Raw genomic sequence first — 72,089 nt, 5'->3', positions numbered from 1 at the left:
CATCATCCAGCTTGTTTGCCCAATCTCTTCTAGTAGAGGCCATAGTTTTCTCTAAAATCTTCTTTAGCTCCCTGTTGGAAACTTCAGCTTGACCGTTCGTCTGTGGGTGGTATGGTGAGGCCACCTTGTGTGTAACACTGTAATGGCCTAACACCTTCTGAAGTTGGCTATTACAAAAGTGAGAGCCCCCATCACTGATTAGGACCCTCGGCACCCCAAAGCGAGAAAAGATATCCTTCTTGAAGAACTTTACAACAGTTTTAGCATCATTCTTTGGTGCAGCCATTGCTTCAACCCACTTGGAGACATAATCAACAGCTACAAGGATGTATTCATTCCCAAAAGATGGAGGAAGTGGACCTACAAAGTCAATACCCCAACAGTCAAAGACTTCTACCTCTATAATATTCTGTAGGGGCATTTCATTTCTCCTTGAGATTCCTCCCATCCTTTGACATTGATCGCATTGAGTTGCATGTTCATGGGCATCCTTGAAAAGTGATGGCCAAAAGAATCCTGATTGCAGGACCTTGGCTGCTATTTTGTCTCCACTATAATGACCTCCACAAGGTGAATTATGGTAGTGTCACAATATGCTTTTAGACTCCTCTTTAGTCATACATCTCCTCAAAAGATTATCAGCTCCAATCTTAAATAGGTGTGGATCATGCCATACATAAAAGCGAGCATCATGAAAGAATTTCTTCTTCTGCTGCTAGTTCAAATCCTTTGGAAGGATTCCTGCTGCCTTAAAGTTGGCCAGATCAACAAACCATGGCCTTTCATTCACCACTAACAGCGGTTCATCTGGAAATTCATCTCTTATCTACAACTCCTTCAAAGTCACTTCCTTATTTACTAGTCTTGACAAGTGGTCAGCCACCATATTTTTAGATCCTTTCTTGTCTTGAATGACTAGATCAAATTCTTGCAACAATAGAATCCACTTGATTAGCTTGGGCTTAGAATCGGCTTTAGTCAACAAATATTTGATAGCTACATGGTCGGTGTACAAAATTGGATCCCACCAGGTATGATCTAAATTTTTTCAGGGCATATATAATTGCAAACATCTCCTTTTCTGTGGTGGCATAGTTCAGTTGAGCATCATTTAAGACCTCTCTCGCATAGTAGATGGCATGAAAAACTCTTCCCTTTTTTGGCCCAACACAACACCAACGGCATAGTCACTTGCGTCACACATGAGCTCAAACTCTTGGCTCCAATCTGGTGTTGTAATGATGGGAGCAGACACTAAGCTGGTCTTTAAGGCATTGAATGCCTTTAAACACTCTTCATCAAATAAGAACACAACATCCTTATTGAGCAAATTATTGAGTGGTTTGGTAATCTTCGAGAAATCCTTAATAAACTGCCTATAGAACCCAACATGCCCCAAAAAAGTTTCTTACTCCCTTAACATTCAATGGTGGAGGCAGTTTCTCAATAACATCAATTTTTGCCTTATCTACCTCGATTCCCCTTACAGAAATTTTGTGGCCCAACATAATCCCTTCTTGGACCATGAAGTGCCATTTTTCCTAATTAAGTACTAGATTGGTTTCCTCACAGCTCCAAATTGAATAGACAATAATCAAATGATGAGCCAAACACTGAGAAGTCATCCATAAACACCTGAATACACTTCTCTACCATGTCGGCAAATATTGCCATCATGCAAAGCCCGAAGGGCATTCTTCTGTTAGCAAACACGCCGAAAGGGCAAGTGAATGTTGTCTTCTGTTGATTATTTGGGTCCACAACAATATGATTGTAACCAGAGTAGCCATCCATAAAACAATAGAATGATTGACCAGCTAATCTCTCAAGCATTTGATCCATGAAAGGAAGAGGAAAGTGATCATTCCTTATGGCATCATTCAACTTTCTATAGTCGATGCACATCCTCCACCCCGTGACTATTCTTATGGGGATCAAATAATTCTTTTCATTCCTGATTACTGTCATGCCACCCTTCTTAGGGACTACCTGTACGGGGCTCACCTATGCACTATGAAAGATGGGATAGATAAGGCTTGCTTCCAACAACTTGAGCACTTTTTTGCACACTTCTTCCTTCATAGAAGGATTCAGTCTTCTTTGCGGCTGTCTCACAGGTTTGTACTCGGCTTCCATGTTGATCTTGTGCACGTAGTAGGAAGGGCTAATTCCCTTAAGGTTGGATATGTGTCATCCAATCGCTGCCCTATGCTTCTTCAAAACTTTCACCAGCCGAGATTCCTCCTCACCAGTTAGAGAATTGCTAATAACCATTGAACTTGCCTCATTATCTTCTAAGAACACATACTTCAAATGCTCCGGCAAGATCTTCAGGTCCACCTTAGCCTTCTCTGTGGGAATGTCCTTCTTCAGTTCTTTAAACACAACTTTTTCTGAAGGGCTTCCTTTCAATCCATCTAACTCTTCCAGGCATTTTTTCAATTCTTTTTCTTCTTCCTTTGTAAGTTAATCCACAACATTAGTCAGAGCTTTTTCTAATGGAGATTGTAACACCATGGCTCGAGCTACCATGGTCACCTCATGTTCAACTGCCTTCATCTTAAAACAGGCCTTGTGGTCACTTGGATGCTTAATTGCATCAAATAAATTGAAGGTAACCTTTTGATCATTGACACTCATTTCTAGGTTACCATTTCCCATGTCCACCACACATTTAGCCGTCAACATGAAGGGAGGGCCTAAGATCAATGGAATCTAAACATTTTCTTCTATACCCATGATCACAAAACCAACAGGAAATGTGAATTGACGCACCTTGACCAACACATCTTCAACTACACCGTAATTTCCAATTTCTTGAAAATATCAAGGAAGCGAGCAAAGTATCGCTCCTTGTCTTTTTTCGATAGCACCAAAGGATATGGAGCTTCCTTTCTTGAGTTGGGGACAACCTTTTTCTTCTTCTCCTTCACCAGCTCACTCTTAGTCTTTTTATCTTCACTCTCTTTTTTCTCATCCCCCTCACTTTCTCTCTTTTTATTGTTTTTCTCATTTTCTACTTCATCAACCTCACTTATTTTTTTCTTTCCCGTCTGTTCTCCCTCTTTTTCTTTTCTTTCTCAACTCCTAACTCTTCTTCATTGCTCCTACTTTCATCCTCCACAAACACTCCCCTTTGGCATCTAGTGACTACAGCCTTGCACTCTTCTTTGGGATTCTTTTCGGTATTTGTTCCAGAACCCCCTAAGGAATTCTATGCTATTTGCTTGGCCAACTGCCCCACTTGGATTTCCAAGTTCTTAATGGCTGACTCAGTACTCTTGTGATTGGACATTAAGACCTGCATAAACTGAGTCAAGGTATCCTCCAGCTTGGTGATTCTATCATACAAGTTTGGCCCTTGATTAGGAGGTCTATTAGAAGACCCTCCTTGATCCTTGTTGAACTGATTACCTAGATGTGATCTCCAGCCTTGTCCTTGATTTTGATTGAAGTTTCCTCCTTGATGGTACCCTATAAAACCACCTGTGTGAAATCCTTGTCTGTTTTGGTTTCCCATATAATTAACCTCTTTAGCTACATCATCTTGGGCTACACAGCAACCCGATTCATGAGCCCCTCCATAAATACTACATCCCCAACCTGCATAACTGCAAAGTGAGATGGTTGAGCTACTTGTAGCTGCGTTGGCAATTTGCTAAGTGTCTCCATGAGTGACTCAATCTATTTAGCTAACAGCTTGTTCTGGGCCAACAATGCATCTTGTGAAGAAAGCTCTAATAGACTTCTTTTGTTGGGAATGTGTGTTCTGTCACGCAAAACAACATGATCATTGGCTGCCATATTCTCAATTAGCTCCATTGCTTCCTCTGGAGTCTTCAACTTGATCTTCCCTCCGGCTGAAGCATCTAATAACTGCTTAGACTACGACCTCAAACCATCAATGAATATATTCAGCTGAATGGGCTCAGTGAATCCATGAGTTGGTGTTTTTCGGAGCAAGCCACGAAAACGCTCTAAAGCTTCACTCAAGGACTCGTCGGAGAATTGATGAAATGAGGAAAATGCTATTTTGCCTTCAGCTGTCTTGGGTTCAGGGAAATATTTCTTCAAAAATTTCTCCACCACTTCTTCTCATGTCTTCAGACTATTTCCTTTGAAAGATTGCAACCATCTTTTAGCTTCACCCGCTAAAGAGAATGAGAATAAATTCAGTCGAATAGCATCTTCAGGCACCCATTCTATCTTGACAGTGTTACAAATCTCTATATAAGTTGCTAGGTGAGCATATGGGTCTTCATTGGGCAAACCATGGAAAAGATTTCCTTGAATCAGCTGAATCAAGGAGTGTGGATAAGAGATATTTGTAGCTTGAACTTCCGACCGCGCAATACTGGTGAAAAACTGCGGCATGGTGGAGCTGGAATAATCTTCAAGAGTTACCCTCTACGGTTGATCATTTGCCATAGTGTTAGCTTTAGATGCACCAACTTCGGTTCCTCTAAAATCTGTTAGAAATAATGATGATGATTCAGACAACAGAGTTCTCTCGCCACTTGGATTAGTTGTCCTCTTTTGTAACATTTTCCTCCTTTTTTTTGCGTTGTTTCTCCTGCAAGTAGCTTCAATCTCCAAATCCAATGGAGCTAAATCCCCTGCTGGAGTTTTACCTCGCATACAAGAAGCAAGCTACTACAAAGCAGTTAACCAAGTCAAGAGATTAAATTTGAATTAAAAATATTCTTAATAAACAATCAAAGAATAAAGAGTACATGTTTCCAAATTGTTTTATACAATCTAAGTGGAAAGAAACTCCCCGGCAACGACGTCGAAAACTTGTTAGGGCGATTAGCAAGTGTACCAATTTGCACAAGTAGTATTTAAATGGTAAGATCGAGTATCGTATTCACAGGGAATTTGTTTCACTTAGATGATGTATATTCAGTATGTAAACACTTTTAACTTTGGAAATGAAATGAAAGATTCATTAATGGTGTAATTTTCTATAATATACTATGCTACGTGAACAATGACGAAATAAACTCAAAGCTGTAAAATTGCGATAAATATCAAGGTGAAAACATCGGGGAGTCTTCTACTGAACTTTCTCTTGCTGTATAAAAAGGTTTTTCTCTATTTAACGTTATTCTAGCGCTCTTGCACCACCTATTTACTCAAACCATGATTCCTCACAAGAATGAGCCTAACTCTCCTAGCTTTTGTTCTTGATTCCTCAACAAACTCATTCTAAAAGAGTTGCAATATGCGCATAGTACAAAATATACTAGATTACTACATTCTATTCCTAGATACACAGACCTCTAGCTGCTCTATCAAGTTCTAAGGTTTCCAAGCATTTTCCAACAACATTAGATCACAAAAAATGGAGTTTCTACTTTATAAATTCATTCAAGAACGAAAATATTTACAATTTCCACAACAAGAACCATAAATTGGAGGCACAATGCTATTTTCTTAATTATTTTTAATGCACTAAAAGCTCATGAATAGCAATTAACACTCATATATTCAGGTTTGTATCCACTACCCAAACTATTTTGGACAATCCTTTTAAACATATGTAACCTTTAGCTCTTGAAAAAAAATCAACAATGCAACACATTAGAAGCATACCTCATCAACACACAATCATGATGGCTCCTTCGCCAGTTCAAGAATGCCTTTAATTAAGGATCTCAAATCTTTCTCAGGAGAGATAAGATAAGGTTGATATCCATCTGCTTCTAGGTCAATCTGAAATAAGCTAAAATGGAAATTGATAACTGCGAAATATGAGTTAAATTGATAGTCAATTTTGGCTAATAATGAGTGCAATTTCTTCACTTTACTACTATTTTGAATGAAATAACGAAGAAATTAATATCTGCAATTTTTTATTAGCGGAAGTCAAAAGAAGAAGATTTCATGTCCTTTAGAGGAAAAATGATACAAAAACTGAAGAAAAATCCTTGAAAAAGAGTTGGAAGAATTGGATAGCTTGCTCAGCACGCAATTCAGGCTTAGCGTACAGTCTTATTCATCACGCTACCCAAGCTTAGCGCGAAGAAGGCCCATGAGGAAGCCCAAAGACGCGCTTAGCGTGAAAACTGGTGCTAAGCGTGAAGTCAGTGTGAAAAGTAAGCTACCTTGGGCCTATAAAAGGAGTAGGAAGTAGGAGGAAAAGGCACACCGAGTCTCAGAGCTCTCTAGTGAAGAAATCTAAAGCATGAGCCTTTCCCTTAGGGGAAACCCTATTTCTTTAGTCATTCCTCCCTTTCTTGCTTTGTCATCCAACCACTTCTTCCATCCATATTAGCCACTGAAGTGTAAAGTCTCTCATGGCTATGAAAGGCTAAACCCCTTTTGTTGGAATTCTGGAGGTCAAACTCTTGTAATGTAACTTTGTCTATTGTCTATTAAATGAAATTATCTTTCTATTATTATTCTTTGTGCTTTTCTATTATTATAGCCTAATCATCCATATAATGTTTAGAGGGTAATGCATTGAAAAATGATTATTTTCTAAAGAACTAGGGAAGGGTATCTAAATAAATTCATTGCTAGAAATAGATTGACATTTGTTTTGCCCAATTTTTGCATCTCTTATCTTAATGCGATTTGTTTATTTTATCTTTGCAAAGAAATGTGGGAGAAAAGAATAAGTAAACTAGACTCTTTGTGCAAGAAACTAAAGATAGAGTATCTTAGTAGATGTGGGTGGAAACATGAATTTCATTAGATAGAGAAATTCTTTTACATTGCATTATAAGTAGTTTTGGCATGCTAGGCCCAAACATAATCACATTCTGAATTCATTCTTTTGCATTTAAATTATTGTTTACTTTTCTTGTTATCTTTTTCTTTTCCTTTTACCCTAATTTTCACACTTACAATTCATTTTCTCTTCTATATCTTCTAATTGCTCAATAATTGGGTGTATATCACTTTAAGTACAACCAATGTCCCTATGGATTCGACACTTGGACTTCCATTTTAACTTTACTACTTATGACAAGTTGGTACACTTGCCAACGAGTTAATAGGAATATAGAAGCAAACACCTCAAGTGTCAAGAGAATACAACGAACTAAATTCTACCTAAACAATATGACAAATTTAAGGGTGAAGGTTTACCCTTTTGACATTGTTTATATCAAAGTGTCTGTCAATAGGAAGTTGCTTAATTCTGTTAGGAAATTTCACTTCAAAACTGGCAACAAATTTCCAACCATTAGCCTGCAAGGAAATAAAGGAAAGAATTTAGATGCAAAAAAAAAATAGGATGCTTATACTGTACATTGGTGGATTCCCATACCCAAAATAAAAGTATCTAACTTCTTTATTTGAAATAAACCAGAAAAACAAAAGCATAAGAAACATATGGTTTATCCAAGAATCAATTTAAAGAGTTCAAACATTTGAACCATTTTGAGAGCCAGTTTGATAAGTTTCAATTCATTTATATTGTTTTGATGCACAACTTATTTGTTTATTTATTCATCATTTACACTAAATGTTGGGTGCAACCTAATGAACCTAGATCCTTGGGACATTTTTTTATGATTAGCTTTCATGATTTTGGAAGAATTAAGGCTATATTTTTTGAAGTACTAGGAAAATGTCATTTCCATCCAAAACCAACTCATCCTTCACCTTTTCAGATCAAACAATGGAAATGCCCTCAACATATCCACTTTCCTCACCTAATGATAATACACATAGTAACTACATCAATAACTAGACCTAATAACACAATTTTTTTCCTAGTAGCAAATGGCAGAGAAATTAAATAAATAAATTGAAAATAAAAAAGTAACTTCTTCTCACCAAGGAAATTCCGAATTTCAATATACTTCTTGTTGTTGCCAATCCTAGCGTTGATTGGAAAGTGAGCATACACGAACCTCATCTTGTAACGATATCCCTTGGTGAGGCCGGTGATCAGATTCTCGATGTGGCTCAGCAAGGTGTGAGTGGTGGAAAATGTTTTTTGAGAACCAAACCAGGCATCATTCTTCAGCTTCATTTTAGTGTTTTTGTTAGTAATGAGCTAAAAATTGAGATTGAGATGCTTGAAGTCTCGCACCAATTTTCCACGAGGGCCCTCATAAACCTAAGAGCACAAAGTGTTGAGATTTAAGTAAAAGCTTATGTAAAAGTAAGCATTAGAATCGTAGATCTGAGAGTTAATTTGGGTAAAAAAAAAGTGGAAATAAAGATAATAAGTGACGATAGATACCTTGTTTGTGACCAACACCTTTGTCGATGGTCTGACACTAGGTCTTGAAGATCTTCTCGCCGTTCTTGGAGTTTCTGGGAGGAGCTTCATTGAACGATGGAGGTTGGAAGCAATAGAGGGAAGCACTGCATGGTGGGAAGAAAGTGTGGCAGAGTGAAGCAAAATCGCAGTTGCGGCAGAGTTCTGATGAGGTTGCGACAAAAGTGAAGGGCAAGAGAAGCGAAATCACAAAGTGAAGAGCACGAGACTAAAAATTTAATTCAGTAGTAAACTTAAAGATAATTTTCATAAAACCGTCGTTGTCAGCTTAAAATCAAAGGCGGTTTTTTTAAAAACCGTCATGGTAACCTATAAATCAAAGACTATCAAAGACGAAAAGTTGGACTCCATTTAAAAAATGCCATCACTTATTTTTCTACATTGGTTTTTTGAAAACTGATCTAGATACAACGATGTTAAAAAACACTTTTTTTAATAATGGACTATAGGGAGCAGGATAGATGTCAACTCAAAGCAGATCTTATAGAAAATCAGTGTAATAAACGAGAGTGACATTATCAACTTATTTCTTGTACTTGATATAAAGCTCTTGCACAATACATATTGTCCTATTGTTTACATCTTAATCTATAATCAATTAAAGCTTGATTAGTTTGCAATATAGTCAATGGTGCGCTATTTTTATTTTATTTTATCAGAAATTGTATATTAGAAAATGAAATACAAGGAGTACTCTAACCTTGTAATAAAATACACATTAATACAACATTCCACAAATTACAATCAGTGTCACACAAATACGCAACAATTACCCTTTTATACACCCTAAAGGGATTAAACAATAATCTTGAAAGAAGCCTTCAGCTGATATCCCTTGGATGGGAGTCTGCTCCATGATAATAATTGAATAATGTTAACAAGAGAAATTTTAAAAATATATTCTTTTTCACATTCGTTTAAACACAAATTTTGTTATTAGTTGAGATTTATTATAAATTATAAAATTTTCTAAATCCACATCTCATTTTATAAGTTACTATCATTATTTTATAATTTTTAATAAATTTTTTGTAATAATAAGAAGTAGGTTTAATTGTAATTTTTGGTATCCAAATATTGCAAATGGAAGCATTGAGAAGTCGTCAATGGGAGAGGACGACGGAAGGCACACAAAATGGCCAAAAAGTGTGACAAAAAATTTGGATGCTATTAGAAGGAAAAGAAAATTCTCAGTGGTGAAGGCAAGAAAGAAAAACAAAATTAGGAAAATAGAAACTTTATTTTTTAATTTATGGCGGTTAAAAACTATCAAAAATCTTTTTTATACACCCTTTGTTATAGTTTTGTAATTGTTTTTAAAATTTGAAGGTAATGATGTTAGAGGATAGTCGACAATAACTAAAAAGTTTAAAAAATTACAGGTATAGAAATCAACATAAGATGTTTTAAATTAGGGTAAATAGTCATTTTTGTCCCTGCATGTGTAATTCGTTGACAAATGCGTCTCTGAAAAATGAAAATACAAAATTTAGTCTCCCAAAGTATAAAAAGTGCGACAAATATATCCAACCGTTAACTTCTATCTTTCACCGTTAATAAAATAGCCTACGTCGCATAAATGGATGAAATTGTCACTGAAATGATTACCTATGCGACTATCTCTAATTGCCAGCATAGACACATATTTGTCATAAAATATTTTTTGACTTTTCGTCTTCCCACTTTGCTGACAAATGCGTTCCTGAAAGGTGAAAATATAAAATTTAGTCCCCAAAAGTGTAAAAAGTGCAACAAATATATCTGTACGTTAATAGTAGATTGTGACTAATTATTATAATTTACAAAAATTTATAATGATTGCAACAAAAGGATCGAATTAGTAATTTAATATTGGGTAAATAACCATTTTTGTCCCTAAATGTGTAATTCCCTGACAAATGCATCTCTGAAAGATGAAAATACAAAATTTAGTCCCTGAAAGTGTAAAAAGTGTGTCAAATATATCTGACCGTTAACTTCCATCTGTCACCGTTAATAAAATAGCCTACGTGGCATAGATGGACAAATTTATCAATGAAATTGATGTAACTTCATGTGGAGCTTGTAGGCCATGGATTTTCTTCATCAATGAAGTCCTTTGCTTCTTGAAGTTTAATGGCTGCGGAATGAAGAAGGAAGGAAGATGATTGGAGACGCCACTTCAAGGAGAAGATGAGTTAAGAAGAAGCTCACCACCATAAAAAGTCATGGATAAGAGCTTGAAGGTAGGAGAAAATGAGTGGAGAGAGAGGGAGAGAAGGAGCACGAAATTTTGTGCCTCAAAAGAGGTCTGAACTTTGAAGTGTAATTCTCAAATGATCAAAGTTGAAAAAACGCACACACATGACTTTTATTTATAGTCTAAGTGTCACACAAAATTCGAGGAAAATTTGAATTTCTATTCAAATTTCACTTGAATTTAAAATTGAATTTGTGGAACCAAATTTTGGAGCCAAAATTTCACTAATTATGATTAATGAATTTTATCTATGGTTCAGCCCATTAATCCAAGATCAAGTCCAAGATTCTTCACTAAGTGTGCTTGGATGTCATGAGGCATGTAAAACATGAATGACATGCACAAAGTGTGACTATATGATATGGCAATGAGGTATAGCAAGAAAATGTTCACCTACCCCTCTAAAATTTAATTGGATTGAGCTTCTCCCAATTCAATTAAATTTATTTTCCAACACACACGTCAAATATTCACTTAATGCATGTGAAATTACAAAACTATCCCTAATACAAAAACTAGTCTAGGTGTCCTAAAATATAAGGGCTGAAAAATCCTACATTTCTAGGATACCCTACCTACACTATGGAACCCTAAATACAAGGCTCAAAAATAATGAAACCTTAATCTAATATGTACAAAGATAAGTGGGCTCTTACTTAGCCCATGGGCCTGAAATCCACCCTAAGGTCTTCTCTTGCATTTCTGACCCAATTTTCTTGGATTCTTTTATCCAATGTCCTTGGAGGGTAGGATTGCATCAAAAATGATTGTCAACGCAACAATCTCTAAGCATATAGGCATATTTATCATATAATATTTGTTAGACTTTTCGTCTTCCGACTCCGCTGACAAATGCATCCCTAAAAGATGAAAATACAAAATTTAGTCCCCGAAAGTATAAAAAGTACAACAAATATATTCGGACGTTAATAGTAAATTGTGACTAATTATTATAATTTAGAAAAATTTATAAATATTGCGACAAAAGGATCGAATTAGTAATTTAATATTTTTTTTAACTTAACTCATCTTGTAAAGATTGTGACTAATCATTTAAAATTTTGATTTGGTTGTTAACTAAAATTCAGATCATAGAATTAAGGTTAAAGAGGTCAAAGTAAAAAAAAATAAGAAAAAAATATAATAAATACTTATTTTTGTATTTACTTTATTAACTTTAAATTAATGATAAAATCTCGTAAATTAAATTGAATCTACAAGAAAAAAGAATACTCGTTTTATAAACTCCTAAATAAATTTTTTATACTGCCATACTTGATGAAAGGTTTGAGTAAAAAAAATACTTTTTGTAAAGCATTATAGTTAAATTATGTCCATGATTAATTTTTAGGAAAAATTACAATTGCAATGACACTTTTAATTTGTAAAAAACACTCACCTCCTTTAGAATGATTTTTTTAAGGTTGTGATTTTTTAAATGACCAATCAATAAAAAATAATTGTGTATGATTTTAAAAAAAATAATTTAAAAATCAACAAACTTTTATTATAATTTTTAATTTGATGTCATTGCATATACTAATAGACATTCATATTGAAAATTTTATAAAAAAATAATTAAATAAATAGTCCTTAATTAAACATAAACAATGATTTTCTTATCATTTTACAGTAATTTTTTTTCTATGTTCATAGCTTAAAAATTATACAACGGAAAAGATACTTATTAGTGTGATATAACTCTCTCAAAATTTTGTCGCAATCATTATAATTTTTTTCAAATTATAATAATTAGTCACAATCTGCTATTAATGTCCGAATATATTTGTTGTACTTTTTACACTTTCGGACACTAAATTTTATATTTTTATCTTTTAGGGATGCATTTGTCAGCGGAGTGGAAAAATGAAAAATAAAAAAAATATATTATATTACAAATATGTCCCTATGGTGACAATTAGAGATGACTACGTTGACAATTATTTCAGTGACAAATTCGTCCCTCTGTGCCACGTCTGCTATTTTATAAATAGTGATGGATGAAAATTAATGATCGGATATATTTGTCGCACTTTTTACACTTTCGGAGACTAGATTTTGTATTTTCATCTTTTAAAAATGCATTTGTCAGCAAATTACACATTTAGAAATAAAAGTGACTATTTATCCTTTAAATTATAAGGACTTAAAGAAAAAATTATTATTATGATCAAGAGAGTGATTAAACAAAAGAAATTAATCATAAACATGTGACTGGACACATAACGAACCCTCCTTTGTAACTTGTAAGAACAGAATTGAACAAAACCGGTGATGCCAAACTATTCATGTTTTTAAAGAAAAATGATAGTTTGAAATGCAGGTACGCACGAGCATATGTCCATGTTTTTCTTTTCAGACAACCATTTTGTTGATGAAGGCGAGGACATTATATACATTATACATGAATAATGCCTTTAGAGTTGGGATAAGGAATGAACACCTGATATTCTTGTTTGCAAAGTTTTAATTTGAAATTTTTTTTGTAAGATATAAAGCCTATAATAACTAGAAAAGGCATCGACAAAAAGAATGTATTATCCTACTCCATTTGTGGAAGACAACGGGGAAGGAAGGTCCCCTAATATCATAATATACAAGTTCCGAGTCTTATGTGATAAGTAGTAGATAAAGCAAAAAATGGTACTGGTGGGATCCCACAGTGCTGAAAGAGGCACACAAATTACATGGTTTATTAAAATTAAACAATATATTATAATGTCTATGGACTTGTTTAACTGCTTTATTGGATATATAGGAGGGCTAAGCCAGCATGCCACAAGTCAACAGAAGAAATAGAAGTATTAAAAAGGGCTGAATTAGAAGCAATGTACGTAATCTTTAGGTTGCAACTAGTCAAAGATGTAAAAACCCATTGTTGTGCTTGCCTTGGAGAAGTATTTCTTGGGCAGCTTGAGATTTGACAAAGCAAGAGTTAGCATATACAAGTATAACTCAAGAAATAAAAAATTTCTCTGCAAAATTAAAAGACGCTTAATGACTCCAGGGACATATGATAAGTTATTGAGGAAGAGTAGTTGAGTTACATAAGGAAAGTTGAATTGCCAAAGTTCTTTATTGGCATCAAGGTTTTAAATTGTGATCCTGCCGTCCTGGTTTTGTCGCATATCATGATATTGCGGAAAATTTTGGATAAATGCAATCACAATTGAAGTTGTGTTGTGATCGCGAACACTCCAAAAATCTCGATGTTGGGATCGAAATCATGGTCACATACTACTTTTTAAAACATTGATTGACACATACTTTTTGCATTGTCAAATTAGAGGATTTCCTAAGTCCAAACTATTGTATGGTGATCTATGCTATACAAGTTTGAAAGAGCGGGTGTGAGATGGTTTGGTCCTACTAAATCTAGATACCAAGTTGGATCATAATGTTTGGTGTGGCTATTGGATTTTTTTTATCAATTGGCTATTGGATTTTGAGACGACTGTGATGGAAGGGAGAGATAAAGTCAAAAAGGTGCAGCTGCTAGCAAAACTTGAATAAGTTGATTGTATGATAACACTAGAATGCTACGTAACCTATAGTTTTCTAAAAATTTGGCAACGCAGTTTTTGACCAATTTGAATGACCTCTCCTTTGAAAATTAGATCTTCCTCTGCCATATCCATAGGTGAAGTGATCAGCAAAACCACCAAAAAAAGGATTTCCCTCTGATAAAAGAATCAACAATTTTCTTGATCTGAAACATAATCAGCCACAGGACCTTGCTTAATTTCTTGCGTTTCTTTACAAAGTTTTTTAGTTATTTTCCCTTGGCTCAAATTTGCAAGGCAAAGAACAGTTTCAATTTACACCAGACTTAATGAGCGAATTCACCAAAGAAAAGACTTCATGAGAGCGAATTCACATCCAAACATATGGGTGGTGACTGGCGAGGGATTCTAAGCTCTAACATTGATGGTGTTAGAAAATCTTGTCACTCCCAATTTGTGTAATATTGCCCATTATTTCATTTGATGTTGAATCACATTTTCTTGGTTCGTTTCCCTTCAAGAGATGCTTTCTGAGTTTGAAATAGATTGGAGTTGATATGGTTTACATGTAAATATCTCCATCGATCTATGCATGCTTTGATACCATGAAAGGTATTAGATCGAGTTGAACAAATTAAGAGACAATGAGACGAGAGAATGTGATCAGGGAAACAATGAAATTAAAATGAGAATGCTTTGAATTACTGCATATTGAGTATTTACACATACAAATGTTCTTATATATGTAGATTTGTGTAGCTAATAGATTATAACTAAATTACAACCAACTAAATGAATTCTGGTTATTTAATTGATCTCATTACAACTAAATTCGAGTGTGTTTGGATGAGACAATTTAAAATAATTTCAAACTCTAAGAATTTCAAATGTTTCAATTAAAATTTGTTCACTTTTAAATTTTGTGTTTGAATAAAGAAATTAAATTTCTTTAGGGGTTGGAGCCCAAATCACATCCGAAGGTAGATGATAATTGTACATACACGATTCAACGAAACGTGCCCACTCTCTGCACCGCCACTGGAAACCAGTGGAGACTACGCGTCTCTACCGCTATCGGAGTTGTTCTGCACGTCCTCCTCTGACGAAAGCCGGTGATACGACGGGTTGTTGACCGACGCTACAATCACAAACACCATGCCAACGACGAGGAGCCTCCCGACGATGAGTCTGTCGACAATCTGCCTCTGCGGTCTAGAAAGGTACAAGGCGAATGCGTTCAGGATCACCGCCAGAGAATCATGGTGGAGGAAGGTGGCGGACATGGAGAGGATATTGAGGCGGTCATGGAAAGTGACTGTGGCGACAGTGGCACCGGTGGGAGTGAAAGAAGGTTGACGGAAAGTGACATTGGCGACTGTTCCAAAAACGGTTAAAACACAATGGCTAGTGTTTTTTCTACGCCTGAAGCGTGGTAGGTGACAAAAAGATTTCTCCCATTTTAGAAGAAAATTAAAATTTCATATTTTTAGTTGTTTAAAATTTTATTTTAAAATTTCAAAAATTTAAATTCTTTATTGAAAAACATCTAAACAATGAATTTTATATTAAAAGTTTTAAATTCTCTAATAAACTACTTTCCTTAGTTAAAATTTTTTATCCAAATGCATTCTAGTGTTATTGATTGATAGAGTATTAATATTTAATTTCTTTTTTGCTAGATCCAATTAATACCAGTTGATTTTCTTTCCAATAAATTTGAGATTTATTTTTTTGGTTGGAATATATATATATATATATATATATATATATATATATATATATATATATATATATAAGAATTTATAAATAGAATCTATACACATGGTATTTTTTTAGAAATTTTAAGCAATAAACTTAATTATAATTATAACTACAAAATTTTAAAAAAAATGTTACAGATTACATTCTTAATATCAGAATGGAAATATAATAATTATATTAATTTTTATGACTAATTGATTGCAATCAAATTTTTTATAATTGTAATTTTAAATAATAATTAATTGATGCCAATTAGAACCGCTAATGGTTAGACGGATTAGATTAAATCATGGTTTGGTTAATTTATAAAGCATATGTTATTTATAATAATAATAATAATAATAATAATAATAATAATAATAATTGTTAGGAAAAATCCAAATCCCACATTGATTAAAAATAAAGTCGAGTTAAAATATATAAGTGAGAAATAACCTTTATGCTTTGAGTAATTTTTGAAATTGAGTTAGTCTTAAACTTACATCTTAAGTTAGGCCTAAACTACTTTTGCAATGAAATATTTTATCTTTATTATTTATTTTGTCTTTTTGCAACTGGCTCTCGTTTGTACTTCTTTTTTTTTTTTTTTCAGTTTCTCATTTTAATATGTTTAATTTTTGTGTAAATTACTTTTGATTTGGCTAAAAGGAGGAGAAAAACGAAAAACATTAAAATTGACTTCCAGAAAACATTTTCCTGCCTAAAATATGAGTAAAAAGGAAATATTTTAAAATAAATAATTTAAAACAAAAGATCTTTGATTGGATTATCAATACAAAAGTCTTATTATCTTATTTAGCAACATTCTAATCCGCAACCACATAAGATATTTTAATTAAATAATTAATTAAATATTTAAAAATGAAATATGTTAGTCTGAAAGAAATTTTTCGATGTAAATAATAAGACTAATATGATGGTTTTAATTTTATACAATTAAGGTAATTATGAATAATTAATTACTTTAATTAAATAAATTAGCAAATAATAGTCATTAATTGCTTAAAGTTTTTGTTATTTGATTATTCTGAGAAGCAAAATTAATTAATGGTATTTAATGCTATAGTAATAAAAAATATACTAGGGGTAACTATAGTAAAAAAATTATATTAAATGTTTATAATACATATTAAGTATTTAAAATTATGTAACACGTATTGGATAATATATAAATTCTAATTTGAATTTTTTTTACAATATTTGAATTCAAATTTAATCTCAATATCATTCCAAAAAAAAAATTAATCTCAATAAATAAATTAATTAAATGATGTAATTTGATGCTATAAACTTGAAGAAGAAAAAGTTCCTCAGATTATTTAAATATTTAAATGGGTGTATTAAATAATTTCAATCAAAATAATTATGATACCCAAATCAACGGATATTAATTTTTTAGAATAAAAATAATAATAATTAAAAATTATAATTGAATGATTATGCATAATTCTTTTTCTCATTCTTTAATATCTCGCATAATAAAAAAGAAACAAAAATATGTGAAAACAAAAACTACTGAACAACATAAGAAAACAAATAGAGAATATAAAAAAAATTGAGATCTTGGCATGTAACTTAAGTTAAAGGTTTTTGTTTTTAGTAAAAATCCTATAAACTTAATTACTAATTGGTTTTAGCAATTTTCTCTTTTTATTTTACCATTCTTTTTATAATTCAGTAATTTAAGAAGTATAAAATAATAAGTAAGAAATGATATTAGTTCATAGAAAACAAATCTCTGTCAAACATAAAATTATTATATTATAAAACAAATCAAGAAGTTATTAGACATATTATTTTATTTAAGAGAATTTAACTCAGTTGGTTAAATAAAAATGCATGAGTTGTTGTAATCTATGGTTAAAATAAATAAATAAAAATTTAATTACAATTACTATAAATTTAAAAAATATTTATAAATTTATTTTCTTTAATAAATATATTTATAAATAATGTTTAACCTATGCATGACATGGGTTATATATTCTCGTTTATATATATATTCTAACAAGCAAGTACTTGTACATTATACAAATATTTATAAATATATATCAAATGTGATAAATATACAATAAATAAATATGAACTGAAAAATAAAATTACAAGTGTTTGACATTTTGAATTTTGAAATTTTTAAAGGAATTAAAAGATTATTTTAAACTAACAAAATGTTATATTAATAATAATTCACAAAAATTATTATAATTAATATTGATTGGAAATTAAGTATTAATCAAAATAATTAAGAAAATTAATTAAAATATCTTTGATTGGTGATGACTGTTAAATATGAATTGTTTTTTATAATAAAAATATAATGAAAATATCCTTAAAAATGATTATTTAGCAGTTATTCATGCTTAATTGTTAAGAATTGATGTTCTTCCTATTCATGACTTACAAATATGAAAAAGAGGGATTAAAAGTCTAAAAGAAGAAAAAAATAAGCAAAAAGTTGAAAAAAGACCGAACCAAGACACGTTCAACACGCACGACGTGCTCAACGCGAAAATAAGCACTGGCGCTAAGCGAGGAAGAGGCGCGCTAAGCGTGAATACATGCACCCACGCTAAGCGAGTAACATTTGCTAAGCGCGAATACAAACACCCGCACTAAGCGTGAGTACGTAAGCCCAAGTCCACTCTAACAACTATAAAAAGAGAGTCAAGCCAAGGAGAAAAGACACACCGAGTCTCAGAGCACTCTAATATACACTTAAAGTCTGAGAACTCTCTCTTAGGGAATTATTTCTTCTCTTTCATCATTTTCTATTCCCTTTTTTCATTCCTTCTCCTAGCATGCCTAAAAAGCCAAAAGATGTGTTGTACACTTCATATTTATCAATGCAACAGGTGTTTTCTTTCCTATTATCTTTTCTTACTTTTAATTTTATGCATCATTCATCCTTGCATCATCTTTGGAGGTTAGGTGTTCGACAGAGGGTAATCCTTAATAAAAATACAAGGAAGGTCTTGCATGCATCAGTTTTAAGAATAAATCGCTCGACAGAGGGTAATTTCTAATAAAACTAAAAAGAAGAGGTATCTTAATAAAATCATTGTTAGACATAGAGTGATTGCATTACACTCAAGCATCAAAGCAAACATCTAGAATTAAAACTTCATGCATTTTATCTATTGAATCTTTGTAAAGACATTTGGGAGATAGATAAGTAAGATAGGTTTGTCGGTGTGAGACATTAGGGGCAAGTATTGTAATAGATGTGGGTAGATAGAGAAACATCCAAAATGCATCTTAGGCAAATAAGACATACTAGGTCCTAACATTCTCATCTCATTGAATTTCCTATTATTTCTTTTTGTTCTCTATTAGTATTTATTATCCCGTTCTTTTAAATTCTTCTTTTATACCTCATCTTATCTTTTCCTCTTATAAATTGAAAATTATACAACACAAGTACAAAACAAAATTCCTAAGGAAATTGACAACTTCAAAGTCTTTACTACTTGAACATTTGATACACTTATTAAACGGTTAACAATTAGATAACTAAATTAAGTGTTAGTCATTTCTTTTTCTTTTTTGGGTCAGAAATTATAAATATTCTCTAACTCAGTAAGCCAACATGGATTCTTACACTAAAATATATAGTTCCCCACATGTAAAAACGGATCCTTACACCATTATATCAAACCTATGAGTTTTATTTTTTTTAAGTATATGGGTTTTTATGTTTTTTTTTAAGTACTTCCTCCTCCTGATTGAAATATAACATTATTTAATTTGATAGTCTCAATAAAAAATAATTCATTTCTTAAAAACACCTTTTACATTCAATTACATTGGACCAAAAAAAATATTGAAAATAAAACTCAAATTAAATAAAATATTTTAGAAATGTCATCATTAAATATTAAATAAGAGAGTTAATTAAAATTTATTTATAGTTTAGTCCATCACACTTTTTTTTATATTTTAGTCAGGAAATAGTATATTTTTAAGTATATGGGTTTATATTTTTTTAATAGAGCACGAGAGTTTAAGTTCAAATTCTCTTTATATGATTATATTGCAAATCCTCCGCCCCCACACCATAAAGATGCATGACATTGATATCCATACTCCTTGACGTTTCACAAGCTTACATATAGATTATTATCTGCCCAAATGTTACTCGCTTCACTTTTTCTTAGAAATTTTGTCCCTTACTTTTATGCAATTTTAATTATTTATTAACTTTGATATTTAATATCGAATGAAAATATTGACATGACAAAGTTACTATTTCTCTTAAATATTATCCGAAAAAGACATTTCTCTTAAATATTAAAATTACATAATTAAAATTATGTGAATCACATTTTTGAGAGATGTCAACTTAGTTGAGATTTTTTTCTTAATTCTTTTGCATTAGCCAGTCATTTTTTATTTTTTATAAAAAAAATCCTTCCCTATCTCTTAGTATAAGCAATGAAATAGTCTTAAAAAAATAAAATAGAAGGCCATACATTTCTAATTTTGTTGTGGTATTTGTTTAGAATAATTTAGATTATATACTAAATTATATATAAGCCAATATTTTTAAAAATATATTGAAGACACACTTATCATTTGGTAGTAAAAAATATGAGCCGAAAATTTTCTGTTCCTTTTTTTATCATAAAAAGAGCGTAGGCATAAAGGTTTGAAACATTATTCCAAATAAAATACAGGATGGATACTTCATGTCAAACATATTCTGGATCTGATTTATAACCTTCTCATGCTGAAGACAAACAGAGAACTACAATCAAAAGTGAGTTACAACTAATAGTGAAGCAGAAAGTAAAAAGTTCTGAAACAAGAGATTATATATTATAGCCATGTTTCATAGTTGAAGCCTCGTTTGTGTTCACCTTCTAATGTTAGCGAACGATCTCTAGCAGCAGGAAGACAAGGTAGCTTCACATAAATATCATCCTTTACATCATTAATGGCACCTTTACACGAGAAAATAGATTTGCTTAAACTAAAGTTAGATCCAACACCACCCTTTTTGTTCTTCCTTGGCACCTTGTAGTTCTTCTCACTTTTGGTACACTCCTTGTATGCCACAAGAAAAGGGTCTTCTTGCCATCTAAAGCCCTTTTCCTTCTCGGACGTGCTTCTTCGAGGAGGTTGTAATGGACATGGAGGCAGAGGAATCTTCTCGTTGTCTTGAATTTCCAACATTCTCCTTGAGTTGCTCAAATGGGTAGGAGCAAATGGTGGTGGTGGTAAGGGAGAACATGATTTTTTATTGATTCCTATGTTGTTTAGAGGGAAATCACTGTTGGGGGTCTTACAAACCCCGGGTTTGTCTTCCCATGAAAAGGGTATGCTTCCATGTGAATGAGACTTCCTATGACTCATCTTATTAACATGACCAATAAGAAGAAAAAAAATAATGGTTCAAATGATGGAGAAGGAGTAAGAGAATGAGGCTTTAAAGCTATTCTTGTGTGGTTTGTATTCCATAACGGTTAATGATATCTAAAGGGCAAGCAGATAGAGCGTGTAGAGGAAGCTAATTATTGCTTTTAAAATAATTAAAGGAAGCAGATCATGGAAGCCAAGAAAAATATATAAAACCGTACGTCAAATTTGTGATCTTGAGGTTTTAATTTTCCATAATAGTGGCTAATTAGGAGTTAAGGAGAGATATTTGTGTCAAGTTTGTATGTTACTACTCGCAAGTTGCAATGACAATTCAATTGTTGATTTATTGGTAGGTGGAATGGGTGATGGATTCAATGACTGATATTTCAACTATAATGTTTTTTGCATCTTATACACCATGTCTTTTGGTGTCGTTTGAAAGGTCAAACGGTGCCACCATTCAATTTGAAGATAAAGGAATCCATAACGTTCCCTCCCACACTATTATAGGCCACTTTCTTAGAATTTAGTGGTCTTCCGCAATAATTTTCATCAATAATTATACATTGTGTTTGTGCAGCTTTTTTTCCTGCATGTGAAAACTGAGGTGCCTAATACTAGCACATGCAAGGATTAGCAGTAAACAATTCGATGCTAGGATAAGGCATTTGGATATGTTAGTTTCAGTTTTAGCTGCAATTTCTACTTTCTATTAATATACTATAAAGTTAAGAGTTGAATGATTATGGAGCATTGGTTAGTATAAAAACTTTTATATAATTAACTGATGAAAAATTATCCTTAGTAAGACTTTAAAATTGATATGCTAAAAATTGATAAATTTATTATACATAATAATTAAATAACAATATAAAATTATTTTATATTATCATTATATAAGTTATTTCAACATTAATTTAAGCTCAAACAATTACTTTAAGGCGTTTAAAGTCATTGTCGTTATTGGTAGGCAACTGCACAATTATGCAACTTTGGAATCAAAATTAACATCACCATGAACAAAATGGACAGTGGTTCAGTTCTAAATAGTTGATTCCCAGGTTATTTTGTCAAAGAGCACTTTGTAAATAATGAAAAGGATTGTTCTGTATTTTCGAAGCATTGTCCAAATTAAAAGTACGATAGGAATCTTTATTGGTGGGGGAATGAAAATAACATGTTACCTAATGAAAGTGATAAATTATTGAATGGCAGACCATATTTTGGAGTCAAGTGTAAGAAAGGAAGTTAATAGAAAAGACGGATAAGCTAGTCAAAGAACCTGCTATACTCTTTTTATGGTATAGTTGGGTTGTTTTGCAGTTAAATTTGGAAACAGAATAATCAAAAAAATAAAATAAAAAATTATCTTCTTTTTTTATTGGGTGGGGAAGTAGGAACACTACAAAAATAAAAAACACTAAACATGTGAGATGTTAAAGTAAAACAACTTCAAATTTATAAAAAGGGAAAAAATTAATTTTGACCCTTTTATTTGAGTATTAATATTTTTTTAAAATAGCTAATATTAACATTAACGATAAAGTCGCACTCTTTTATCATTGAATAATTTTTAAGTCGGTAATATACCAAAACTTTTAACGCCATTTGATTTTTACTCCTTTGGATTAAGCCTAAAGTTATGTATGTTTAATAACAATAATTTATAAGATGGTTGACAGTTAGCTGAAAGGATAAACTTGATTTTTAAATATCCAATAAATTAATTGATATTTATTGGGAGAGGGAAACCAATGTGTTGATCGATTAGCAAAATGAGGTTATATCTATATATATATATATATATATATATAAAGATGGATTCAATTTTGGATGATAAGTATTTTTTTTAATATGATTTATTTAATATTTAAGAATTAGAATTTAAATCTTGAATCACATGTTTAAGAAACACAAATTTGACATGATTTTGATTGGATTCGATTTTTATAATTTTTTTCTTTGAAATCCAATCCAATCCAATTTATTCATGAACGATTTAGTTCGATTTAGGTCAACAGATTATCTATTTAAATTTAATTTTTTTTTCTTCTTAGAATTAATATTTTATATCATAATTAATTCAAATATTCGATTCGACTTATTCAATTCGATTCTGACTCAAATACATAAATAATCCAATCCAAACTATTTTATTTGAATCAATTTAAATTTATAGGTCACCCACATGTGTGAACACTTCTAATATATTTCGCAATTATTATAAAACTAATCATTTTATCATATAATTTTTACTTAAATAATTGTATAAAACTCAATTAGTATATTTGGATTAACTTCTATACTATTATTCAATTGTATATTACTACCATATTTTTCAACTAATTTAACTAATTGTAACAATTACACTCAAGTCAGTTTCTTTTAACTCAACTAGACAATCACAGAAAAATTAAATCAAACTATTTTCTGTAAAAAAAAAAAAAAAAAATCATGTTCGGATATTCGGTTATCGGCGTGGAGGAAGGAAAGACACTCCCGCCACGGAAATTTCTGTGGCTCTGTGCTTTGAGACTGAATCTCATCTACAGTGACAACATCGATCTTCTTCCACAGTTTCCACTTTCCACCACCAAATCTACGTTAGGGTTCGTCTTCATTTCAAATTCAACAACTTCGCCAACCACGCCATGGCAACTCTTCAATCACTGCGACCTTCTTTCCGTCCATCAATCCCATCCCCAAATTCTCACACTTTCCCAGCCACTCCCTTTAATTATTCCCCCAAATCGATTGGCTCAAAGGGTGGCAGTGTTACCGTAAGACACTCTATCGTTTCTCCCAGGGTTTCGGTTTCCAATTCGGAGTATAGTACCCAAATTGCGGAAAATCTCGGTGACGTTACTATTTTCACTGCCACTGGCGAGCCAGTAAGGTTCAGTGATCTCTGGGATCAGAGCCAGGTCAACATACCTCATATTCATGGGTTAAAGCTTTCATTTTTATCACCATTTTATAACTCCTTTGTTACACCATACATGCTTGCTTTTGGGTACCCATTTTGTTAACAAATTGTATGTATACTTCAATTAGCTTTGGTTGCATTTTTATAATTTTCTTACTTGTTTTCAAAATAAAATTTATACCAATATCGATTAGAATACTACAAGAATTAGATATGTTTTGCAACTTATTATATGTCTATAATGATTCATACTCAATTTAAAGAAAGCATTTTCTTCTGTGATTTAATGTTTAAACTTGTATGTTAATTTTAGATTAATTTTATATGTTGTATTATATTTATAGGTGTGTTGTTTCCTTTTGTTTTTTAAAAAATATAATTTTACCATATATGAAACGATAATTTATAAAAATGGTTTTACATGATCATCTAATCACAGACATCTATGTATGATAAATTTGATAATTTTTACAATAATTACTTTAAAAGTTATACTAACAATTATTTGTGACGACTGATGAGTTGTAGGAGTATATAGTTGTCTTAAACTTTCTTAAAAGTTGTCAAACCGAATTTGTGTTGAGTCTTGTGTCCATGCTTCCTCGGTGATTAATCAACTTAGTTCTTGTAGGGTATAGCTGTGGTGGCACTGTTGAGGCACTTTGGATGCCCATGCTGGTAACTGATCCTCACCTTTGGTCATCAATCAAGACATGATTGAATGATCGTTCATCTTCTAATTTATGCATTGTCTGCTCTTGTTCTAAGCTGGGAATTGGCTTCAGCCTTGAAAGAATCCAAAGCAAGGTTTGATTCAGCTGGTGTCAAACTAATTGCAGTGGGTATTGGTACTCCCAATAAAGCCCGTATGCTTGCTGAACGAGTAATTTTCTTGTTCTCCTTTCTCACTTCAGTGTTTTTCCTAGCATAGTACTACATGCCTTTAAAATAACATAAAATAAAGCAAGAGACAAGCCTTACAAGTCCATTTTTTGGGGGTCTTATTTGTTGGGGTTATTTTTTAGCAATCATTATTTGTTATCTTACCTGTTTAAAAGGGCATCCCTTGTTAGTTTAGGTGTGACATTAGATCTGGAAAGGTTGATTCTGGTAAAACTTTTGACTCAACAAATGCTAATTTTTAGTCAAGGTTTTGGATTAAGGATGACAATCCAACCTAAACCCAATTGATTACTTTACTTCGTACCCCATTGCCCGGAGGCTCTTCGCTATGTGAAGGTATGGGGGAGGGATGTTGTAAGCAGCCTTACCCTTGCATATGCAAAGAGGCTGTTTCCGGATTCGAACCCATGACCAACAAGTCACCAAGGCACAACTTTACCGCTGCACCAGGGTTCGCCCTCAACCTAAACCCAATTGATACTCATAAAAATTACCTCCAATGAACAAAGGCCAAGGTAATTACTCCTAAAAGATTTTAGGGTCTGGGTTATGATATTATTGTAGGCAACCCACCCTGTACCCACACATACTAAAAAATAATTATGTACTGTATTTGTTATATTTTACAATTAAGATTTGAAAAATCTTTCAATATTTTGTAGTTGAGTTAGATGTTGCATTTTTAAATTAATGTTTTTTTGTTTTATTGATTTTTCATGGTTCATTTCAATATTCTTGTTTTACCAGTTTGTAAAAAAAAAAAAAGGTGCATTAAAAAGAAAGTATATTCCATGTAAGATAATGTATTTGCATGTCTGGGTGTGTAACTGTGTACAACATCAAGTATGGACACACACTAAAATTGTTACCATACACTCATACAGTACGGACTTGGATACGTGTCTTTTTCTTAAAGCAAATATCTACACATGTACTTTAGTACTCTATCTAAAGTCTAAACCTTGTCTATCATCATGGTCCCATCAAGTACCATACTAGTGAAATTTATTTTCAGTTATTAGTCTTGAGTATATTTTGGCTGAGTGGTCTGTGATCGTTTAAATCCATTTCATTGAAGGTTCAGCATTTGTGTTGCAAATTTGCTCGAGAGTAGAATGGCCAATGGCCATTTTTATCTTGATAAAGCATAGAATTTGGATCTCAGTATATCTGAATTTTGAAGACTTCATGTAAATTACCTATTTGTATTATATTAGTATTAACATGTACCTGATGTCAGAACTGATGTTTTCTTTTTGTCTTGATATTTTGTATTTTCAGTTACCATTTCCATTGGATTGCCTTTATGCTGATCCTGATCGCAAGGTAACATGTGGGTAGCTAGTTGAACATTTACCCACTAAGACTTATCTCCTAGTTGAATATTCACCAATTTCACCTTCTTTCAGGCATATCATGTTTTGAACCTATACTATGGTTTTGGCCGAACTTTCTTCAATCCATCCAGTGTAAGCTTAGTCTCCAACTTCTTTGAAGTATATATTTATTTTTGTATGACATTTTCAATTATGTATGTTGATTAATCTAATTTTTCAACCTTAAAATTGATATCACAGATCAAGGTGTTTTCGAGATTTGATGCTCTGCAGAAAGCTGTCAAGAACTATACAATTGAAGCCACTCCAGATGATAGAAGTGGTGTGTTGCAGCAGGTTGATACATTAATCTAGTAGCAAAAAGGATTAAAACAATATTACTTACATTCCCTAAAATATTGATCCATTCTTATTTTTGTCAGGGAGGGATGTTTGTGTTCAGAGGAAAACAGCTACTCTATGCGAGGAAAGATGAAGGGACAGGTGATCATGCCCCCTTAGATGATGTTTTTGATGTCTGCTGCAAAGCTCCAGTGGCCTAATGTTGTACTTTATAAAATTTTCAATTTGCATAAGATTAGGAAATTTCAGTTTAGGAAGATTTGTTTTAGTATACCAGATTTCTCTGAATGATATCGGTGACAAAATATTGCAAGTTGTGGATGATATGATTAAATATCATAAACAAATATTATAAAGTTCAATCTATAAATATGTTTGTCTAAAATAGTTTACTTTGAACTCAGTTTCATAGTAACAAAACTTGATTTAGAAATGACGATTGTAATATATGAAGATACAAATCTGTATATGCCTAAAGATGTATATATACCAGCTACTCTAATCTTCCTTAAAGACTATGCTACCGTATGGGTTGAAAATTATCAGTGCATTTCAAATTATCATCAACATTGATCAAGTGCATCATCATTCTAAAGTGCATTTTTCTTAAGAAGCTGGGGAATTTGTTAAGAGATCCCAATGGTCGTTGGCTGGGGGATTTGTTAGGAACCTGGGCAAGAGTTTTGGACAGTCTGAAAATGGCGTATCAGAAACGTATCAGGAAACTTGAACTGCAAGTTGACTCTATGGCAGTGGTTAAAAGTATTTTATTTCCAAGGCTTCTAATGGAAGTGCCGCTAGATAGAGGTTAATTCGTGAGATTAAGAAGCTTCTCTCTCAACAATGGCAAGTTAAATTTATGCATGTTTACAAGGAAGGAATGCTGCTGCTGATGCCCTTGCCGACTTGGCTTTTGTTAATAATGTTAATTTTTCTTTGTACGAACAACTCCTTTGAGCCTATGTTCTGTGCTCATGTCTGATGCTTTGCATAGTTAATTTGTAGTGTTCCTTCTTCGAGCTTAGGCCCGTTTACAACAGAAAAAAAAGTGTATTTTTCTTGTACACAGTCCCACATGATATTATTTATATAAAAATGGCTAGTAACATATTTTTATTGTTGAGTAAAATTTATTATAAATTATAAAATCAATGAGTGAAGTTTATTAAATAAGAAGTGATATTTTTTAAATTTTATGATTTTTAATCATTTTCATCTATTAATAAAGAGTTTGTTTAAAAGGGTATATTAATAACATTTTTTTATCTTTAAAATAACATTTCTTTATTTTTACCGCCTTTGCATTAGTTTCCTTAAAAATTAGCCCTAATAGCTTATCCAAAGAGAAAAATTGAAGTGAGTAATTCAATTTAAGTGAGAATTTAAAATCCTTGGTATTGAAATATGTTGTTGGAATAATATACTTAAAAAGTATTTGAAATTCTAGTGTTTCGTCAAAGTATTTTTTATTATTTAAAATTAGAAAAATTAAAAAATTCACCATCAAAACTAAGAATTTGAATTGCTACAAGACTATTTGACGCTTCTCTCTCTACTCTCTCTTCTCTTTCTCTCCATTCTCTTGTCTCATCCTCTTTAAAGTATTTGATTGAAATACAATGATTAAAACATATTATTTAAAGTAAAATATATTTTATTATTGTATTTCAATTTAATTTGATTTAGTCTTTATATTTTAAAATCAATCATTTTAGTTTGATTCTTATAAGTAAGACCTTTGAACCAACACTCATTGGATTAGTTTTTAAAAATCATCAAATATATAATTTTTAAAATAATTATTATTATAAAAATCAACAATTTCATCGCATATGATAATATATATTTCATGTGTTATATAATATTTATCATTTTTTTAAATAATATATAAATAAAAAGAGAATAATAATTTTATAAAATTAATTTTATCATTATTTATTCATTTATCTAATTTTTATTGTGATTATTAATATTATAAGAGAAAAAATAATTAAAATTACATTAAAAAGATACAGTGATAAATGTTTTTCTTGCATAACAATTATTATAGAAAGAAGACACAGTAATTACAGAAAAATCCTTAATTTCTATATTATCATTCACTAAAAATTGTCAAATTTTAAAACTAATTTGATAATAGTAATGATAACAATTCCATATCACAGAAAAATTAGATAAGTTATCCAAAAAAAAGAAAAAAGTTAAATCATGTTCCCTTAATGCCGTGGAGAAAAGCAGTCACCTCCCGCCACGAAAATTTCTTTGGCTCTGTGCTTTGAGTCCGAGTCTCTCCCACAGCGACACCATCCATCTTCTTTCACATTTTCCACTACGTTAGGGTTCGTCTTCATTTCGAATTGAAGGATTCAACAACTTAGCAAACCACGCCATGGCAACTCTGCAATCTCTGCCACCTTCTTTCCGTCCATCAATCCCACCCCCAAATTCCCACTCTTTCCCAGCCACTCCCTTTAACTATTCCCCCAAATTGATTGCCTCAAAGGGTGTCAGCGTTACCCTCAGGAACTCTATCACTTCTCCCAGGGTTTCGGTTTCCAATTCGGAGTATAGTCCCCAAATTGCGGAAAATCTCGGTGACGTTACCATTTTCACCGCTGCCGGCGAGCCAGTAAGGTTCAGTGATCTCTGGGATCAGAACCAGGTCAACATACCTCATATTTATGTGTAAAAGCTTTCATCTTTATCATCGTATCGTTACTCCTTTATTAGTTCATAAATACTTGTTTTAGGTATCCATTATGTTGACTGAGATTTTATTTTGGGTGACCATGACATTAGTGCAGAGTATCCACCAATTTCACTGATGATTAATCTCTACCGAATAATCTGACTGACCACCTTAGTAGGGTCTTCCCTCCCAATCACAGTTTTTTTCATCCACAAGGGACGAGGCTTGAACTCCAGACCTTACTTAAGGGGGCCGAGCTTAATTAATCGCCCATTGTGGTTTGAAATAGCTTATATAAATTTGTTTGATGGTTCTTAGGTTGTGTGTATGTTCTTTTCTACTGCGTGTTTTAACTTGAGGTGAAGCCAGCCTTGGGAGTGGACTTTCTGGAAATTATGCGTTGACTTTTTGAGCATGGGTGATTGATTAGCTAAGAATCGCCGATGCTTCTGAATGCTAGCCTTATTGTGTTAAATAAAAACTTCAAACACCAAAAAGGGAATAAAGAGAGGAGATAGAAGTCTAAGTATTATAAGTAATATGATACAATAAGAAGAGAGAAATAACAAGTGGGGATAGAAAGTGTTTGACTTTGATAATATATAAAATTGTCTATAATTTATCCCTCTTTTATACAGGAAAATGTTTGACGGACACCCAAAATGCTATTCAACACTTAGAGAGAGAAAAATATAGGTATGATAGGGCTTATAATGTGATAAGAAGAGAGAGATAGAGAGAAATAAGAGATGTTGGTGGGGTGTTTATGTATCATTACTCTTTTATAATTTTTTTTTTTTTAGATTAACTTTATATGTTGTATTCAGGTGTTGTTTCTTGTGATTTTTAAAATTTGTCATATTTCTGTATCTCGTTTTTGTGTCCCATGTTGTATCCATGCTTCTTGGGTGATTAGTCTTAATTCTTGCAGGGAGTAGCTGTGGTGGCAATGTTGAGGCACTTTGGATGCATTTGCTGGTAACTGATCTTCACCTATGGTCAGCAATATCAATATTTGTTTGAGCGATAGTTCATCTAATTTATGGCTTGTCTGCTATTGTTCTAAGTTGGGAATTTGCGTCAGCCTTGAAAGAATCCAAAGCAAGGTTTGATTCAGCTGGTATCAAACTAATTGCAGTGGGTGTTGGTACTCCCAATAAAGCCCGTATCCTTGCTGAACGAGTAATTTCTTTGCACTCATTTGTCATTTCAGTGTTTTCCTAGCAAAGTACATGCTTTAAAAAATAACATAAAAATAAAGCAGTTAAGCAAGCCATACAAGTCATCTTTTTTTAGGTTCTTATTCGTTGGGGTTCTTGACAATCATTATTCATTATCTTATCTGTTGTAAAAGACATCCCTTGTTAGTTTTGGTGAGGCATTAGATCTGGAAAGATTGATTCTGAAAAAGCTTGGAATCAACAAATGCTAATAATAAAGGTTTTAGATTGGGATGACAATTGACAAATCATTGATACCCATAAAAATCACTTACAAAGAATAAGGTTTTATCTATTAAATGGTTCAAGGCTTAGGCCTAGGTAAATTACCCACAAATATTGTGAGGGTATGAGTGTCAGTTAGGATATTGTAGTAGCCAACCTGTCTTATGCCCACCCACATGTATATAAAGTTATACATTTGTTGTATTTTATAATTACGATGTAAAAGATCTTTCAATATTTTTTAAATTATGTTAGATGTTACATTTTCAAATTAATGCTTTTGGTAGTTAATTTTAATATTAAAAGAATATTCTTGTATTACCAGTCTGTCAAAAAAAAAAAGTAGTACATTAAAAAAGAGTATATTCCATTTCAATAAAATGGAGATAATGGATCTACATGACTGCATATGTGTGTGTACCTATTAAGTAATGCGAACACTGTAGTTGTTGCCATAATGGATTTGATTACAGACTTTTCTATTAAATGCAATAGGCACACTTGTACTTTAGTACTCTACCTAAACCCTATCCAATTGCTGTCCCTTCAAGTATCATACTTGTAAAATTTATTTGTAGCTATTGTCTTGAGTATATTTTGGCTGAGTGGTCTGTGACTCAAATTTAAATCCATTTCATTGAAGGTTCATCATTTGTTTTTTTAACTTTGCTCAAGGATAGCAGTATGAATGGTCATTTTTATCTTGGTCAGGCATAGAATTTGGATCTCAGTATATCTGAATTTTGTAGATGGATGTCAGTATATCTGAATTTTGAAGACTTTTCATGTTAAATTACCTATTTGTATAATAGTTTTATGAGCATATTCTTGATAGCAGAGCTGATTTTCTTTTTGCCTTGAGGGTTGCATTTTCAGTTACCATTTCCAATGGATTGCCTGTATGCTGATCCTGATCGCAAGGTAACATGTGGTTAGCCAGTTGAAAATTCACCTACTAGGATTATCTTCTAGTTAAATATTGACCAATTTCACCATCTCTCAGGCATATAATGTTTTGAACCTGTACTTTGGCTTGGGCCGAACTTTCCTCAACCCTGCCAGTGTAAGCTTAGGCCTCTAACTTCTCTGACTTGCAATTATGCATGCTGATTAATATACTTTTCTAACCTTCAAATTGATATCACAGGCAAAGGTGTTTTCAAGATGGGATGCCCTGCAGAAAGCTGCCAAGAACTATACAATCGGAGCCACGCCAGATGATATAAGTGGTGTGTTGCAGCAGGTTGATACATTAACCTGGTAGCAAAAAAGGATAAAACAATATTACCTTCGTTCCCTTAAGTATTGATCCATTTTTATTTTTGTCAGGGAGGGATGTTTGTGTTCAGAGGAAAGCAGCTACTCTATGCGAGGAAAGACGAAGGGACAGGTGATCATGCCCCCTTAGATGATGTTTTTGATGTCTGCTGCAAAGCTCCTGTAGCCTAATGTACTTTATAAAATTTAAATGGCATAACCTTAGGGATGTTCAATTTAAGAATATTTGTGTTAGTAGATTAGATTTCTGTGAATCATATTAGTGACAACATCTATCATGAAGTCCAATCTACAAATATGTAGTCTATAGTATATAGAGTGCACTTGTGAATTCAATTTCACAAATCTATAGTAACAATACTTCATTTAGAAATGGTGATTGTAATATATGTAATATGTTCATGTTTTAATCATTATGAATGATAACAATGCACATTTTTCGTCCTTGTAAAAACTTTAGTACGTTTTTTCGTCCATATAAGGTTGAAATGCATCATTTTTTAGTCCAAAGCAAAGTTTGGTTGTATCTAAACCTATGATTATTTATGGTTTATTATATCAGTTATGTGTATAATCGATTTAAATGTATTTTTTTTTTTACATTGGATATGATATAGCTGATGTAAATGTAACATTTTTACATCTGATACGCATATAACAGATGTAAAAAAATTATACACATAACTTTGGATATCCAAATCTTATTTGGCCAAAAATTATACACATAACTTCGGATATTCAAATCTTATTTCAGACTAACAAAAATGATACATTTTAATTTTAGACGCAAAATATATTAACAATTTTACAGGGATGAAAAATTTATATTTTTAATTAATAAGAGCGAAAAACATATTTAAGTATAATGAAGTTGCAAATCGGTACATGTCTAAAGACTATATTACTACAGGTATACACCACGTGTTACCTACGGAGAGATTCAAAACAACAGTAATCATAATATGATTGTAATTTGTAAATGTTTTTTCTCTCAAGTCATCTCCCTTTCTTTTCTCTCGCTGCATCTTTGTGGGAATCTGGGAAGGTTCAAATCTCCTTTCTTGAGGTATATGTAGGGCTTTGTCGTGGTGGTTCTGGGCCCTACATCACGTTCTTTTCTCAAGCTGGGCTCTTTGTTTTTGGCCCAAGTTCTGTTCATGTGTCCTTTTAATTTATTGTGGTTGTAACATCTATTTAAAGATCAGACATGATCGACCTATAATGATCGAGTTCCTGTATTTTCACTTTTAGTTCCTGTTGATTTTTTTTTTGGGTGTATTCAGTTCCTGTTTTTTGAGAGAATAAGCAGGAAACGTACTGTTGATTTGACTCTTCCAATTCTTTTCGTACTAGCCGGTTGGAAATAGCTCGAGTGGTTGGAGTACCAAAATATTGGGTACTTTCCTTTGTGTTTCGATTTCTGTGGTGAACATTTTCTTTGTGTTTAATGCTTGCTAGAGGGTGGCTGGGGTTTGGCGACATGCATGTACTCGAGCACTGTATCTATCACCTTAGGTGAAAGCACATGTATATTTTAATACTGCTTCTTCAACATACTTGCTCTCATAAGAACCTTTTGGGCTTGCAGCATGAATAATGTATAGACTTATTTATGCTGAAATCCAACATTTTATTAGAAGAATAAGGACGGGAAACTCTACAACAATGAATAATTTTTTATACACATTTCTAAGACTGTCTAGTGCCAATTTTATTATTTTCATGGTATGACAACATTAAATATTATAGTATCGCTATGCATCTGCAATTGAGGGAGTTAGCAAACCTCATTAAAGGTGAAAGTCAAGTTTTTCTATAGACATTGATCATCGATAAAGTCGATTGATATTACGTACCTATAATTTGGTAACCAAAAAAGTATTATCATGCCCTTTATAATAAAAGCTAATAATACTAATAATATTTGCCAATAAAAAAATGTGAAAGCGCGTTTTATCTTTTAAGATAAATAAATAATACCAGTGATTGATAAGAAAATTAATGATTGGTATTTTAATATATTTATGCTTTATTATGTATGTATATATAATATTAACTGAATTTTTTCATCAATAGCTGGGGTTATATACTGAGAATAAAGTGAGCTATATACTTCAGGGGAGGAGAACCTTTATCTCTGGACACAGCATCTCAGAATAAATTGAGGGCAGGGGTACATTAACGGGGCCTAACCCAGTAACCCGATTGGGATGGGATGGTCATTCTTTTTGAGACATTTTACATTGTTTAGGTCAAATCCACTGATAAGCCAGAAATGCCTGCATGTATTGTGGGTTGTGAGTACAAAGTAAAAGTACGAAATAAAAGAATGGTTAAATTATTCATTTGATCCTTATAATTTTTTATGTTTTTTATTTTTTTAGTTTATATAATTTGAAAGTGGTTTTTTTTTAGTTCTTATGATTTACATTTTAATTTACTTTTAGTCCATTTAGTTTAAAAGTATTATTTTTAGTCCCTATATGAAACTATAGGGATTAAAAACACCACTTTCAAAATTACAGGAACTAAAAGAGAATTAAATTGTAAACTATAGGGATTAAAAAGACCATTTTCAAACTATAGGGACTAAAAAAGTAAGAATCATGAAACTATAGGGACCAATTGAGTAATTTAACCTAAAAGAATTTTAAGGGATTCTTATAAAATATCAATAATTATCAGGAACACATTATATTAGATTATTAAGAAGAGTTTTAGAAATATCTGGATCCATAATGATTGATCAAACAAACGCAGCGAAATCTGAATTTGTAGGTAACCGATGACTTCATGGTTCTTCTTCAACCGGAACATCTTTATTTCTTAATAGGACCTTCGTAACTCTTCAAATGGAAAGAAGAGAACTATGTGTGAGGGGCTTGGTATATTGGGAACCATAACCTTCTTATAGCGTATTAACCTAATAGAGTTCCTATTATCCCCTAATGGACCAACACTGACATCTGTTCATTTAAGTTCATATTCTCTAATTTAGTTGTCTAACGGGCTCACTTAATTTGATCACATAAAATAAAATTTACTAATGATAAATAGTTAATATAATTGTCTTATAATATTAGCCCACATTAATTATTGGAATAGAAAATTTCAACAATCTCCCACTTGGGCTATATATATTGTAACAATTATATCAAAAATTCTTAAGCGCACATTTGTATGTTATTTACCTGTAGACTTCCACTTTAACAACCTGGTTCATCTCATGTATCAATAATGGAATCATTGTGACTTTCGTCAATACAACAAGTGTAACTAGACTTCAATGACCACCACATCAATACACTCAATGATATAAGTTAATATGGATAAGCAACATGGAAATTACATGCAATGTGATCTTAGTCATGCTTATTTCCAACTGGTCCAAACTTTATTCTTTATAGAGATATATCCAAACACAATATAAATATTGTAAATAAAACAAGCTGATAATGAAATGATAAACTTCAACTTTATTTTTATAGAAAATTCAAACAACAAAATGTTTGTAAACCATAAGATATAGAACATAAGCAAGACTTCCACTAAACTAAGGTACTATCAGGAATTACGCCCATATGAGCAGTGTGCTCATGAAAAAAAAATCTAAGTGTCAGATCTTTAGTAAGTGGATCAGCTAGCATGGAATGAGTCTCTATATGTTCTATAGAAATCTGTATTTTCTTAATTCTTTGTTTAACAATCAAATATTTCATGTCAATAAACTTTTACTTGGTTGAATCCTTAATAAGACCACTAAGATATTGTCCCAATAAACACCTGATGGCTTCGTAATGTTGGCAACAATAGGCAAGCCAGTTACAATAATTTAGCAGTCATAAATTCTAGTATGATGTCTCATAACAAAATATTAAATTCACCAACATGGTTAAATGTGGATCCTTATGTGGAGTGATTGATATTAAAACATTCAAAAAAAATTGAAGTCAAAATACTCAATGATCTCTAAAATTCTAGACTTTCGATATGAAAACATGTAGTTTCTTGTTCTCTTCAATTAACACATAATGTATTTTACTACTTTCTAGTGTTGCATACTAAGATTACCCATATATCACCTTAGGAATCTCACAAAAAATTATTTTATGACAATAAAAAATAAAAAAATTATGCAACATCCTCAACTCTCAACTGACACCCTTTTCAAACTCTAAATTTTATACATGCAGATTTGTGATTCAAATAATATAAGTAATTTAAACCATAGTAGTAACAATAACAACAATTAAAGAAGAGAACAATAAACATACAATGCACAAATAATTTTTATGGTAAATTTCAAGACCCAAACAAGATACCTAGCGCACCATTAATCCTTATTTTTGGATTGAAAAAAACTAACTGCAAGTGATACTCTTAACACATTGATCAAACATTGGTGATAAGTCCTCTCAAACAAAGTTTGTCTTTAGACACTTCATTGCTCACATGGAAAACTTATATGATGATTACTCTCACCAAATAATGATTGTCTTTGAACATTTCATTATTTACATGAAAAATCACACTATTTATAATTACCACATGTTTACCATCACAAGCATGTAATTATTCTGTCAAATTGTGTCTTTCTTTGGGCTGAGCACAATTCGCATGAATAATTTCATGCAACATCCATGTAAATTTAATCAACTTACGCAAGAGAGATTACTTCGACAACATGTTGTTTCAATTAATTTAACCAAAAAATACAAGATAATTTAATATAATAAATGGGAGGTCTTAAAATTACACAATTTTCACATATGATTTAGTTATATAAAAATATATATAACAGAGCATGCAAATATTTTACAAAACAGACTCATCACAAGATATCTAACACAACATTAATTCTTAGAGAAATTAATTTTTAATTGATACTCTCAACGCAATGATCAAATATTGACAATAAATTCTATCAAATAATAGCCTTTCTTTGGACCGACTGTTATTCACATGAAAACACTTTATAATTGTCACACATTTATCATCACATATACAAAATATTATTTGGTCAAACTATGTCTTCCTTTAGGCCGAACACAATTCGTATAAATAATTTTATGCAAAAATCTATGTAATTTTAATCAAATCAATTTTCACAATAGGGATTACTTTGACAATATATTGTGTCAATCAATTTAACTAAAAAAATCACTAGATGTGCAAATAAAATGGGAAGGATCTATTACTGCTAAGTTAACTTAAAACAAACAAGAGAGATTTACCTTTCTTTACACGTCATGCAGTGTACCTTGGACACTCTTTCTTCATGTGTCTAGACTTCTTGTAGAAGTAGCAAGTAAATTCTTCATCTTTCTTTTGTTTCTTTTGCCGAGATCACCCTTAGTTTTCTTTTTTATTTTGAGATGTCAAGCTTAAATGAGCACTTTCAAATCTGTCTTTTTGCAACCTCTCTTCCCCTTGCCGAGAGTACCCTTAGTTTTGTTTTTCGTTAATGGACTATTTGTCCTTACCCTTAGTTTTCTTTTTCGTTAATGGACTATTTGTCCTTCTGAGTGTTATAGGTTACTTTGAATGGCCCAAAGTGTGCACGAAGTGAGACCAAGACTAAATGCACGAGCAAGTCTTCACCAAGTTCTAGCTTAAGTGCTTTTAGTTTTGATGTTAAGTTAGACATTTTCATTATATACTCCCTTATGTAACTTTTCCTTTTTTTAACAAAAAATAAATAAATAAAACAAAAAATTACATGCGCACAAGACTTCCTTATATATATTATGAAGAATAGCCATGAAGAGCAGTCATTCACAAAACCAAAAGATAACAATGCCAAAAAATATATTGGGGACCATAGTCTTCTTATGGTGTATTAACCTAATAGGGTTCTCATTATCCCCTAATGGGTCAATATTGAGATCTGTTCATTTAAGTCCATATCATTTGATTTAATTATCTAACAGACTCATTTCATTTGATCACATAAAATAAAATTCATTAATTATAAATAATTAATATAATTGTCTTATAATATTAACACACATTAATTATTAAAATAAAAAATTTCAACAACTGTCACATGTGAGTGAGTCCAATCTAGGGCAAAAGCTTTGGCTTTTTCTTATTTTTAATTTGAAAGAAATCCCTAGCAACCATCCCACCGATATAATCATAGGCTATAATTTCTTTCAATTTTGATTATTTATGTATAGTTGTATAATCAGTGTTCTCACAATTTATACATGTATATAATGGCTTTTCTTTCCTGCTGTAAGAAAATCTAACAGGTGTCCACTGCAGGGCTAGGACTAATGTAGACTAGGCAGTGACCTTGCCTATGTGAAATCAAGGATAAAAGGGTGGTGGATCCGTGGATGGGTGTTTATACTGTAAGTTATATAGATTATAGAAAGTATAAATTCCTTGGATAATAATTTGAAGTAGAATGAATGAATGAGGGTAAAAGGGAAAAAAGAATTGTTGAATGTTGTGGTCAGCAAAGTAGTCATAAAAGAGATTCTCATCCAAGAGTACGACATGCCCACATTAATGCCGAGAGAAGAAAGAGGGGAAATGGACTGGGCGTAGTAGTAGTAGGGTAAAGTCAAGTAATAAGGAGAGAGATGCACAGAAAAATGCCATTGGGTTCAATGAAAATTGAAGGGTTACTTAAATACTTGCCCCTCAGAAAGAGAAAGTGCACAGGGACCTTTTTTCTTCTCATGCATATATACACTATAGCATTGACAGGGTTCTGTGGTGGCAACCAGATTAGTTGCTATCCAATTTCACTTTTTCTGTTGAATCCCTTATGCTTCTTTAGGCAATGTTATTTACTTGCATTTGTTTAGATTCCATGTTCGCACGGGATACCATATATCTTCCACTTCTTTTTTTTTTTGGTGAACCAGACATATTTTTGAACCGAAAGTAAATGATTAATTTTTCAAGATATAAAAATTCATTTAAGAGAATGTTCTCTTTTAATATATGTTATTCTATTCACAAAAATCAAGAATCAAACTCTTAAATCATATGCTTAAGTGAAAAAAGTATATGCTAACTATATCACACCATGATGGTACCCCTTTTTTTTTACTTTCCTTAAAATCAACACAACCGAAACTGGTTTGCTTTATCTACAAACTTGAAAAGGCTGTGATTCCAAAATGCAATTTTCCTGTGTTCACATTGTTAATGGTGAGCTCTTTACATTTTCTAACTAACCAACGCTAGATTCAGGTTAAGGTAGTCGTATACCTATCAATTTTAATTACTTAAAGTGGTTTTATTTTGACAAATTAAGTAATGCCAATAAGTAATACACCGTTTTCACCCCCATAGAAAAAGGCATGCTATATTTTATCATTTATTTGGGACACAAGTTTTCAAATGATAGGCAGAAAAGCCTTGTATTAGTAGTAGATAGTAGATATTATAATTATTATTTGGTGGGTTATAGCAGAAACCAAATCCCAATTAGCTGGTTAAAATTATTATTAATATGATAAATAGTAAAATTCATTTTCTAAAGTGTGATGCGGTGATAAATTAAAAAAAAGAAAAATATAAATTTAGCCTTTGGATGTATAAAAAATACAACAAATTAGTCATGTTAAATTTGTGATACCATTTTGTTATTAAGTTGTAATACTCAATGACAAATTTGATAATAAATTGTCTTTTTTGGACTAATTTAACATTAAGTTACAAAATTTAGAAACTAATTTATCATTAATTTGTCTATAGAATTAATCTATTACACTTTTTATACATTTAAAAATTAAATTTAAATTTTTCATCTTTTTGAAAACTAATTTGTCAGCCCCTGACTCTGAAGGACCAATTTCACTAATTACCCTTATTAATATTACCATTTTATTACTTAATATATTCCTATATAATTTCTCTGAAGACTCATTAAGAACCTCCAAGCATTTTTAAAAGCAGTAGGAAAGGAATAAAAGTCACAGCAGAAGGAGAGTTAAGAAATAAAATATGTTGAAATGCGATTATCTTATAATACTAGGAGAATCAAATTCGTACTGTTAGAGCTTCTTGCATTGTTAAATTCATCACAGTAACTCTAATTAAAAGTTGAAAATGTCTTGTGTATATGGAACCATGTTTGTAGCGAAATGTGCATCAGAAAGTGACAGGATGCATAGTTGCATACCCATCGTACCGCAGCAACAAAGAAAACAAGTTCAAATCACCATCATACCACAGACATAAAGAAAACAACTTCAACATACATAGCCGGCAGACGGCCAATCCTAAATGCAAGAAGCTTAATAGCATATGTTGCAAAGAATATCTCTTATCCTAATTAATGTTGTCACAAAAAAAATTGAGCAACGAGACAACAACATAGGATAATTTGACATTAAAATTAGTATTATTTTTGTGTCTAATTCTATCCATATAAGAGGATGAGAACCTAAGTATTCAACAATTAAGAAAGTAAAACAAAAATGAGTGACCGCAAAATTGTTCTAGTGATTGGCTGTGCCAAAGGTGGCATTGGCTATGAATACTGCAAGGCATTTGCTGAGAAAAATTGCCACACGTATTTGCCTCTGACGTCTCGACGCGGATGCAAGACATGTCAGACTTGGAGTCAGATCATAACATAGAGACACTTGAGCTTGATGTGTCTTGTGATCAAAGTGTCATCAGCTGTGGCCACTGTTGTATCAAAACATGGTCACATACATATTTTGATTAATAATGCTGGAATAGGTAGCACAGGGACATTGAATGAGATGCCACTTGATGCAATTCTGGCTTGGGAAATCAACACATTGGGGCAACTAAGAATGGTGCAGCATGCGGTGCCTCACATGGCTATGAGAAGAAGTTGTGTAACACCCTGTTTATTTTTTTTTAGAAAAATTAATTAAAAATATTTTTAATTAAAATAAATGAGTTTTTATTTAAATAAAAATAGAGGTTTGAAATAAATAATAAATATTAGTTTTTAGAAAAATAAAAACTGAGTTTTAGAAAATAAGAGAGAAGTTTATTTATTCATTTTTCTTTATTTATTTAATAGAGAGAAAAGAGTGTTTTTATAATTAATAAAATAAACTAGAAAAATAGGAATAAGAATTAAGTCATCAGATTTCTTATTATATAAAATAATTTTTAATCCTTAGAACACAAAGTATTTCTTTTTCTTTGACGTTCAAGAATCCTAATAGAACAATCGGAGGAGGAGCTCAAGAGAACACTAAAAATTCCACCATTACTAATGACAGAGAACGCTTTAGCGACTACATCAAGATAAAAAATGAGTTACTCACACTTGAAAATTAGAATGAACATGTATATGAATTTTTAGAAGATCAATTTTTGGGTTATTTTAAACTTTTTTAAATTAAATTTTATTCTTATGCATTTATTCGTGTATCTCGATATAACATTGTTGGAAAATTGATATGGTCTTATGTTGAGTGTAAACTCTAAAAATTGGAATTTTTTCTAATTAATGTAAATTAATGAAATTAAGTAAGGAGTAGTACAGCGTAAGGGGAAGTGGATTGTCTTGTTTATACTATGGGTATGTATAATGTATGCTTAATTTACTTAGTAAGAGTGGATTGTCTTGAGCTATACGATTTTCTTTATACGCCTTAATTGTCATTACGACTTATTGCATTGGTTCCAATTTCAAGATTCATGTGAATTGCCAAACCTTAAATTGCTTTTTCGTATGAATAATTCTTATGGTCTGGATTCTCCGATTTTGGCATTCAGCATCATCACACTCGTGTCATTTGTTTATAATAATTAACAATAGCAATATACATATTACGTGAATTGTCATGTGTTGATCCTATATATATATATATATATTCTAAAAATATTACATATAATAAAAGTAATAAAAAAATAAAGTTATAAAATTATTGTTTAATAATAATTATTTTTGTTACACTTCAAATTAATTGTTGTAGAGGTTCTTTTTAATGGAAAATAATATAGTTCGATTTAATATATACATGTTGTGTGTCATGTAAATATTATTACTGTGTGATGTATATATGATTCATGAGACGTGATAAATTGTTATATTGAAATCATAAAATTGTGATTGAAATTGTGTATAAATGATAAAATGAGTATGTGATGAATCATGAGATACATGTATATTTGTTGCATGCACTGAGTTGTGAGTTATGAACTATGCAATCACACAACTTGTAAAATCATTTAAGGGTGACAATTAATGCATGACGAGTTTGTGATGGTCTCCATTATGGGAACCCAACGAGTTTAATCACTTGAGACGCAACAAGTTAAAATAATTTTAAAAATAATTGAGATTTTGAAAACAATTGAGTAGTTGTGTATATTGTATAGTTTATAGATAGAGTTTGTGTGTTAAAATATTTTCTGGGTTAGACTTGAATCAGGAGGGAGAGGTCCTGACGGACTCCTCCTCGGAGTTTAGGCCTGGGATAAATACACTCGTTTTGAGTGTTCCTTTAAGTTTGTGTCGATCCCACATGGTTGGAGCATTCTCTCTAAATAGAGTGACTCTGACTGGTCTTCCTATGATTTCACTTAGTGAGAGTGACCTAACTTACCCATTGTAAGACTTATCTTGTCTTGTACTCCTAGGCGCTCGATGGGGTTTTCCGCTGAAAATGGTACCACATTGCATATAGGCTTGAGTCTAGTATATATGTTGTATAACGCTTGTGTTTGACTTTCATTAAGTTAACGATTAAGATTTTGGGGTTGTTTTCTGGAGTGTGTGAACTTGAATGAGTGTGAATACCTGTGTGATTTTATGAAGTGATGATGTTTATGTAAATTCAACTTTATATATTTATATGTTTCACATGCTCTAGTATTTTATTATATACGAATGTGATAACTCATTCCCGACATGTGTTTGCATTTGGGTTGAATGCCATTTTATTTTAGGTGAACCAACATATGATGAGTTTCATGCTAGAGATGGAGAGGCTTAGCCTTTGTCTAGGAAATGCTTTGATAGATGTGACATCGGAGCATATGATTTTATTTCATATGTTATAGTTCCATGAATAATATAGTTGTTTTATGTTTTTCATTATTAGTTTGACTTGTTTTCATTTAGTTTGGACGGTCTTGTTTTGAGCCGAGATGATTTTATTATTTATTTGGACAAGTTCTATTATGATGTTCGAAAAGCGAATGTGAATCTTTTACCCTTTTTGAAATGTTTTTATTTAAATGTGTTTCAAAACTTTTAATTAATTTTGTATTTATATTCATTTTATTATTAGTAAATATATGTGTGGGGTAGCGGGTATCACAAGTGGTAGCATAGTGAATGTTGGTAATCTGGTTGGTTATGTGTCAACCCCTTGGGCAAGGTCTTATTGTGCAGGCAAGGCTTCAATGCAAGCCATGTCAAACAGTTTGCGGCTAAAACTTAGGCCTTTTGGGGTGAATGTGGTTCTAGTTTTGCCTAGCTCTATGAGGTCAAATTTGGGGAGGGCTAATTTGGAAAGATTAGGTAATTATGAGTGGAAGCTTTATAAGGACTTTAAAGAGGTGATTGAGGAGAGAGCTAGAGCTTCTCAGGATGACAAAGCTATGGATGGTCGAGTTTTTGCTAGACATGTGGTTAGAAAAGTTTTAGGCCCTAAACCACCAAAGCAAATTGTTTTTTTGTCACATGACTGGTTTGTTTGCCTTGCACTCATGGTCTCCCCTGTGGGTAAAAGATCTTTTTTCCTTAACCTGTTTTGGCCTAAGCAAAAAGGTTTAAGGTTTTGTATCAAGTTATGATGTATAAAATCACTTTATACCATACACTTTATCAATTCTTGTTATTTTTCTTTATTTTTTTTATCATGTCGTTTCTCCTATTATACTTACTTTCCTCCCTCTCTACATCTCTACTGGTTGAATAAAGTTTGGTGTCCACTAAACTTTTCCCTTTTATATCACTTTGTTTGTGATCAAACTATTGCTCCATTATCTACCATTTAGGTAAATGAATAATATATTATTCTATGACTTTCTATTTCATGGACATCTTATTTTCTCAATTCTTAGGTGAGGATTTGTACCATTTTTCAAATGCTTAGAATAATATTGAAATAATTTCAAAACCATTCTCAATTTAAGACCCTATTTGTTAATAATTTCAACACCATTCTTAGATGAGAAAGTGATGGAAATTGAGAAGACTAAAGAATTGAATCTCTCAAATGATGATGAAGAGATTACTTCTCAAGTTGTGAACAAGAATAATGAAAAGAAAGGTGAAGGTAATGCTAAGGATGAATTAGGGAAGCTTGCACATAAATATGAAGAAGCTCTCAAATTTGAGCTGATATGGAAATATTTCAAGATATGCCTTCAAACATTCCTAATTCTAGATCCAGAGATCTCCTTAAGAAGAACACACAATTAGCAACCTCTAATCTCTTCCTCACTTCAAAAAGATTACTCGATTTCATCTTTTTGATTTCTCGCTAGAATCTCTGCCTATTAGGAAAGGCAAAGAATTAGAAGTTCACCTTGAATATTATCAATCTCTCTAGCAAGAAGCAGAAACTAGTAAGGATAAACCTGGATCATCCTTGAATAGAATAGAATATGAAATCATGTCCTTAGCAAAGCTTAAATAGCAAGTTAGTAAGGATTAGAAGAAAGGATTTAAGCATTTAGTTGTTATACATGATGCAATAATCTGATGACTCGAAGTCAACATCAATTCTATTACTAGTTCAATATTGACCCAATTAGCTCTACAAGCAAGACCATTTCCTCATCAAGACTTCCAAGTTCAGCCACTTCACACTCCTTTTGATTCAAATCTTTCCAAAAATTCTTCATCTTCTGATTAGAAATTTCTATTTCATGTCTTTTTGAGTGATGACAAAGAGGTAGAAGATTAGAAGCAAAATCAGGAACAATTTAGGAGTTGATAGAAGTATATAGGATTGTCGAATTAGTATATTTTACTAAGGAAAATCTTGTTTGAATCAAGTAAGACCATAATAGACAAAAAAAAGTCGTACCTCTAAGTATTTCATGTCTTGTAGGTTGTTTCTCAAAAGGTGCAACACGAAAATTTCCTAAGAGATCACCTATAATAGCATTATTCTTTTTCATGAGATCTAGTGTACTAGTATTTATTTGATCACATGATATTATATTATATTATTATACATTCTAATTTTTCGAACCAATCCTTAGCTCAAGGTCAAGAGTATCAAAATTGTAACTCACCAAACTATTGGGAAAAAATTCCTTCATGTATAATGGAGATCAAAGGTCTATGACACACAACAGCATCATAAATATAAATAGCAAAAGACACAAAAATTAATGTAATTTGACACCGCTTATCGATATCTACGAGAACATCTCAACAAATATTCATTATCTCATAAAGCATTATAAGTTTTCTAGACAAACTTAAAAAAACCTACCCGTTAAAAAAAAAGCCCTATCTTTAGGTTGAGTGGTGTCTTCACTCTTCACATAACCCTTTTATATAGCAAAGGATCATGCCAATTCCTTCATAAATAACACTTACTGGACATTAAGAATTCCATCTCTGCACCTACCCTCTCATTATGATAGCGGGATTCTCCAAGAGTCAAGATACATCCACCACCTCTTGGAATGCACCTCTTCACTATTCATCTACTTACATTAGTATTTGAAAATTTGGATTGATTTTTTCAACCCAAACCCAATTGACCCTGCCTCTTACATAGATTCCAATACCTCTAGGGATTAGTTCTTTACTCTTGACTATGAAATACCCTAAATTCACAAAAAAAAAAAACATAACCTAATTACCTCTATTATATGAGCATACAATTATTCTAGATAAACTAGGGAGCTAGAGAAATCCACGACTGAAAGTCAGGTGCAGAGCATAATATATAGTTGCGGAACATATATAGTCACCAGGATACCAATGAAATCAAAGGCGATATGATTTAAGGATTTATATCACTTTGTTTTTTATGATCGATAATATTGTTAACTACTTAGGTAAATTGAATAATATACATCTATGTGATTATATATATATATATATATATATATATATATATTTCTACAATATATATCTTTTTGTGTTTGGTGTTTTGTTGAAATTACATTCAACAAAGTTTTCCCACTTTCCAAGACAAAAATACAGAAAAAAGAGAGATGATGGATAGACCGGTGTTCTGTTCAACATAATTGAAAACCAAACACGCACATAATTATTACATAAAAAAGAAATGATAAAATAATATGATGTAATTGTGAATTTAATTGAAAAGTATTGATAATATAATTTTTTTACGCTCAATTATGAATTATTTTATAATTAGAATTATTATTTTTTATGTTACATTTAGATTATTATCTAATAAATTAGTTAGTAATACAAAAATTCTTTAATAAGACAATGTATATAAAGTAAACTCTATGATTATTATCGTTATATTTCTATAATCCTACCCACCAATGTGATTATTATTTATGAAACTACATGACTTTATTAACTGATAACAAGATAAGTTGCTAACAAAAAATTAGCTAGCCCATTGCTGGAAGCCAACAAGGAGAAAAAAGGGCACCGACACAGTCTCCCCCTAATCCCCTATCGTCCCACATGAAAAGGATGGTGATGAAATGGAAAGAAAGCAAAATTCGCTAAGGCAGCTAGTTCCCTTTATTTGTCATTCACTGTTCCAATATGGGGTAAAATGTTAATTGGTCTCTAGTGCTTGGTGGGGATGGATATATATACTCATCATTACAACAATCAAAAAGAGGGTCTCTTTAATTTCTATTTCTCAACATTCCTCCTGGTCTGGTGCTACGTCTCTCTTTCACTGCCAAAACTCCGTTTCAGATCTCTTTTTTTTCTCTCTAACAACATCATCATGCACTCTAGAATTCCTGTCTCCATGAATTTGGTCACGCAAATTTGCATGCAAACTAATCATTATAGTGATCAAACGGAACCAGTGTATTTAAAGCTTTTTAACACCCCCCATATTATCATAAATCTTGACCGGTATCCTTTCGCATTAATTAAAAAATTAAAAAGAAAAAGACTTTTGATACATAAAATTGTTTTTTTATAAAAAATTTACACTCTCCTGTATATGATTTTTATAATAAATATTTTCTCATTTTGATTTTTAAAAATATTCTAAAGATAATGGTTAATAAGACTCATATCTTATACTGTTAATTGAGTGTAGTAGAAGAGAGGGAAAAAAATAAAAAGAAAAAGAGAATATAAAAATTGTCAAAGAAAGATGTTAGCAATATACTTTGTGACACAACTTTATAATTGGTTGAAATTTATTGTAATTAATTTGTAAATTCGATGGATTTCACTTTTTCTTATTTTGTAATTTTAATTAAAAGAAAAATTTGTGTTAAAAAAAGTGTGCTAGAAAATAGCACTCCTCGTGTGACAAAATAATTGAATGTATCATAAAGAGAGCCGGGGATAGAGAAAATCTAAATTGAAAAAAAATACTTTGCATATTTATGAAAATTAGTGTAGGGAAGATAAAGGGCGACAAGAAAAAATTCCTCACTCTTATGATCTCTTACCTTCCTCTGTGTAAACATAAACTCCATTTTTGATAATGGAATTGAAAAAATGAGAGATAGATAAAAAGAAAGAGAAAATAAGAAATATAACAAGTGATGTGGTAAGAAAGGAAAAGAAAAAAGAAAAAGAAAATACAGTAAAAAAGGGTATGAAAAGGAAAGTGTGTATATATTTATAATCATTCTCCTCGTAAATATGGCGATAGTAACTAGGGCAAGTGATTTGCTTCTCAAGTTAGATCATAAAGAAATGTGATCGTGCCTGCCAAAAAAAAAAACAATGTGATCGTGGTCTACGTCAAAAACTGTCGGAAAAGGAGTTTAATTTTGTTCAAACTATATACCTTTCTCCTTGTTTTTGGATCTTGAATATTAGACAAGGAGTAAACTCACTGTATCTGAGATCGTAAGTGTGGATCACTTTGATTTCTAGCTATAAAATCTTCATTTTAATTTCTAGATTTATAAAAGTTATTCCACTTGTTCTTTTTTATTTTACTTTTTAGTGTTATATATATATATATATATATATATATATATATATATATATATATATATATATATATAATACTAAAGTAAATAATGTTTTCTAAAATCAAGAATTAAAACAGAAATTTTATAAAGTCAAACTAAAGTAACTTACACTTTTAACTTTAAAAATTAAAATGAAAATTTACTCTTTTTCCAAGTGTATAGTGTATGCATAAGTGTGTTAGTGAAATGACCCTTTGAAAGCTAAAATTTTCTCATATGAAGATTTTTACGAAATCGTAAGCCAACAATTGAAAATTTTACACGTACAAAATTAAGATCACATAAAATCAAATTTATAAACACACATCCAAATACACCTCGTATACACAACTATTTCTAAATTCAAATGCTAATTAAAGGCAAAGAAAAAAAAAAGATTATTGAGCTAAAATTTCACATCCTGCTGTTTTTTTTGGTTTTTTTTTTAGTGGCTGTTGTTGTGCTTCATGTGAAGTTACTGTAGTTTCACAAATCCAGACTTTATTAAATGTCTGCCAAGGATTGTACCAAGAATGTCTTGTAATAAGGCTTTAATTAATGTATGCATCACATAAAGGTAAGTTTGTTGAGTGAAATTGATTGTCCCACACTTCCACTACATACAATAAAATTTAAATCCACTTATCTTTATTAAAGGCCTTCACTTCATCGTGCAAGAAATATATGTACTTCAATAAAAGAGTGCATAATTTAATTATCGTAGGTTTCTAGTCTTATTTCATCCTTGCTTCTCGAAGTGGTGAGCTGCTATTTATTAGCCTCACCAAAACGCATATGGCAATAACATTAGCACACACTTTTCACGTTAATGGTTCAAATTTTGAATTAGATTTGCTCCACAGAAAATGGCACATTTTCCCTTAGCTCCTCTTGGATAAAATTCACACCCTCTATACATTTCAATGGGAAACCAACAAAAAAATCCTTGTTGGGATGTGTAAACTGTATAAGAACTGCTTTATACAGTATATATGTTGAAGATGAGTCATGACAAATCACAACTTAGGGAGAAAATAACAATTGCTATAATTAACTAATTAAAAGATGTAGCAAAAGTTTGTGTGGTTGCTATAATTAATGTGCTGATATAGGGCGAATACGATTATCCACTTGCTAGTTTCCCTGTTGAAGAATGTTAGTGACTTCACCTCTATCACACTTTTTGTCTTGATGTAAGTATTGATTGACTACAATCCGGGCCATCCCATTAAAAAAAATGCACCTCAATAATTTTTTTAGATTATTATTCTATTTATAGTTTTATACCAAAAGTTCTCTATTCTAGATGCTTGATGAGTGGCGTAGACAATCATGGTAACCCAAGTAGCATTGGGCCACATTAGATCACATCCTAATATCATTTTTCTTTCTAGTGTTTTGTTCCGTATCCCACCCCCATCCCATCCCACGCTTTGACTTTATAAAGCACCATTCACCCTTAATTAGTAGTGTGAACATTCCTGAAACTTAATCTAGCATGCTCATCTTGAACCTTTTATGTTCTTGAATGCCAACAATAATAGGTCCCCCTAGAACTGTTAAGGACAGGTATGCCAGTAAGCTTGTATTAGTTTCTGGCGCTTTTTTCCCTAATCCCCTAATTATAGAACTCCAACGACTAATAATAACTAATAAAAGTAAGTTTTAAATTGCACTTAGCATTTTGGTTGAGGTTTAGTTGCAATTTTTATGAAAATTATAGTAATTCATACAATAATTTATATAAAATTTTTTATATGTATTTTTATATCACATCATTTATTTATTTTTTCACTCTCTTAATTATAAGATTTGTTGTATGAATGTATAAGTAATATTTCTTCTGTGTATTTTTTTTGTCTTGGTTAGAGATTAGGAGTATTTCTAAATCTATCGGATTAGAGATTAATCTCACATGTAATTTGTAATTGTTGTTAGTCCAAAAAATTTTAAACACGATATAATCACACGTTAAAGATATATAATTTTTCATGTCAATATTAAAGTTCTTTAGTGTAGCGTGTGTGCGTCCTTTAGTTGCCTAATAGTGTGTTTGGTTCAACATCGTTATTACTCGTTAATGTGTGTATGAGCTGTTTTTCACGTCCAATTGAAAAATAATAAAACGTGAAAATTACTCCCGAAGTGATTTGGTGCATAAGAAACAAATTTCCAAATCCATGGTCAAAATAGTGTAGATAAGTATAATCGATGCAATCACAGCTACGATAATTGTGATTTTTCATGCGATTGAAGAGACTCCAAAAATGTTGAAGTTACAATAGCTGCATCAAAATAGTGAATGTGGGTAGTGAGAATTTTATTAAGTTAATTAGTTAACAAAATTGAGATGACCCCAGTAGGAAGAAAGTGCCAAGAGGCCAAAAACAAGGTCACTGGCCAGTGGTTGAAACTTGAAATATCACTGTTATTGGTTAGACCTAGTGGTAAATTGTGTGATGGCCAAAAGGAGAGAGACTAAGCCACACCATATTGAAATTGTGCAGTGGAGGACAAGAGAGTTGGACTAGAAGGAAACGACGTCGTAAGAGCCAACCCCTATAACTCTCAAGGGTGGCAGATACCTGTCCTGTAGTTGCAAAGTTGTAGTAGTACTAGGGGTCCACAGCCACAGAGAGCAGCAGGATCTGCAAAACTGTTTTGAAGTGACTCAAGGGAGGGACACGTTGTCCACGGCCCGTGAAATCTAATTCAACGTCCCCAGGAACTCAGACACCAAAACCAACCAAGCAACCAAAGTAGCAACACCCCACATCACATTAAATGAACCTTCATTTATTCATATATATACAAATACAAATATATAAATTTATTTCTGCAATGTGCATCCACTTAAATACTTGACGGGAGGGTTTTGTTGTCAAATCTTATACTTAAATAGGATTAACTTGGGTGGGATACATGCGATCTAGACATAAATAAAAGTAATATAGTGTTAAGAAAGTCTCATATTGTTTGTTTTAATTTTTTAACTTATGTATCTTTTAAATAATTTTATTTATTGTCCATTGATTTTAAGATAAAATTTAAAATAATATTAGAACTTATATTCTATCTTGGTGATCATATTTTAGTAGGGTTGTCTATTGTGACAAACATCTTTGGAGGGAATTGTGAAAAGTCCTATATTGTCTACCTTTATTCTCGGACAGTAGCTTATAAACAATTTTACTTATTGTAACATGATGTGAGTGTGACCAATAAATTTGAGAGAGAGAGAGAGTCATGGTTTTGGTCTTTGATGTTGCATTCGCATCCAGTGTGCAAAAAGAGGCCTGTTGTGGGATGCAGCACACTGGTCTTTTTTGGATAACAATAACTAATTGTTATTATTAATTTAATACAAGAGTGTGGCTACTAAGGTCTAATAACAAGGACTAAGACTAAGGAGTGTTGCATAAAAGAGAAAAGGAAAGGAGGGATAGCGTAGTAGAATAAAGCAAAAGCGAAGGTCTTTCTCATACACGGATCCCCATGGAATGCGGGAAGGATGCCTAGCATTGCTTGCTGGAACACATTCTTTTTGTTTAGTTTAAAGGAACTTGCTTTGTTTCCTTTAGAAATGTGTCCACCGAGACACCCCTTATATACATTACATACACACCAACACACTCACATATAATAGAGAGAGAGAGAGAGTTTTATAGATGATGCAGTTTCTTGCAGGACCTAGATAGATTTTTTTACATTGTTTGTTAGATTTGGCCGTCAGTTTTGCAACCAAGACAAAAATTATTTATTTAGCAAAATCTAAAGGAAAAAAAATTGGTCTAAATGGTGGTGTGGGGATGCTAGATAGTGGATATGGTTTCCCAATTATTAGTTTTTGAGTAGATAGATATATTTCCCTTCTTTGGTGAAGGAGTGAGTGAGTGATTTGTTAAGAGAGAAAAATGAAGAGTATGGAAAATGATGACACTGTTGACCTTAATAATCAAAACAACAACTGGTTGGGTTTCTCACTCTCTCCTCAAATGAATAATAATAATATAGGAGTTTCTACACACACACAACCTTCCTCTGCTGCCGCTGAAGTGGTTCCTACAAGCTTCTACCACACTACTCCACTTAGTAGCTATGGTTTCTACTATGGACTTGAAGCGGAAAATGTTGGATTGTATTCAGCTTTGCCTATCATGCCCCTCAAATCTGATGGCTCTCTCTATGGAATGGAAGCTGTGAGCAGGTCACAAGCACAAGGTTAGTTAGTCCAATTTATTTTATTTTTTGCTATATTGTGTCTTGTTTTGGGAGACCTTGTTTTTTGTGTGTGTGCACTATATACTAATTGTTGAGCCTCTTGATCACTGTGTTTTTAATTTTTATCTATTTTTGTGAAGCAATGGCTACTACTTCAACACCAAAACTGGAGAACTTCTTAGGTGGGGAAGCAATGGGGACCCCTCATCATCACTATGAATGTAGTGCCACAGAAACAATGCCTCTGAGCTTAGACAGTGTTTTTTACAACCAACCCTCACGCCGTGACCAAAATAATAACCAAACTTACCAAAACCATGTCCAACACATTAGCACTCAACAACAACAGCAACAAGAACTTCAAGCATATTACTCTACCTTGAGAAACCATGATATGATGTTAGAAGGGTCCAAGCAAAGCCAAACTTCAGAAAACAACAACAACAATCTTCAGGTTCAAAACATGGGTGATGATGCTGTTTCTGTTCCTGTTGCTGGCCTTAAGAGTTGGGGAGTGAGGAACTTCCAAGCTAGCCATGCACATGAGTCAAAGATGATTGTTCCTCATCATGTGGAGGAAAATGGTGGTGAATCAGGGTCCATTGGATCAATGGCTTATGGTGACTTGCAATCTTTGAGCTTGTCCATGAGTCCTAGCTCTCAGTCTAGCTGCGTCACAAGTTCACACCGTGCTTCATCTGCTGTCATTGATTCTGCTGCCATGGATACAAAGAAGAGGGGATCTGAAAAAGTTGACCAGAAGCAAATTGTTCATAGGAAGTCCATTGACACCTTTGGACAAAGAACCTCTCAATATAGAGGTGTAACACGGTTAGTTAGTTCTCTTCTGCTGATTAACATCACATTAATATGTTTATGCATTTTGAAACAACAATAAGTTAAAGCTATAATAATATAGTTCAGTAAGTTGTTTGTAACTTTGTTCACTTGATTTGCTTAAGATTTTGTGTCATGGTTTTCATGGCTTAATGCATGAACATCCTCACTTAATTAACATTACATTAATATGTTCATGTATTTTAAAACAATAAGGCTATAATATGTAGTTCAGTTGTTTATGACTTTGTTCACTTAATTTGCATAAGATTCTGTGTCATGGTTCATGCATGAGCAATGAGCATCCTCCAACACATTTAACTGTTCATCACCCTTTTTGTGTTTTGTGTTTTATGATTTTTCTCTTTATTTCTAAAGGGTGTTTGTGTATCAGGCATAGGTGGACTGGGAGATATGAAGCTCATCTTTGGGACAACAGCTGCAAGAAAGAGGGGCAAAGCAGGAAAGGAAGACAAGGTATTAAGAAAGGGGCTATATTCTCAATCACTTTTTCTTTTGTTTTTTCTCTTGTGCATTGTCTTGGTCAAACATATCTATCTATTTGAGTTCCACTGTTTCCTTTGCAGCAAAGATCTGCATTTTTTATAGTCACCACTCACTATTCTTTTTTGGTTTTATGTCTTTGCTTTGCGGGGAATGCCACCGAAATTACGATGAATCTCAGTTTATTTAGGTAATGTTTGTTATAAGACCTTAATATCTTTTAGTTTTTAAAATTCTGGTTGAAATTCTTATAGCTTAGATTAACCAGACAGTTAAAGATAGATATCATTAAATAAAATGCTTATGACGTCAACAAAAGAGGAAAATTGATGTTTATTCAAGTCATTCCAAACTTTTGATTTTAGGGGGTTATGATATGGAAGAAAAAGCTGCAAGAGCTTATGATCTAGCTGCACTCAAGTATTGGGGACCCTCCACTCACATAAACTTTCCTGTAATAACTAATAACTTATTTCTCTTTTCTCTTCCATGTTTCCACTGACTCAAGTTTCAGTAACTGTGACTAAAATAATAATCTTATGGCATTTTTTTTCTTCTTTTCCATTCTCTTCTAATAACAGTTGGAAAATTATCAAAATGAACTTGAGGAAATGAAGAACATGACTAGACAAGAGTATGTTGCTCATTTGAGAAGGTAAAATCCTTGTTGCTATATATTTGTCATTTGGAAATCAAATAGTCAACAACTATTTTCCTTAATCATAACATCTATCACTTTTGTTCATTCAGAAAAAGCAGTGGATTCTCAAGAGGGGCTTCCATGTACAGAGGAGTAACAAGGTCTCATAGGCCAACAACCACTCAGTATATAATTACAATTTGATTAGTAATATACTAATATTTTTTATATCTGAAAATGAAATTTCTAAAGTTTTTTCAAACTTGGTTCATTTGATAGCAGACACCACCAACATGGAAGGTGGCAAGCTCGAATTGGTAGAGTGGCTGGAAACAAAGATCTATATCTTGGAACCTTCAGTGAGTTCTTTCATACTAATTTGAATAACTCTTATTTTTATTTTTCTGTTCTGAATGTACTTTTTTTTTTACCTTATTTGCATGCATCAATGTGTTCATGTACCAATAACTGTGTTTCCCCATAGTAGGAAGCCACAGAGAGGGTGCTTTATGACTTTGACAACATAATATTTGGTGCTCATCTTTTCAGTCACGATAAAGCTGATCATGCATGAGCCACTTTAATATTTGTAGAGGACTGTGTCCCGGAGAGTCAGCTTTTACTAATGCTGTTATTCAGTATAATGCAATATTAACTTTGAATCTTAATTTGTCACTTAAAAAAAATCTTATCCAATGTTTGTAGCATAAAAAACAACTGAACTCATATGTTTTTTTACCAAATAGTACTTTTCCAATGTGTCTGGCCCCCCAAAAAAATGATCCATTGTTTTATACCAAAGAGAAAACAAAAAAAAAAAGATCCAATATTGGCACAACAAGCTAATCATTAGTCTTATGAAATTAAACTCTAGGTACACAAGAGGAAGCAGCTGAAGCCTATGACATTGCTGCTATAAAATTCCGAGGAGGGAATGCTGTAACCAACTTTGACATAACAAGATATGATGTTGAGAAAATCATGGCAAGCAGCAACCTTCTTAGCAGCGAGCTTGCTAGGCGCAACCAAGAGACGACGGACAATGGAACTCAGTACATTGATCAAAATCACAATAAGCCTTCTGCATATGAGGACACTCAAGAAGCTGCTATTCTGATGCATCAGAAGAGCTGTGAGACCCAAAATGATCAGTGGAAGATGGTTCTCTACCAACAATCCTCTCAGCAACTTGAGCAGAATATTCCACCGAGAATTGAGAGTGACAGAACTAACCAGTCCTTCTCAGTGGCTTTGGAAAACATGTTTCATCAAGAAGTAGAGGAATCAAGTAAGGTGAGAACACATGTGTCAAATCCTTCTTCATTGGCCACAAGTTTGAGCAGCTCAAGAGAATGTAGCCCTGAAAGGACAAGCTTGCCAATGCTCTCTGGAGTGCCTTCAACTTCATCAAAACTATTGGCTACTAATCCAAATAACGTGAATTCTTGGGACCCTTCACCCCATTTGAGGCCAGCACTTACTTTGCCTCAAATGCCAGTTTTTGCAGCTTGGACAGATGCATAGTTTCATAGCTCAATGGTCCTTTTAATTTTTTGTTCACTCAAGTAAAATTTCAATCCTTTTTATTGTCTTTTTTGCATGCATGGACAACACGAGAGGAAAGAGGTTGGTAGCTAGTAAAATTGAGGGTCTAAATATTATTATCACTATCAGCAAGTTTAATTTAAACTTTCAGATCGTTACATTTTTAACATTTTACTAGTAAAGAACTCCTGAATTTTCATTTTAATCATATCCTTGTAGCCAGATTTTGTCAATTCAATGATAGAAACGGACGAGAAGGGCTATAAAAAGGTTATGATTGAGAGGGTGAAATTATTAAGGCAATATGGGGGGAGACACCATTCAATATTGATCATTAGTTCCAACATTGCTGGTCCTCCTAAGTACAGAACCCAGCTCAGAATGTGTCCAAATTAAGCAGAACTGGGCCTTGAGATATATATGAATAATGAATTTTAATTTTAATTTGATCCCTTTGACCGTAATGATCCTCTTGATCACGTCATTGCTACTGATTCACCACGTCCAGGGTCATCATTACTTGCACTTTTTTAATTGATAAACTTTGTCTAAAGGAAGCAGATATTCCCCTTACCTAATTCAAACAAAAGGCAGTGGGTGGAAAATTAGATTACCTCAGAATGACTTTATGTGATCTGATTGATGACTTAATGGGCATGTATCGTATTGCAATTTGTCTGCTGCCTTAAGGAAAGCCACATAGTTACAAAAACTTTTTACATATTTTCTTTTATTATATTATTATAAGCACTCTAATGATGATATTGGCCCTTAAAAGCAACCTTGCCTATCTTAAGTGATTAAGCTCACTCGGCATGGGTACGTTCACACTTTAGTTACTGTTTTTATTTTTATTTTTCCCTACTCTAGTGCCCATGATCTATGTTAACACATGTCACGAGGGAAGAAAATAGGATGTAATTGATCCCTAAGACCATTTTGAGATTCAAAAATTGAACAAGAAATTACATTGTTTTAAGTAATATATATATATCTTAAAGGAAGTTATTCATTTGGTAAAAAAAAAATGATAGCATAGGGAGGCACCCCAATATTATTAGGCATGACGTAAATGACATGTTGAAATTGTTAATAGAGACTCACTCAAAACAATATTGTGCATACCTAAACTACTTAATTAGTCTTTGAGAAGTTTGAACACTAAAAGATCACAGATTTTCCTGAAGAAGATTGTCCTCCAAACAAGATTTTAGTGGTGTTAGGGGAATTAAACATGCATCTATAGAAAATATGAGAGTTAACTATTTTTAATAACCCCAAATACTATTTATAAAATAGTCCTCTTCAACTAAAATATTGTTGTTAAGAGAGTTAAACTGTTAAAGTGTAGTCATCATTATTTTTTAAAGTAACAAAAACTATGAAATAAAAAGTGACTGATAATTTGAAATGATGGGAGTAATTGAAAAGCATGCATATATAGATCTCTAACATGATTAATATTTCGTCATCCCCTCGTGGACGACTCATAGTAATAATCACCATAAGTTATCATGCCAGTGATTATGATGCCAAAAGCCTTTGGTTAAGAGAATTATGCATACACACAATTATTTTTATTTTTTTTATCTCAGCAGTATATTCTGCATACTTATCCACGCCTCTCAATATACCATCACACGTACTGTTCTTCTGAAAAGCTTGTATAACGTTTAGTTACTGAAAAATTATTGGCATGACAAGGAAATCGTAAGTATCCAATTGGTCACTCGTACATATATATAATTTATACAATGTGTCAATGTGAAAAAATAGTATATAGACTGTTAACCAAGGATCATTTTGCCTTTAATTAAGTGGGCGTGACCTCCCAAATTTAAAAAAGATAAAGTTAGCATATGGTAGCAAAATGCCCTTACAAGGCAAAAAAGCAGCAAGGAAACAACCATATAAAAGAGAAGCATGCCGACGGCAAAATCAACGTGGACAGAATCAAAAGAGTGACACATTATTATGAAGTCAAAAAATATTAGCCAGAAGAAGAATATTGTGGAGGCATATTTGCAATGTGTACGGCTTCATCAAAGAGAGAGTTTCAAAAAAGTTTGATATATATATGTCTTGTCCAAGATATTTTGTTCATAGATATATTGCATTGTGGTTTAATTCAACTTTCACCTCTTCTGTGCCTTCGTGGATCCTGCATTTTCATGCTGATTAATAACATCACCGGATTTGATATCTTTGGAAATTAAAGGGACTTTTAACTTTTGTGTTCGTTGCATATAGCTGTAATATCAGCAATTTTAATCATCTGGCCTTAAGCCTACCATTAGGGAAAAAGTTAGCATTATATAGTCAAAATTAAAAGATATAGAAATATATTTAAGATTTTGGTTATTATTATCCAGCTTTGATCATTTGCAGCCAAAGTATTATCATCATTGAAGGATAACATCTTATCAAAACGTTGAAATTGCAACACATAATTTCTGGCATACAGAAGCAACAAACGATACATATATATAATATTGCTCCTATCATTTCAAAATATTTTGTCCATGATGTTTTGTGTAATTTACTTCAATTCATGTAAATGGTTTGCAGTTTCCTGTCTATGTTATTAATCCTCCAATAAAAAATAAAGTAAAAAGAATCTAAAAATGTAAAAAACTCTGCTTTTATAATTCCTTAACCTTTTTTTCTCATTTGTTGTTGGCATGCATGTGTCCTCAGTTAGCCAGTAGTACCACCTAATAACACATGGGTTAAATTCCTTTAAAAAAAATACATGGGTTAAATAAAGTTCATGAATGGTACGGTAGTTGCTTCATGCATATTACAAATCAAAACTGAAAATCATGACTGAATCGGGAATGACGGTGAAATTAAAAAAAAAAATTTAAATCTTAGTCGTTTTATGACAGCATATTGGCAGATAGACCTACCCCTAACATCTGCATTAATTGCCATTTTCTTCCATCTAATGATGATGTACATGCAATAAGTAACTCTAAAGTCAATTTGGACTTTTGAGTCGATTAGTCCGTATACTTTTATACTTTCAACCACTCTAATCACCCAATATTGCTTCCGTTCTGCTTTTACAGCTATTAAAGATATTGACTAAAAAAACATCGAAAATGAAAACGATTAATTCACACTTTTATGAAAGTTGGTTAATATAATTAGTTACATTAAACTTGTTAACAATATATATTATTTTATCAAAAATACCCTTAAAAATATTAGGACTCTTAATCTTTCTCTTTACTTTTAATTACTTATTAATTAATATATGTTTATCTTCTTATCCGATCCTTAAAAGAAAGATAACCAATTTATCTTTTTAATAGATAGTATTTGTTGTAAAGTAAATAAGAATATTTGGATAAAAAATAATTAATGCAAATAACAATTTGAAAAGAGTTTTATAAAAAAAGACAAATAAAATTGAAAAAAATATATATTATATTTAACAATGGAGGAGGTAGTATAAAACATTTATAATGATTTTTGCTTAAAGCCACAAAATAATTTGTTTTCACTGTTCTATTTTCAAAAAAAATTAAAAACTCAAACTCGGGGCATTTCCCCCTAATTACTTTTTAGTGATGAGATCCATGGAAACAGAATCTTAATATTCAGCCCAATATTGTTCAGCTGGACATAGAACAAGTCACACTAAATTAGTCCAACTGTAGGATGTTGCTTCCTGCACTCTTACTATTGCTTTTTACTGCACCCCATTACATTATTGGAAAGTCCAATCTAAAATGCAATGCAATTACGGAATGAAATGCATCTCGGATTGAAATTTCCGAAATGCAATGGGACACAGCAGGAAACAATAGTAGGGGTGCAGAAAGTTTTAGCCGAAGTTGCATTGTATCCATAAAAACCCAAAACAGGTTCATGTATGTTGGCCTTAGAGCACATTGTTTTCTTTTAATGTATAATTATATATAAAAGAAATAGGATGTTTTGATGTACATATTTTTATAATCATTTTATCCTTATAATTACATTAAATTATTATTTTATCCTTATAACTACCTTTACAAATCACTCACTATGTTTTTATTTAAAAAATATGTAAAAATTAATTAAACACGAAATCCCTATTTTTCCCAAGAATAAATAATTTGTTTCACTAAAGTTTGTCTACTATTCTTTAAAAGGGAAAATGTGTTTTTTTACTAAATAAATTTATTTTTAGTTAAACTAACTTATACAACTAGTCAAACTAATTTATAAGTTGATCAAATGACTTTTTTTTATTTTTTACAAAAAGTGAATCAAATGACTTAATTACACACAGAAAATTTATTATATTTGTTAGTTATTTATATGACACATGGTTCAGAGTCATTTCATCTATTAGAATTTAATAGATAAAACAGAATATGATTAAACCTTTCTTGGTGCTATCCTCTTCGTACTGCTACTACATTTTCCATGCAAGAGAATTATCAACAGACTGTATTTGTAGTTGTAGTGTAATGCTAATATACCAAAAGACAGCTTTATAAATAATTAATACTTACAATACACTAATTTATTTTGGTGTGACACCATAAAAGCCAATGAGGAGCTCGTAGGTGAAGCATTGCGACGTGAAACTACAAACTTGTCTGAAAATATGCTAAAATTTTAGCAAACACAAACAAATGGTGCAATTCATTTTTCCAACAGAAAATGTCATGTTTGTTCACATTCAGATAAGTCTAGTGCTTTACTAGGTTAAGATGCTGGGAGACAACAAATCCACATGCAAGGAAACTTGTCTGAACCTTAATCTATTTTGATGCAACAACTTATGTGGTATGCTCTCAATATCCAACGTCTACCTTGTTTATTTGTGTTTCATAACGCCACTACAAACCTCACTGCTTAACTTAGGTTCAATTGTAACACTTATTTAAATTTTTTTAAAAAATTATTATTTTAAAACATTTAATTTATTTTAAATTATTTATTACTTAAAAAAAGCTAATTAAGTTTAAGTAAGATAAGAAAATATTATAGTGTGAGAAAATAATATATACTCAAATGAATTCTTATTTTCTTAAAACTAAAATATTTAATAACTTTCTTAATTCTTACATAAAATATTGAATGGCAATATTTAAAATGAAAATATATTTATTTATCAATAATCTTATCAGAGCATATTATTTTTAAGAATAGCTCATGGTGTAACATCATTGACATTCAACATAGCAAGATCAAAAGTAATTAAAGTTTGCAACCATAAAAGATGGCAGTGTTGATATAAAACTTCTGAAAATTGTGGCCACTGACCAACGACATGTTCACTATTCGGCTATTTTCTCGCATATAAATTGTATATGAAGAGTATAACTAATTAATACACTTGTTTTCTGTGACACATTTTTTTATTAAGAATTATTAAAAAATAAAAAAATAGAGCTCATTTAATAAGAAGTGAAACTCATACAACTTTTATATTTTTTTAATAAATTTTAGTTAATAATAAAAAAAAACGTATTGAAAAGAGTTTTTTTTTATTTATAAAATTAAAAGAACACTTTAAAGAGTTACAATGTGTTGTTAACATTTTTCAATATACATTCCTTCTGTGTAAATCTTAGTTTTCATTAGGATTAATTTTATTTTTTGGTCCCCAAGTATCTCAAATACTTATATGATTTTTTTATCATCTTAAGTTTCTTGCATGAACAAATTGGATCGTCAAGTATTGTAATTTTGTGTATTTTTTCTCTCTATTAAATATTTAATGAATTTTATTGACTTGAAATTAACAAATGACATGGCATACAAAAATAAATAAAAAAGTTATCAAAGTGGTCCAAGAAGGATTCAAATCCCATCTAAGGTTATAACAACAGCTCTTAACCACAAAACTAATGCATTTCTTTGATATAGGTATGAAAATTATAATATATCATGTATGAACGGAGAAGAAAATTGTACCTATATAACTTTTTTTTACTAAAATTGTACATATATTTGTTACCACTAAATAAACAATATATTTATTACATATATTAGTAGTATTAATAATTAATACTATTATTAGTACGTAGTAGTAGTATATATTAATAGATGAAATATTCATAATTTAACAAATATAATTTATTTAAAATATGATATAAATATATGAATATTTGATACAAATTACTGGGTTAATAAAAAAACACAAACAATACCTTTTTTTTAAGAACACAAACAATACGCAGAAGAACACAAAGTAGAAGAAAGTAAAATAAAGGAAAGAAATGGAGAAATTAATGCTAGAAAAATAGAAGAGCTCTCTGCATTAATTTGTCAAAACTCAATATCATTTCTTCTTTTTAACATAAAAAACCCCCCAATTTTTTAGAGGAAAAAAACATTTCTTCTTTAGTATGTTGGCAAATAAGAAAGAAAAGCTTATAATCCTTTGAAAAAATAACAGTCGGGTAATTGAATGGCCAATAAAGCCATTTGAATTAAAACCAAAGTGCCATTTAAAAAGTTTCCAACAGAATAAAGCATTTTATAACTTTTAAATTGTTAGTAGGAGTTATAAATTAATCAACATAAACGTTTGGATTAAAAAGGAATTACTTGCCATTATTTGTACAAATAATAATCCTCAATAGTCAATATATATAATGAGAAGGATAACAATATTCATCTCACAAGAAAAAAAATTAGAATTCAAAAGTAAAATCTTTTTAAAATGAGTTTTTACTTCTATCAATATTTTCTCTTGCAAACTTTATTTGTTACTTTGGTTCTGACTCTAGGTAATTGGAAGAAAGAAAATAGTTTTATTTTTCTATTTTTTTAACATATTATTCACATGGAAAAAATGATAATTTGCATTATTTCTTGGGCTATTTATTAAAAAAAACTACAAAAGTTTATATATAGTTCCATATAATTTTTATGCTAAAACTTCACAGAACAGAAGCAAGGATTTTTCTTCATATATAAAATTGTGAACTTTAACACTGGGCGATATTTCAAGCACTAATTACAAATGCTTTGGGCTTGGGCACTGCGGACTCATTGAAACATGCAAGCCATTTTGTTTTAAAAAGGGTTTTCATATCAGCTAGCTACTGTGTTGAAGGTGTTTGTTGTTGTAAGAGATTGAGTTAAATTGTATCTATGATTATTTTATAAAACTACAATAAATTTTATTTATTGTGTTAAAGATAAAACACTTACATCTGGAAAAATGGAAGTATGAAATGTTATATCTTCTTCTTTGTTGTACATGAGCAGTCTTATTTTATTTTGAAAAGGAATAATTTCTTACTAATGGTAGAGAAATTTCTGGAAAGTACTCAGTACAAAATAGTTACATTTAATTATAAATTATTATGTGAATTATTTTAAAAATTAACAAGCTTACTATTATAAGTTGTGATTAAATAACTATATAAAACTGTTTACACAATAATGTATAACTCTTTTTTCATATAATAAAAATATAAGTTAATAAATATAATTATTATTCTTTTTTGAGAGGAAATATAATTATTATTGTATTTATAATTACTATCTCTATCATTAAATATAAGACTCTTTTTTCATTTATATTTTTCCATTTTTATAAGATAAGTTATTTTTTATCAATTATTTTTAGACTAAAATAGTCTTAATTACTTTACAATAAATACAATGAATTAAAAAGAAAAATATATTCTCTCTCTTATAAGGATTGGAAAAAAATACTAACTTATATTAATTAACTAGGTAGAAAGTAATCAAGGAAGAATGCTAATAACACTCTTAATGGTTAGAATTTATTTAAAATTATAATTTTTTGGTAGATTTTCAATTAATGATTTCCTTCTGATTTATATTTAGTGACTAAAGTAACATTATTTATATTAGGCTTAAATGTTTTTACGTCTTGTAATCTAGTATTTTTTTATTTTCGTTTTTATAATTTTTTTTTGTTTGTTTTAATCTTTATAAAATTTGTTTATTTTATTTTTTATCATTTAAAGAACTTTAAGTAACTATTCAAAACATTTTTTTCACTTTTCAAAATCATTTTAGGAAAAAAAAAACAACACAAAGACATTTACAAGGACTAAAATATTTTTTAAAGAAAAAAATAAAAAAAATGTTAAATCATAGAAAAAAATATATTTAAGTTTTATTTAAATTTATTTCTTAAAAAACACTTATTTGATAAAATAAGAAATTTTATATTTTCTTAATATATTTATCTAAACTTGTTGCGCATATTTTGGAAAGTAAATTTAATGTACTTATTAAAAAATGTTTTTTTTTTTTTTCATTTTTAAGTTTAAACAAACAGCACTTTTATATCATTATTAATATACTAATTGTAATGGCGCGTTGTAGTAGAATAGAATGAGAATTGAGAGTAGTGCGGTTTGCCGGTGAGATCTGTTGTTTAAGTTAGTGCTGTAATGTCATGCTATTGCTATCTCATAGATTTAGATCTAAAATCTCCCTTCTTCATTGCTGAACGCGGTTAAGGCTATGTTATGAATGCGTTCTAATTAAGGTATTTCCATTTCCAATTTCATCTTCTCTTCATTTCCATTCCTTCCATTATCATCCACCATGCTTTGTTTTGCATTGCAGACACAATAATGACAAGGAAACAAGCAAGTTCCACGAGACGTGGCGGTCTTTCAGGAGTCTTGCATTCCAAATCCAAATCTTCTCCTCTACTCTCCATATCCCTTGTCCTATTTGTAATTTCACTTCTCTCTCTCTCTCTCTCTGTGTTTGTAATAATACAATACAATTGTGTAGATTAACAATTTTTAATTTTTATTGAAAATCTCAGGTAGCCATCCTTCTCATCCTTTATGCTTGTATCGGGTCAGGTAACAAGCTTTTTTAATGTTACGGTTTGTTTCTCTTTAATGGCTGGGGGGGCGGGCGGGGGGGGGGGGGGGGGGGGGTGATGGCAATCAATGGATAATTATTTTTATACGTTATCAGCTTAAAAAGTTGTTGCCAGAAGTGGTTCAACACTTGGGTCCTTAACCAAGGTCTAGGTTCGATCCCTGACTTCAGCATGGAATCGTAACTGGAGGTGTATCACTTTACCCCAAAATTGGCCGATCTAGCAGGAGAGGATTAGTTGGGTGCCCAAATAAGAAGCTCCATATAGCTCCGGGTTGACCAAAAAATAGTAATTGCTATAAAAATTGACAATTTTCAGTTATACGGCAATATGGAATTGGATGACATTGAAAAAAAAGCTAAAACCTTTTACACTATCAGTGTATTCTAATTAAACTCATTTCTTACCCCATTTTTATGAATATACTAAACCACCCTAAATGTAAGTAACTTATTGTACTAATGTTTATGGGCTGGTTAATCTTATATTTTTAAGTGGACAGGTATATTGGGAGGAAGAAAGGATGTGATTAGCATGGCTGAAGGTAAGAATGTCACCTTGTCTTCAGAATGCTATTGGGACTACTTTATTTAAAATTATTTGTTGCTTTTTTCTGTTTTGTTTTTAGAAGCCATAATGCTTGATTAGAAGCACTAGAATTTCTTTGCAAGGAATGTTAAGGGGAAGCAATGCTAATACATTACAAATTGGAACAAGTTCCACGCATTGGGAAATTGTTTTAGGCAACAATTGCAAAATAATATGATGATTAGCAATAGTCTAACAAGTTCCTTATCGTTAAATCAGGATGCACCTAGGGAACATGGAAAATATTCATGATATGAAGTTCTAAACCCTGTGAGTTGAGGGCTCTGGTTGCTAGAGCAGCTCCTCATCCTGTTGATTATAGAAGCTGCTATCATTTTGAGTACCCTTTTATGGTTTCTCCATCAATATTTAGCACCCATTTACGTAGGTAGCAACTTGCCGGGTTTTATATTAATGTAGATGATAGTCTTCTGAGTATCTAATCATATAAATTAGATATTAGTTATGGTATAAAAGGCTCCCTTGGTTTGTTCATAGCAGCCTCTTCCAAAATGTTCGTTTTTATTCCCTAAAGAGAGGAAATTATTCAGACAACAAGGAAGGCTTTATCCACAATCTCTGTCATAGTAATAATCCCTTACAAGTTACAACTGCTGATGCAGCTGCAGCTGAGTTCACTGAAAAGGTTTTAAGAGGGTCGCATTATTTCTACCTTAGCAGTTGTGCATAATTTGTGCTGGAATTATTGTATCAATAGTATTTCTCTTAGACAAGTTTGCTGTAAAGTTTAAAGTCAGAGAGAAGGTTTATAATCGGAGAGATACATTAGCATGAGAATGGAGGATGACTAGAGGCTTATTAGATTTAGAAAATCTAAAGTCTATTGTATAATCAGAAGTTTGAACATGTTTTTCCTTATAATTTGCATTAAGTCCAATTGTCTTGCATATTGAAAAATTTTAGAACCATAAACTCTGCAGTAAGATGCCTTTTATTTTGATCACTTTCAAATGATGACATCTTTGCTTTTCTGGTCTTTCCCTACCCCGAATATAATTTTTTATTTTTTCAAATTAATAGCATCCTTGAAAAAAATCTGCCTTGTATATTTCCTCTGTGCCACTGTGAAACAGAATGAACAAACTTATCTTTTTTTTAACTTGGCGCTTTTTTCATACCTCATCTATTATCCTTGTCAAAACAGGTCAAACTGCAGTTTGATTAGCAAAAATGAAGTTGTTCTTTCTCACATGCATTGTCTTAGAAAGGCATTCCTTAAACTTCTCGTTAACAAATTTCAAAATTGTGTTATCTTGCAGATGATTTTTCATGCACTTTTGAAGTTCCAAGTGCAATTCCTGTTTTGAAGAATGCATATGGTGGCAGCATGAAAAATGTTTTGCACGTAGGCCCTGAGAGTTGTTCGGTGGTCTCCAAATTTTTAAGAGAAGGGGAAACTGAAGCATGGGGTGTGGAGCCATATGACTTAGACGATGCTGATAGGAACTGCAAGGCTCTTGTGCAGAAAGGCATTATACGTGTTGCAGATATAAAATTCCCTTTACCATACAGGGTGAAGTCTTTTTCTCATGTTATAGTGTCAGATGCTTTGGATTACCTGTCTCCAAAATATATAAACAAAACTCTTCCTGAGCTAGCAAGGGTATCTTCTGATGGTATTATTATTTTCACAGGTACTTCATTTTGAAATAAATGTAACCTCTCAAACACTGAATGCATATTTTTGCCAACTAATTAAATTTCCATTCAAGAGTATCATTGTTTGTTTTGGATGTGCTATGTCTTTTCAATGTTTTTAACTTTATGTTGAGTTTGGCACACCTTAAAAAATAGGGATTACATACTCTTGGACTAGTTTTATTTGCAAAATTGTCTGAAAAAATCATCTCCAATTTTTTTACCTGTTACCAAACTGACTCTTGAAGAATAGTATTTTTCTTGATCATGTTATGTCTATTGTACATGGGCTTTCTGTAAGTTTGATGCTTTCCTGTCTTTTTCAGGTTACCCAGGTCAACCGAGAGCTAAAATAGCACCATTATCCAAATTTGGCCGTCCAGTGAGTAGCATTCTCTAGCTGGCTAAAACCTTTCTAATACCCTTTGCTTTTGATTGGACTAAAACTGCTTCTTTTACATGTTCTAAATTGCATTTCATATTTTCATTGATTAAAATATGATGTCTTCTGATCCATTTTGATTAGATTATTAGATACGTGACTTGGTGTTTCATCTTCATAAATGGGATTTTATCTACTAAATTTATGCTTTGCTATAATTCTTTTTTCTTTTAACAAAAAATTGTTCGGACATAAGCAGATGATGAGTTTCGTTTTCAAATTATCTCAAGAATATTGCTCATAAGATGATAAAAATAACATTAGAGCTTGGCAGTTAAGGACTGAATGAAATACCATTTGTCTAACCACTATTGGCCCACTAATATTATTGATAGGATTTAATTTTGAGCTGAGATTTAGTCCCATGTTAAAATTAAAAGTATGGTACTCTGGTGTGTGGTTTATTAGACCTTGAACTTTCTAACCATATAGTGGCTTGCTTTTGTTGTGTAATGTGATTTTTTAAGGGTCTTATCAATTGGTATTAGAGATTTTCACCATATTTCTCGTATGCAAATTAACAGCATAGGTGCTGATGTTGGCATTTCAATGTTAGCTTGGGACTAGTCAAAGGATTAGTGCATAGCCAGTTCACGTGAATGTGGGGATGTAGATGGTGGTGGAATGTTAGGATCCAATTGTAAGGTATGAGACCTGAATCCCACATTGGAAGTATTGGATTGGCCTTGAACTCTCTCCAACTACAACTACTAGCTTTTGTGGTATGGTTCTCCTAAGGTTCTTATCAATTGATATCAAGGCTTTGCAGTGTTTGTTTCAGCCTAGTCAAAGGGAAGACTATGGAGTGTGTTGGATGTTAGGATCCAATTGCAAAGGGAAGTATGGGGTTTCTGTGTGAGGTTTATAAGGCTTTAGATTCTCCAACTACAGTGACGAGCTTTTATGTGGCTTTAGAATCTAAAGCTAGCACATAAATAACAAAGCTTTTGTGTTTGTTGAAGGTTGATTATGTTACGTAGTCCAACTGCTAGAAAATCCTTTTCATGGCAAAATGGTACCAAAATTCGAAGATAATAGTACTTAATATTGTGATAAAATAGAAGCACATAAATATACAGAGGAGCTAAGTACTATTATCTTCGAATTTTGGTACCATTTTGCCATGAAAAGGATTTTCTAGCAGTTGGACTACGTAACATAATCAACCTTCAACAAAGCACATGCATAATAAACTGTTAATGACAAATGCTAATTGAGCTAGCTGGAATACCCGTATAATAATCTTGGTTCATGGTCATTTTTTATTTGTCTTTTTAGCCTAGAGCTCATTATAATATTAAGTAAATGCTTCCTGAATTTGAACCTTTGTTTGCCACATCACAAGGCAGCAAATCAACTTTGTAGTCTCACGCCAAGGCTCACCTTATAAATGATAGTAATAATGTTTTAGAAGACCATTTTCTTATCCTCACTTATATATAAGCAATTAAGCATTCTACTTTATCTGTTAAGGCTAAAATGCGGAGTTCATCTTGGTGGAAACAATTATTCACTGAAACAAGCTTAGAAGAAAATGAAGCTGCTGTCAAGAAGTTTGAGCAAACTGCGTCGAAGATGTCCTACAAGCCAACTTGCCAAATTTTCCACCTCAATTCATACCATTGATAATTTGATATCTTGGAATTAGATTAATTGATTATTCACCATATCCAGAATTTTGTATTTTTTTGTATTCCTATATAAACATGTGAGTATAAATGTCATCAATCCGGCAATTCTGTTTTACCAGACATGGACAAGCATTAAGATATGTTTGCTTACTAAAAGAATACACAAAATCCAGTAAACACACACACACAAAATTAGAAGTAATTTAGCTGAATATTCTTGGGTGGCTTAGAGGTGTATTTAACATTTTCTCAGACTATAAAATATTGAAATCTTTATTATTTGGTGATATCTCACATTCTCACTAGAAAGAAAATAGGAGCATTAATTAAAAACTGGATCCATATCATATGTAAAATTTAGATTGACTTCATGAATGTGTTAAAAGTACGTTGTTAGCCATATTTTAAAAATAAGATTGAGCAGAATAGTCGCTTCTCACGACATTGGACTAATTTTGTGATTTGTACAAAAGAATCTGAAGCAAAATATTCTATTCATCGCCTATAGTGTATCTCTATTTGACTCTAACTTGTTCCATACGTACTTCCTTAAAGTAAATAGAAGCCTATTCTTAAATTAAAAGCTCGATCTAAAGCGAATAAGAGATGCTCTATTTATCTAATTTTAAATTAAAGTGAACTAAGTTCATGAAATACTTTAATTTAAATTAGTAATAAGTGTATTGTGCACTTCAAATATTTTCTCACTTATAAAATACCTATGTCGGCACACAAGCAAGTTTGTTGCCCAAAATAATCTTCTCACTTATAAAAATGATTATTATCATTAATTTTTTTGGTTTCCCACATATTTTCTCCTTCGGAGACAATCCACATGTGAATATTTCTTCTAATAAGAATTTAAATCTTAATTCATCACATTGTGAAAGATTAATTCATCCAACCTTATCGGTAATGATGATTATCATGAATCCAACACTGCATGCATATCAATTCACTCCTATTATAATGAATCCAACACTGCATGCATATCAATTCACTCCTATATTAATCGTTAGTGAGGGACTCGGAAGAGAACAAATCAAAATTGGCTACATGTTGGAGATCCAAGGGATGATGAAGTTGAATGTGGGCCGAAGAATTGAAGAAGACTGCATGCATTCACATCAAAGTTAGGCTATACGCGTACCCTTAGTGGGGCTTCTTCTCTTTTGATTTGGACTAGTTCTGCAAATAATTGTCCTCCAGAGGTTGCTTTGGAACCAAGTGAGAGAGAGACCCTTTTAAATTTTGATGTTTGATAGGCCAACACTACATGCTATTGTCTTGTTGATATGATAGTTTAAAATCATGACCCACGGGAAGAACGCAATGAGACAACATAGCAATTGGATTCAACAAATCAGACCAAGTCCATTTCATGGTCATTCACTGTTTACTTAATTAGGTACCCTTTTGACTTTGTTCTCGTGGCTAAGTCGTGCGAGGAAGAAATGAAATTTAATTCAAAATCATTGAGAAAGCGTAATATATCTTGTCTTCTAGATTTAATATAAGTTATATAATAATGCTATAGACTATTTGGCATCTAGTCAATGAATCTTAGACAATGATCCGATAAAATCAAATGGTAAATACTTGTTTTTTTTTCTTCTTCTATATTTTCATTAATAATTTTAAGCTTTATTTAGTTTCATATTTTAAAAGTTTTGTAAACAGAAAGTTAGTGAAAATTATTATTTTGTAAGCACAATTTAAAGCTGTAGTTAGTTATCTTAATCATTTTAGCTAACCTCCAATAATTTCTTGTGTGTGGATTTTAAGGGGAATACATTTTGTGTGTATAATTTGTCAGACTGAAGTACTTCAGAGCGTTAACTGTTAATTTCATACATTATCTTATGGACTGTTGATGTAGAAATCAGAGTACGTCGTACACTTCATGAAATGCATGTCATTTCTAGCTAGTTGATATTTTTTATACATATGTATCCATCGATAAGACTCAGAAACAGGATATATTTAGAACAACGTACAACGTTATTGGAATTTTTGAAAATAACATTTCCTTTCACGTGGTGTTACATTTGACTAGATATGTTTGCCAGCTTTGATTGGACATCTGTAACCATTTTTTTCAACTATTTACTTTTGGTAACTGATATACGATAAGTTAACAGCAAATTTTGCGCAGTATATATACATGCAACATTATAGCAATGATTCCCCTGATTTCAGATGTCATTTTCTCTTCTACAAAGTACTAATTTTTACCATTCTAGCAATATTTTGATATCATGGTTTGACATAATGCAACTGTTTCTACATAACAGGCAACAATGTTCTTCTTTAAATATTGTTTTATTTTCTTCATCTTTTGCCACGCATGCAACTCAACTTTCTATAGCATGTTTATCATGTACTGTATGTTCATATTTCAACAAATGATCTATATAACTATGAGTCTATGACACACTAGTAACTATCCAAGTATTTAATACTTACCAAGACACTGAGTGCACAAAAATTGATATGGTTAACATCAAACACATAAATTATAAACTACCAAACTCAAATGTCTATTAAAGCATCCATGTGCATTTTCCTCCCCACCCATGTCACCTCAATCAAACAAGTGCATTATCATCGATCCAAGTCTCCACCATCAACTGCAACAGTCTATCACTCTGCCATTTGTCTACTGCATTTATTCCCACTGATAAACCCTTTTCCCACAGTGATAAATTGAAAGAGAAGTACTAATTAATGATAAAGGATAGTTTAACGATAAAAAAAAATATATTATGTTTTAATTATAGCCAAGTTTACTTTCATAATCATTTCAGCGATGGTTTTAAAGCCATTATTATGAACCTAAACACATTGCAAATGATAGATTGATTACCTATCAGATAAAGTAAAGCTACTTTTGTTTAAGGATATTAAAGGCTAATAATTTGGTTACTGGCAAACGAAAATATATCTTCTTATTTGTCTGTAAAAGTTGGCAGAATGAGAAAAAGTTGTCCTTCAGTTGTATTAATTAAAATGAAGAGGCTAGTTTAATTTCCATATGAACTACTTACTTCCTCTATTAATTAGTGTTTTAACATCTCATTTTTGGGAGAAAATTCACAATATTT

At 31.7% G+C, this 72,089-nt stretch overlaps 5 protein-coding genes and 1 pseudogene across 9 annotated transcripts; 5 read left to right on the top strand and 1 right to left on the bottom strand.

Moving 5' to 3' along the window:
• Positions 1-15,036: 15,036 nt before the first annotated feature.
• Positions 15,037-20,438, bottom strand: LOC114391459 (AT-hook motif nuclear-localized protein 17-like). The gene is made up of 2 exons (XM_028352470.1): positions 20,414-20,438; positions 15,037-15,356 (listed from the first exon to the last, which is right to left on the bottom strand). The coding sequence occupies exons 1-2, from the start codon at positions 20,436-20,438 to the stop codon at positions 15,037-15,039; spliced, it is 345 nt and encodes a 114-aa protein (XP_028208271.1).
• A 3,117-nt stretch (positions 20,439-23,555) lies between these two features.
• LOC114392655 (thioredoxin-like protein AAED1, chloroplastic) lies at positions 23,556-27,007 on the top strand. The gene is made up of 7 exons (XM_028353865.1): positions 23,556-24,024; positions 24,658-24,704; positions 24,795-24,909; positions 26,211-26,255; positions 26,339-26,398; positions 26,507-26,602; positions 26,689-27,007. Exons 1-7 carry the CDS (start codon positions 23,752-23,754, stop codon positions 26,806-26,808), a joined length of 756 nt encoding a protein of 251 aa, XP_028209666.1. The 5' UTR covers positions 23,556-23,751; the 3' UTR covers positions 26,809-27,007.
• A 1,802-nt stretch (positions 27,008-28,809) lies between these two features.
• LOC114392654 (thioredoxin-like protein AAED1, chloroplastic) lies at positions 28,810-32,474 on the top strand. The gene is made up of 7 exons (XM_028353864.1): positions 28,810-29,270; positions 30,229-30,275; positions 30,365-30,479; positions 31,619-31,663; positions 31,746-31,805; positions 31,890-31,985; positions 32,072-32,474. The coding sequence occupies exons 1-7, from the start codon at positions 28,998-29,000 to the stop codon at positions 32,189-32,191; spliced, it is 756 nt and encodes a 251-aa protein (XP_028209665.1). The 5' UTR covers positions 28,810-28,997; the 3' UTR covers positions 32,192-32,474.
• A 7,987-nt stretch (positions 32,475-40,461) lies between these two features.
• Positions 40,462-43,754, top strand: LOC114391458 (annotated as a pseudogene).
• Positions 43,755-51,494: 7,740 nt separating this feature from the next.
• LOC114391996 (AP2-like ethylene-responsive transcription factor ANT) lies at positions 51,495-56,276 on the top strand. 4 transcript variants are annotated; one of them, XM_028353031.1, is made up of 9 exons: positions 51,495-52,306; positions 52,447-53,137; positions 53,538-53,620; positions 53,829-53,837; positions 54,013-54,101; positions 54,229-54,302; positions 54,398-54,448; positions 54,567-54,646; positions 55,162-56,276. In XM_028353031.1, the coding sequence occupies exons 1-9, from the start codon at positions 52,000-52,002 to the stop codon at positions 55,809-55,811; spliced, it is 2,034 nt and encodes a 677-aa protein (XP_028208832.1). In that variant the 5' UTR covers positions 51,495-51,999; the 3' UTR covers positions 55,812-56,276. The 4 variants fall into 4 exon arrangements, with proteins under 4 accessions (XP_028208832.1, XP_028208831.1, XP_028208830.1 ...); XM_028353030.1 differs by having other exon boundaries at positions 54,398-54,472; positions 54,570-54,646; XM_028353029.1 differs by having other exon boundaries at positions 54,398-54,472.
• A 7,868-nt stretch (positions 56,277-64,144) lies between these two features.
• On the top strand, positions 64,145-69,107 carry LOC114392088 (probable pectin methylesterase CGR2). 2 transcript variants are annotated; one of them, XM_028353124.1, is made up of 7 exons: positions 64,145-64,314; positions 64,395-64,507; positions 64,603-64,642; positions 65,168-65,209; positions 66,534-66,908; positions 67,239-67,294; positions 67,879-68,821. In XM_028353124.1, exons 2-7 carry the CDS (start codon positions 64,403-64,405, stop codon positions 67,888-67,890), a joined length of 630 nt encoding a protein of 209 aa, XP_028208925.1. In that variant the 5' UTR covers positions 64,145-64,314; positions 64,395-64,402; the 3' UTR covers positions 67,891-68,821. The 2 variants fall into 2 exon arrangements, with proteins under 2 accessions (XP_028208925.1, XP_028208924.1); XM_028353123.1 differs by lacking the exon at positions 67,879-68,821 and adding an exon at positions 68,828-69,107 and having other exon boundaries at positions 64,146-64,314.
• Positions 69,108-72,089: the final 2,982 nt, after the last annotated feature.

This window comes from Glycine soja, chromosome 17 (assembly GCF_004193775.1).
Source record: "Glycine soja cultivar W05 chromosome 17, ASM419377v2, whole genome shotgun sequence".
Taxonomy (NCBI): domain Eukaryota; kingdom Viridiplantae; phylum Streptophyta; class Magnoliopsida; order Fabales; family Fabaceae; genus Glycine; species Glycine soja.
This window is presented reverse-complemented; position numbering and strand designations above follow the sequence as displayed.

Coding starts and splice junctions, on each gene's coding strand:
- LOC114391459 (XM_028352470.1), bottom strand. CDS start 20,438: ATGTTTGACATGAAGTATCCATCCT. Junction 15,357..20,413: donor TGACATGAAGTATCCATCCT/GTATTTTATTTG, acceptor TTTTTGGAACAG/TCGCCAATGTCACTTTCCGT.
- LOC114392655 (XM_028353865.1), top strand. CDS start 23,752: ATGGCAACTCTTCAATCACTGCGACCTTCTTTCCGTCCATCAATCCCA. Junction 24,705..24,794: donor CACTTTGGATGCCCATGCTG/GTAACTGATCCT, acceptor TCTTGTTCTAAG/CTGGGAATTGGCTTCAGCCT. Junction 26,256..26,338: donor ATGCTGATCCTGATCGCAAG/GTAACATGTGGG, acceptor ACCTTCTTTCAG/GCATATCATGTTTTGAACCT.
- LOC114392654 (XM_028353864.1), top strand. CDS start 28,998: ATGGCAACTCTGCAATCTCTGCCACCTTCTTTCCGTCCATCAATCCCA. Junction 30,480..31,618: donor CCCGTATCCTTGCTGAACGA/GTAATTTCTTTG, acceptor TTGCATTTTCAG/TTACCATTTCCAATGGATTG. Junction 31,664..31,745: donor ATGCTGATCCTGATCGCAAG/GTAACATGTGGT, acceptor ACCATCTCTCAG/GCATATAATGTTTTGAACCT.
- LOC114391996 (XM_028353029.1), top strand. CDS start 52,000: ATGAAGAGTATGGAAAATGATGACACTGTTGACCTTAATAATCAAAAC. Junction 54,303..54,397: donor TATGTTGCTCATTTGAGAAG/GTAAAATCCTTG, acceptor TTGTTCATTCAG/AAAAAGCAGTGGATTCTCAA. Junction 54,473..54,566: donor CATAGGCCAACAACCACTCA/GTATATAATTAC, acceptor TTCATTTGATAG/CAGACACCACCAACATGGAA.
- LOC114392088 (XM_028353123.1), top strand. CDS start 64,403: ATGACAAGGAAACAAGCAAGTTCCACGAGACGTGGCGGTCTTTCAGGA. Junction 65,210..66,533: donor TGTGATTAGCATGGCTGAAG/GTAAGAATGTCA, acceptor GTTATCTTGCAG/ATGATTTTTCATGCACTTTT. Junction 67,295..68,827: donor TATCCAAATTTGGCCGTCCA/GTGAGTAGCATT, acceptor TTATCTGTTAAG/GCTAAAATGCGGAGTTCATC.